The sequence below is a fragment of the Emys orbicularis genome, chromosome 5, assembly GCF_028017835.1.
Source record: "Emys orbicularis isolate rEmyOrb1 chromosome 5, rEmyOrb1.hap1, whole genome shotgun sequence".
NCBI classification, from domain to species: domain Eukaryota; kingdom Metazoa; phylum Chordata; order Testudines; family Emydidae; genus Emys; species Emys orbicularis.
Window position 1 is genome coordinate 126,825,204 of NC_088687.1, and position 52,614 is coordinate 126,877,817.

Consider the following 52,614-nt stretch of genomic DNA (forward strand, 5'->3'; position numbering starts at 1 on the left):
TGGCATGCAGAGCGTTGGCAGATAGCTGTGACTACATTCCTGGTGGCCTTTAGGTGTTTTTCTAATTCAAGTTAGAGAAGATTTTGAGCTGTGCATGTTTTGGTCTTTTTTTAAATGTCAGTGCATATTTGTGCAGCACTGCAATTTTTTTAGCCTCTGGTTACTGTATGGAGTCACATTTTGCAAAATATAGTCTTTATACAGATCCTAGACAGCCAGGTGCATTATCTCTTTCATTCCAATTCATCTTGTTGACATATTATCTACTGTGAGAACTTGTTGGGTTTTTTTACATATGATATTTCTGCACACAATTTTAAATTCTTCCTGGTCTATCTCACTGATGGTTAGCAGGAGATGTACAATACAATAGTAAAATCTTGAAATGTAGGTATCACTAGGGCTCTAGCTGAAGGTAAACTGGAAGTGAGGGGAAATGATACATAGTATATTTGTTTATGGCCCCAATTCTGCACTGAGAGCTATGCAGGCAGACCTCTGCACCAGAGTAGAGCCTAAATGACATCAAAGGGTCTCTGGACAGAGCCATTTCCCTATATGGAGTCCCACTAACATATGAGATTCTGCATGAGCCAACACCTGTCCCAGGGTACCCTTCAGCACAAGGCTGTGCCTACAGGGTTCTCAGTGCAGGATCTGGGCCCACCTGAAGATAAGGAAAAGAAAGTTCCACTAATTAAATGTTTATTAATGAAGCATTTTTCCACCTTGTGCTCCTTCGTGTTAAGTAACAGGTAACAATTCTAGTGAGATATCATTTTCAGATCCAAAAATGGACAGAAACAGTAGGTAACTGTGCCCTAGTCTATCCATGGCAGGTTACTTTTCAGATGCATATTCCTTAATTCCTTCAATAAAGAACTAGACTGAAAAAAATTGCTGCAATATTTAGATCTCAAACCAAAATTATCTATGTTTTTCTGTGCATCCTAAAATGCTCTTGGCTTAGGAAGAAATTTTCCATATGGGCAGGCTATTCTCCAACTGCCTTCTGCGGGGTTTCTTGCACCTTCCTCTGAAGCAGCTGGTACTGGCCACTGTCAGAGACAGAATACTGCACAAACTGGATCACTGGTCAAGTTCTGCAATTCCTATCTTCCTCAAAGGATTGGGGGGAGAGAGGGAGAATACTGTTGTAGTCAGCCTGGAAAAGAAAATCTGTTAAAATCTCCTGACCCATCCTAGCCTTTACAGGGAGATGGCAGAGAGCAAGTAAAGGAGTTGAGGGCATTTGCCTCCTGCTGCCCTACATACAGGAGGCCCATCTGGTTGCAACGCATAAAACATACATACATGCCTAAACCACACAGTGCAATACCTTCTATCATCCTAAGCAGAAGCAGGATGGAGCATCAGTTGCGTAAATGAATTGCAAAGTCATGTTTTCCCGTAAACAGCGCCACAATATTGGTTTCTTTTTTGGTAAACTAGGTATGTACAAAATGCTACAAGCACAGCCTAAAACTTCCGCATGTGCTGTTGCTAGTGCTCTGCTTTTGCTTGCTGCAGGATGTGTTTTTACTTTCCTTTTAGCAACACCCCTATGACAGCAACAGCCGTCCAGTCAGGGGATGGCTACAAATATGTGTATTGTATATAACTGTAAAACAGAATTCTGAAAATATATTTGCTTATTATATTTATATCAATTATTATTTACTGCTGCATCTGTTATTAAATCTGTAAAGCCCATTGGGATGAAAGATGCTATAAAAATAGTTTATTACCTGAAGAGTTTGGACAAAGCATAACCAACAAAACAAAGCCTGTTTGATTTAGTGGAATAAGCATCAGCTCTGAAAAACAGTGGGCCCAGTTTTCACATATAGGTGCATTAAAAGGCTGTCATGTTTGAAATTGGAACTCCCTGGACTCATAAATCCACATCCCATCAGGTCTGGTTCAGATCTTTCTGGGGCAGAGTGACTGTGTGGGTCTTTGGGGCAAGACTTTAAAAACTGTTTGTGTGTTCTCTGTGAGAACACTTAAAGCCAATATATTCAGAGGTCACTCATTTTGGGTTCTAAACTTTAAGATAGCTTATGCCTGATTTTTCAGAGGTGCTAAAACCCCACAGCTCCCATTATTTTCAGCTGGAGTTGTGATAGGGTGACCAGATAGCAAGTATGAAAAATTAGGTCAGGAGAGAGGGTAATAGTGTCCTATGCTGGGGGGGGGGGGGGGGGAAGAGCGAAATGTGTGTGTGTGTGGGGGGGGTTAATAAGGTCCCATATAAGACAAATCCCCTAATATGGGGATAGTCCCAATAATATCAGGACATCTAGTCATCCTAAGTTGTGAGAACCCAGCCCCTCAGAAAATCAAGTCCAAAATATTTCAAGTTGGTCACCCAAAAATCAAAGCACCAAAATTGGAACATTTTTGGCTTCAAGATCCCATGGCCCTTTGTTGTAAGAGCAGGAAGTTTACCCTGGTATCTTAAAAGCAAAATTTCCTTTGCCGAATGTATTTGCCTTACTTGCTGCAGCCCTACCACCCAGAGGTGGCTGCTTTTGGTGGTGCTATACATCTATACTATATAGTTGAGGTACTTTACCATTCTTTGTCATGCAAGGCACTCTCTATAAAACAATCCCTGGATGGTGGATGCATTTGTTTTATTTAGCAGTTTCATATCTCATGCATATGACTGCAGCTAGGGAAGGAGAGAAAGGACCGTAGGACTGCTATTCTAACACCTTAGCATTTATCCCCAGTCCCTAACTGAGTTGCAGCCCAGACTTCTCTTCCTCACAGCAACACAATAATTCCACCAGCACCATGGGTGGATGGGCCCCTCCTCCTTCACTTGCCTGAGCCCCGCCCCCTTCACTTGCTTGCGACAAGACACACCTCTCCAAAACTATTGGCTAGTTTACTCCTGCTTATTTGCATAGCCTCCTCATCTCCAATCAGCAGCTGCTGACTGCTTAAAATGCATACAGCCGGCCACTCAGTGAGGCTGGGGGCTGGGCCACCACGTGCTGTTGCTAAGCTTCGGCTTCTAAATTGTTACTGTAGTGGCTGACCTATCAGGGAGAAGATTCAGATCTGTCAACATTCTGTCTCCTAACCAGAGGGCGCTTGTCTGCTCTGATTGGCTCTACTTTAAGACTTAATCCCGCCTCCGCCTAGAAATGCTGTCCATGATTGGCTATGCCAGTCGCCTGTCGCCTGTGTGTCAAATGTAGGTTGAGAGAGGTGGTTTATATAGGGGACTTGGAAGTCCCCAGCCTGTGAACTCAGTGCAGTTTTAATGCTCATTGCCTTCCTCAGCTGTTTAAAAGGCAGACACAGAGTTTGGGGGTAACTCAAAGAGCACACATAAAAATGGAGCTGAACTCTCTGTTAATTCTTCTGGAAGCAGCTGAGTATTTGGAAAGAAGAGACAGAGGTATTCAGAGAAATGACTAGCAGGCACTTCTAAACATTTCACTCTCTTTGTTGCGTGGGTATTCGGACGCCCTTTTCTCTGAGTCCATATCTCCTTCACCTGCAAAGGTGCCATGGGATTTAAACATGTTTTTGTCAGATGCATTGCAGAGGGGGCGGGGGAACAAATGCTATTTTCTTGCAAAATCTTTAAACAAACGAGCCCTGACTCGAGTCTGTTTGGATTGTACGTATGTTGCAGCATTCAGTATAGGTTACATTGTTGTGCATGTTGCCGTTTGTAATTGTATTGCCGTTTTCCTTTTCCCCTTGTCACAATGTTTCAAGACGTGCATGATCCAGCCAATTTTTTTTTTTTTTTTTTTTTTTTTTACTATTTACTCGGATGTTCCTCCTATCTTGGCACTTTTTGTTGTCTTTCTTTTAAAAATTCCGGAATAAAATCCAAACAAATCAACCAAATTTTTTGTTTTTTACCCTAGCGTTCCTGCAAAGGAGGAAAAAATGCATGGAAAAATATATTGCCACTAATGCTGACTTTGTCCCTAGAAGCAGAACATGGCTATGCATCAGTGTTACCCTTCGATAGTGACTATTCCAGAAAGAAAACAAAGGCAGGCACGCTGGCCAGAAAATCCCAGAATAACAGGTAATGGATGTACCGTCTTTTTCCACAGTGAATTGGCAACTTTTCCTATATGTCTAGCTTTATGTGCAGCGCATAGATGTATAAAAATAATAACTAATCCCGTGTCTTAGTTCCCAGTAGTCGCCATTTTTCCCCTGTATGGGCTTGGCTCTGTTTTGATCTCTCATATAAACACTGCCACGCGTACACCATCGCCTTAGCACTCACTGCCTTTCTAAACCATCTGCACTCACGCTTCTTCCCCTGGTTTGTTAATGGGTGTGGGCGCTTTGATTTCCTATGTATTTTTAAAATAATCATCAAAATCCTGACTTCCCTTGCATGACACTAATTCCCTCCCAGTCCTTATTTACAATCTCTTTATTGCTGCGAGATCAAATGCAGCCCCCAGTTGCAGTGTAACGCCGGGATCTCCATGGGCGGAGGGTGGGGGAGATGGGGAAAGGAGGGAAAATGTATCTCATATAGAACTTGGATTTATGTATGTATTTTAAAGTGTTTCGAGTGAACTTGACCTTTCCGGAGGGTCTGCTGCACCTTTGCTCTGGTCTGTGCATCGCCTGCACCAGCGAGTCCCTCTGCATGCAGTGAATTACAATGCATGGTTACATTATTATTATTATCAGCTGCCTTTTGTTTGTTTGTTTTTGTTTTTTCTTGCAGCCAGTACTTGTTCTATGATCACCCTTAGCTCAAGGTTTTCTGCGCAGCCTCCCTGCAGCTTGGTTTGGCTGACCAGGCAGTGCTCAGAGTGCACTGTCTACGTGCAGAAGGCTGTCTTAAAGAGACAGCGTCTCCTCTTTACGTAGGAATTCCTTCTTTTCTTGCACGTTATGCTCTTACACATACACACAGACACAAATATGCCCAGATGGTTCCCTCCTTCTCCAAAACATGGGTGCTCTGCTCTTTACAAAATGACTCCTTTAAAAAAATTGTTTATGATGAGCCCTGCAGAATAGCCTAAAATGAACAAAACTTGCCCATGACTTATTTTCCAAATGAGGAAAGTTAGTCTGATCGGGCCAGTTCTTTGATCTCAGTTACTCCAGCGTAATTCCTGCACAACCCCAGTGCAGTCAACGGGATTACTCTGGATTTACACTGGCGAAATGGGAAAGCAGAAAACAGCCCAGTCATGGATATTAAATTTTGAAAATATTAACTAAACAAAAATCAAGCATCTCCCTTAGAAACATACAAGATCACAATGAGCTATGCTTGCAGTAACCACTGCAGAGCAATGTGCTTGAACACAACTGAGGGAATAGAGGGTGTAAATCCTTCCCTCCCCATCCCTTACTCCAAACAGTGCTGATACTTCTGGGGATATAAATCCGGGAGGAGGGGGTAATAGTTAAATTGGTGTACAAAGATAAAGATCAGTTCATTTTAAAGGGGAGTGAGAAGGAATCACAGGGGTACCTAGATTTGGAGACACTTTTCATCTCTGTAAATCATTTATCTCTGTAAATTTTTCCATAAAGTAACCATATTGTACAAAGGCAGTTAATTTAAACAGAATTCTTAGGGTTTCTAGTTCTAGAGTTCATGGACTTGTTCTGATCCTTGTTTCTTGTATGCAAGAGACAGAAATCTGTATTACTTATGGAAGCATTATTCCATCATTTCCTTTCTTGGGTTTCTCGCTGTCCACAGCAAAACAGTCATTTGTTTGAACTGTAAGCTGCTTTTAGGAATTTTTAGCAGAAAATACGTAAATCTATCTATTTCAGCAGAATTGAAAGATTTTTTTGTTATAGGTTTGGTAGCATTATTTATCAAAGCCAGAGCACGCAATACCACTGTCTGTCAGATATTTCTCATAATTTTTTCCCTCACTCTGATTCTTGTCACGCACACAAAAATGGTTTTTAAAAAATGCATAATGATCTTTTTATTATTTTCCTGCCAGCTTTATTGTTTTTAGACAAGCAAGGGCTCATTCGTACCTGGGTAGGGCAACACCTCTGGAGAAGTAGGGCCACAAATTCAGTTTTCATGTTTAGTTCACCATGGATATTTGTCCACCTCCTAAGGAAAACAACAACAACAACCTGCCGCTGGGCATACCTGATAATCTCTCTATAACATAGACTTCTGGCTGGAAGTAGCAGGATGTTGTGATAAGGCACATAGGCAGAGCCGTGTGGGCAGTCCTGCATTGTGCTTGCCTACAACATGCAGTTTTGTTTCAAATTTAAGTAACAGGTTAAAAACAGGCATCTCAACCTATGAGCTTATGATCCCAAATTCAAATCGCACCGCTGCTCTTATTTGTATTGGGAGCACAGGTGCTGGAACTAGGAGTGCTGGGGGTCTGCCGCACCCCCTGGATTGAAGTGGATTCCATTATATGCCGGCTTTATAGTTTGGTTCAATGACTCGCAGCACTCCCACTATAAAAAATTGTTGCAGCACCCCTGATTGGGAGCTAATTGAATGGTTATTTGGATGTTGGATCACAGCCTCAGAGTGCATAGAATGTGAATGTAATGTTCAATTTGATCATGCAATCAAATCTTTATAAGCAATTGAGGGATTAAGAGGGGTAGACAACTGGCCAGAGTTCGGAGGATCCTAGGGGCGAGCGGAAGGGGGGGGAGAGGGAATTGCATAGTGCAAAATTGCAGAACGTTATTTTTCAGTAACTTGGTTATTTCTAAATCCTGTTTCTTCCAGCAGTCTCGGCAGGTTGGAAAACTAACCTTTGCATGTGTCATTTGAGCACAAATAAAAGCACACAAAGAATTGTTTTTAAAGCCTGAAAAGCATCTATTTCGTGCATGGATAACTCAAAAATGGGGCACACAATTGTACCAAACTTAAAAAAAAAAATTAGTCTTTGGACTGAGAACAAGTATGAAAAATTTCCTCTCCCTACACCCCAAAAAAGTTACAGGCAACTGGGGACACACGTGCATATGGGGGAAAGTGTTTCTTCAGCCGTAGCTGTGGCCATTACCAGAAGGCTATAATTAGACAGTCCATTGAAAGAGTTCATAATTTTTACATTTTTTGTTTGCTGATGTGTTTGTTTAAATATTACTTGGCAATTTTTAATTTTATGTTGATAGAGAAAACATTTTCATGTTACTGTGAAGGTGGTAGAAAATGCTGCTTGATGCCATTTTTGCCCTATCTTTGTATAATATATATTAAATGTTTTTATGATGAATTGATTTATAAATTTCCTTTTATGATGTGCAGTTTCTTGCCCTTGAGTCATATATATGTGTGTGTGTATATATATGTATGTATGTATTCCCACTTTACACAAAACAGATTTGAAAGGGTTTTTTTATGTAAAACTTCTTTGTTTATATAGCGTTCTCTCCTGAGATTTGGAAGTGTTCTCCGCAGATGATTATGACGAAAATCCCCTAGTAGATGAAATTGGATTTTTGTTTTCCATTCTGAATGGATGATTTGAGAAAGGCACACGTTTGTAATTGATTTTCCAGGGGAGGGAAGGTAAACCCAGGTCAGCCCTTCTTGTAATGGTGATAACTAGACAGTATTTGGTTGCAGTGCACCAAATGTCTCCTCTTGATAGAATAATAACACTAGTTCCTAAAAGCAATACAGTGGAGCTCGTAAAAAATCTTGCTAATATGCAGTTAGAATAAAATCAGGCTAGAAAAAAAATCCGATTCGGTAGAGTTGTGTCTTGGAGGTTGTAATGTTAAACTTTCAAATGTCTTTCCATCGAGTACAATGGGTGTAATGAAATGTCTGCAATTTGTTCAGAGGGAATATTTCACAGAAGCAGAAAGTCAATGAAGTTCAGAAGATTACTTGATTGCAGAAAGTTATTTGTTAATAGGAATTCACTGTAGCTTTCAGATAATTGGAGCTTTCTTGTTTTGTTTCCTGTTTGTGATGCCGACTTTAGAGAGATAAGCCTATACATTTTAGTGTTTATATAAGGGGCAAAGCCGGTAGCCTGAACTGACCCCCTTGTGGACAGTGACCCACATCACACTGCCAGTACATGTAACAACTAGACAGGCCTGATTCTCCATTGCCTTGTACTTTATGCAGTCTCTTATCACCGTGAATAGTGGGTGTAAAATGCCCATTGTACCTTTACACGAGTGTAAAAGACTGCACAAAGCAGCAGACAATCAGGCCCAATCTGTGTTCTGTGCCCATGAAAAGATCAGAAGTAAATTAATACGCAGAGTAAAATCTTAGTGCTCAATGCCTGTCTATTGGGTCACAGTTAAATTTACTGGCAGAGCAGGAAATGGAAGTCTGTGAAGTAGCCTGCTTGGCCTGTTAATTTAGGAGCTGATAAAAAGGAGGGAAAATGAAAGCAAAACTTAGGTTTATAAATATCCCATCTGCATCTGTTGAAACTAATCAATATTTGATAATGTTTTTATGCCAATAAATAGAGTTGTGCACAATGTACTTTGCCCTGGGGAAGGGATACATGTACCAAAGAAGGTGGTGGGTCCAAACGGGATGATGTTTCAAATGAAAACATTGTTTAATGTCTCCATTCTTTCGTTAACATTGCACGTCTGTCACTGCAAACCAGTCTCTGGCCCCTATCTGGCAAGCTGCTCTTTGCAGACTAGAGGTGTGTGAAATTGTTCAGCCAAAACTTTCTTAGCCAAAAAATGCAGATTTGGGTCAACTGAAACATTTTGTGAATTCGTGTTGACTTTGGTGAATTGTTTCGGTTGCAGTGGAAAAAAGAAAAAACTCCAGAAATGTCAAAAGGAACCATTTTGACATTTCTGAAATGTCTCATTTTGATTTTTTTTCCAGGCTAGATTCACACACCAAAACCAGTAAATGTTCCCCTCTTATAACCATTAGCCCGATGCTTAGGGCACTCACCTGGGATGTGAATCTCCACTCTGGCGCAGGGACTTGAATCCTAACCACTGGGCTATCAAGTCATTCTGGCCCAAAGACTATTAAAGTATTTCATATAAAGTGTCACAGCTTCAGCAGGAGAGGCTGAGAGACCCACCCCAGAATAGCCTGTGTGGTAGGGCACTCATCTGGGATGGGGAAGACCCGTTTCAAGTCCGTACTCCAAATCAGGCAGAGCAGGGATTTGAACATGAGTTTCCCACATTCCAGGGTGGTGCTCTAACCACTGGGCTAAAGATTATCAGAAGAGCACCACTTCCCTCTCCTCTGACTGTGAATCTAGCCCTTCATTTCCTTTCCTTTTATTAAAAATACCCAAAACATTTAGTTCAACCCAAAACAAAATTTTTCTAACTTTTTTGATTCACTGAAAATTCTGAAAAATTTTGGATTCCGTTCAACCTGAACTGAGAGCTTGTTTTGATTTCCTGCCCTCCCACCTGAATTGTCAGAAACTGACGATTCAGTTATTTGCCCAGCTCCAATGCAGATGGACCTCTACACGCAGAGGAAGCAGCTTAGGGATTAGGAACTATTTTCCTTCATTTTTTAAATGAAAGGCTGAGAATAAAATACCATAAAATCCAGACTGTGGAAACACAACCGTCTCTTTTGCACTCTCTGAATTCAGTGTATCCTTCTTGTTATTTTTCCCCTAGGAAAAATAGGTGTGAAGGAAAAAGATCTATCTTAGAGAATGCATTAAAAAAATTATTTCTAGTGTTACACTAATAGATCAACTTACAAGATATATTTTATCACCAATGAGGAACTATAGTATGTATGACAGTAGCAGTCTTTATGTGTGTGTGTGTGTTTTTTTTTTTTGTTTTGTTTTTTTTAAAGTCACCAAATCAGAAGCAATGTCAGGCCTCGCTCTTACACACAGGTTTATCATACAAACTCTTGAACCTCACTAGAGTCAAGGCTCTGCATAAGGGTCTGCACCAATGTATCTATTTGCAGAATCCCAGGCCGCATCCATAATACTGGCAAAATTCTGCTTTGAGGCCGAACTAAAAGAGAAACATTTTTAAGAGATACTATGTGGTCAGTTAAAGAAAAGGGGAGGGGTTTCAAATAAATGAATGCAGAACTGAGCGAGGTTGTAATCTAACCACTCAAATTCAGGTAATTCCAAAGTTAGGCCCTGATCCTGCAACATACAGCCCAGCTGCAGATTGGTGTGCTGGCACCGAGCTCTAGTAAAGCCCATTGAGACCTTCAAGTTGAAAATGCAACCTTATCTCTGCCCCATGCATGTCTATTACATTGCAGACTCTTATTAGATGATCACATGCTGTTTCTTAAATAATACATTGTCACATTTATTTATGTGTTTTTCCTCCAATGTGGATATATGTATGTAGCATCCTGTGGAACTTACCACTCTCTTTGTTCTTGTGTTTTGGCCTGGGCTAATATTTCTAATATACTGTATTTTCAGTGCTGACAATACACCAGTATCGCTAGGTGTCACTCACCATCATTTTAAGCACACTTTCTACGATGCTGCTCTAATAGACATGGGGCTTAAAATAATGGTGGCAGCCCGTAGCTTATCTATGGCTCCCAGTGTTTGAACTGTAGTAGTGCCTGGAGCGCACAGACTAGGTTATGACTTGACCGAAGAGGAAGATGAGACAGATGGGTGGGGCAAGGGGAGAGGAAGATGAGTTAACGGGCAAGCAGTCAAACTACAGAACATTGTGCAGAGGTCTCAGCTCACCACCTGCACAGCCAGCATCAGCTGGTAGGCAGAGCCCTAGCCTTTTAACCTTAATTTTGATATTTCTTTACATCTGAGCATTTTAAGATGTAGTCTTAATTGCACTAACATGATATCTGAAAGAGAACTTCCTAGGGGTACTTTAAAAAAAAAAAAAAAAAAAAAAAGGGAATAAAGATGTGGAGGGGAAAGAGCTTTTGTCTTCACTATTAAGAAATAACAGGAGTACTTGTGGCACCTGAGAGACTAACAAATTTATTAGAGCATAAGCTTTCGTGGGCTACAACCCACTTCTTCGGATGCATATAGAGTGAAACATATATTGAGGAGATATATATACACACATACAGAGAGCATGAACAGGTGGGAGTTGTCTTACCAAGTCTGAGAGGCCAATTAAGTAAGAGGAGGGGGGGAAAAAAAAAAAAAAAAAAAACTTTTGAAGTGATAATCAAGATAGCCCAGTACAGACAGTTTGATAAGAAGCAAGTGTGAGAATACTTACAAGGGGAGATAGACAGAGCCAGACGAGTACCCAGAAGTCACCTCCTACAAGACAGGGCCAACAAAGAAAATAACAGAACACCACTAGCTGTCACCTTCAGCCCCCAACTAAAACCTCTCCAGCGCATCATCAGAGATCTACAACCTATCCTGAAAGATGATCCTTTACTCTCACAGATCTTGGGAGACAGACCTGTCCTCGCTTACAGACAACCCCCCAACCTAAAGCAAATACTCACCAGCAACCACACATCACTGAACAAAAACACTGACCCAGGAACCTATCCTTGTAACAAAGCCCGATGCCAACTCTGTCCACATATCTATTCAAGTGACACCATCATAGGGCCTAATCACATCAGCTATACCATCAGGGGCTCGTTCACCTGCACATCTACCAATGTGATATATGCCATCATGTGCCAGCAATGCCCCTCTGCCATGTACATTGGCCAAACCGGACAGTCTCTACGCAAAAGAATTAATGGACACAAATCTGACATCAGGAACCATAATACTCAAAAACCAGTGGGAGAACACTTTAACCTGTCTGGCCATTCTTTGACAGACCTGCGGGTGGCTATCTTAAAACAGAAAAACTTCAAAAACAGACTCCAACGAGAGACTGCTGAGCTGGAATTGATATGCAAACTAGACACAATCAACTCAGGGCTAAATAGGGATTGGGAATGGCTGAGCCATTACAAACATTGAATCTATCTCCCCTTGTAAGTATTCTCACACTTGCTTCTTATCAAACTGTCTGTACTGGGCTATCTTGATTATCACTTCAAAAGTTTTTTTTTTTGTTTTGTTTTGTTTTTTTCCCCCCCCTCCTCTCTTACTTAACTGGCCTCTCAGACTTGGTAAGACAACTCCCACCTGTTCATGCTCTCTGTATGTGTGTATATATATCTCCTCAATATATGTTTCACTCTACATGCATCCGAAGAAGTGGGTTGTAGCCCACGAAAGCTTATGCTCTAATAAATTTGTTAGTCTCTAAGGTGCCACAAGTACTCCTGTTATTTTTGCTGATACAGACTAACACGGCTGCTACTCTGAAACTAGATAGTAGCCATTACTATTTGCAACAGCTGCTTTGCAGCTAGTGGCACAAAGTAGCCAGAGTTTCTGTGTATCTGAACTCTCTTCTTTCTCCTTAGGAAATGTTTGTGGCAAACATTCCCCTACCCAGTCCTGTCTATTCCTCCTCTGCTTATGGCTGGTCCACACACAGTTTTGTGCTGAAATAACAAAAGATACGGATTAAAATCACTGTAGTTATTTTGGTGAAAGTATGTGTGTAAATCTGCCCTTAGATTTCTTCCCGTCTGCCCTCTGGGATCTGTGGAAAGCAGAGGACACAGGATGAGGGGTGGCAGAAATATTGGTTCTCCCTGGGGCAGTGCTCTGTGCTTCACAGAACTGAAGGAGTGAAAAATAGTAATTACTTATAGAGAGCTTTATCCTCTCAAAGAACTGTACAACCTTTCCTGATGAGCCCTCATTGTGTGGGGAGGTAGGTATTATAGAACTATTAATAACTCCCATTTTACAGCTGGGAAACTGGCAGGTTGTGTGTCAGATCTCAGATTTCTTCAATGCCTAAACCACTAGCAGGGGTGCTATAACAATTTTTATAGTAGGGGTGCTGAAAGTAGAAACCAGGTATTTGGTTGTTATTACTACTTCAAGCCAGGGGGTGCTACAGGTCTTTAAGGTGTATCCAGAAGCTCTATTTGCTCCCTTCCACCCCAGTCTCACGTTGGGGGTGTGATGCATGGCTAGAAAGGGTTAAACATCCTGCAAAATAAATAACTCTCAAAAGATATGTGGAGAAATAATGTTTGTGTTTTTGTGTATTTACATATGTAGGGTCCACAATGTAATCAACAGTCCCTGTCTATGCTGTATTCTGATAATTCAGAGGGCAAAAGAACATCCTAGCATGTAAATGAATTGTAAGGAGGGATAGCTCAGTGGTTTGAGCATTGGCCTGCTAAATCCAGGATTGTGAGTTCAATCCTTGAGGGGGCCACTTGGGGATATGGGGCAAAATCAGTACTTGGTCCTGCTAGTGAAGGCAGGGGGCTGGACTCGATGACCTTTCAAGGTCCCTTCCAGTTCTAGGAGATGGGATATCTCCATTAATTATTATTATTATTATTATATCTCGGCATTCATCTCTCTTTGACATGTACTGTGAATGGTGGAGAAACAAGCAAATTGCCTTATGCTAAGTACCAGTGATGGACCTCCTTCAAAGGCATGCTAATTATCTTTTGAACTCCAATTTGTCAAAAGACATGAAATTGTATTAAAGTTCCTTGGGTCCTGATTCTGTTCTCTCAGATCTGCTTAGGCTTCATCAGGGGAAGTTTGAGTCTCAGGACTGAGGTCTCGGTTATGCTGGTACACCCTGAATATTATATTTGGATATTGGACTATAACCTATGAACTGTTTCTGAAAGAACTCTTTGCAACTACAGTGCTCACCATCTATGCTATGAATCTGAACCTCAATGAATTGAACTCATGTCTGTATGTATATTGATCTTTTAACCATACTCTCTCTTTTGTTTTTTAATATATTTTAGTTTAGTTAATAAGAATTGGCTGTAAGCGTGTATTTGGGTAAGATCTGAAATATTCAATAACCTGGGAGGTAATGTGTTCGATCCTTTGGGATTGGTAGAACCTTTTCTTTTATATGATGCAATAAGATTTTCAGAAATCATCATATTTAACTTAGGTACCTGGATGGAGGCCTTAGGCTGGATCGCTTTAAGGGAACTGTGTTGTTTGGACTTCTGAGTAACCAGTAAGGTGATAAAGAAGCTGTTTTATGCTCGCTGGGTATATCTAAATATTGGAATATCCACCAGCTTTTTGGGGTTTGGCTGCCCCATTCTTTGCAGTTCACCCTAATTGAGTGACCACAGCTGGCTCCCCACTAGGACCCCGGTTACAGTGGCGTAGTCATGCTTGGATACACATTACCACAGGTTAATTGGGTTATTGGATCAGAACCCACATGCATGTCAAAAATTAATTTTGATATTGGAGAGTTTAAGGGTTAAAAATCAGTTACAGTGAGTGACTTGTGATCAAGATCCTGACAGAAGAAGCCTGGAAGAATTGTGCTCACGGGGTGGGGTGGGGGGTTGTCTTTTATGAAAAAGTCCCCAAAGCAGGAACTGAAAAATCTGTTAATTGCCAGTGATAAGGAAGCAGACTCAGCGAAAATGCTTGCAGTGAGAAACCAGCAGCTAGAACTTGAACAAGCTTAGAGAATAAAGGAATTCTGTCTTTGTTTTGGGCGTTTGTGTATGTAACACAACTATATAATCTTATGTGATAAACTGATAAAAAGGCAGATCACATTTTTGGCCTACCACTGTTGCTCTGATTATGTTTAAATGGTTTTCACATGATTATTTTGAGCAGGAAATAATGTGTATATGTATTCCCATTGTGTTGCTCTATTTATGATATGGTGCATTTAGTTTAAGATTTAAAATATAAAGAAAAAATGTTTTTTAAACAAGATACCAACTCATACATGACCTGTTCAACTCTCACTAAAATCAATGGGGAGGTTTCCACGGAAGCCTGGATTGGGCTCAGAGACCCTGATCCTTCAAAAGTTTACACATGTTCCGACCCTTATGTGAGTAGTCCCATTTAAGTCAGTGCATAAATATTTGCAGGATCAGGGCCATAGTGGGTAGACTTGGACCAGGAAAAAAACATTTTAGGGTCTGATCATCAGTGATTACTGGGACACTACCAAATTCACAGTCCCTTTTGGTCAATGTCATGGTTATAGGATTTTTTAAAATCTATGATTTCAGCTACTTAAATCTGAAATTTCACAGTGTTGTAATTGTAGGGGTCCTGACCCAAAAAGGAGTTGGGGGAGGGGGTGTCGCAAGGCTATTGTAGGGGGAGTTGTGGTATTACTACCCTTACTTCTGCGCTGCTGCTGGCGGCGGCGCTGCCTTCAGAGCTGGGCAGCTGGAAAGCAGCGGCTGATGGCTTGGAGCCCAGCTCTGAAGGCAGAGCCGTGGTCAGCAGCAGCACAGAAGTAAGGATGGGATGGGATGGTATTGCCACCCTTTCTTCTGCGCTGCTGTGTGCAGAGCTGGGCCCTCAGTCAGCAGCCACCACTCTCTGGCCACTCAGCTCTGAAGGCAGCAGCGCAGAAGTAAGGGTGGCATGATATGGTATTATCACCCTTACTTCTGGACTGCTGCTGGCGGGGCGCCGCCTTCAGAGCTGGGTGCCCGGCCAACAGCCGCCACTTTCCGACCACCCAGCTCTAAAGGCAGTGCAGATTAAGGATGGCAATACTGCAACACTCCCCACCCCTGCAATTCCCTTTTGGGTGAGTAGCCCCAATTTGAGAAACAGTGGTCTCCCCTGTGAAATCTGTATAGTACAGGGTAAAAGCATACAAAAAACTAGATTTCATGGGGGGAGACCAGATTTCACGGTCCGTAACGTGTTTTTCATGGCCATGAATTTGGTAGGGCCCTAGTGATTATACGTGATCCTCGCTTTGTTTTCCCTGTGCAGCCAGATGGGTACATTGGTTGCAGTGTTCACATCAATAAGAAATTTCAAATATGCTGCAACATCTATGTGGGCGGTTTGCTTAAGAGCCAGCTACATGCTTCTGTAGGGAACGATCGATGGCCCTGTGCTGCACCTGGTAACTACACATGTCTTAGAATGGACTGTGCTCTTTACACCTAAGGCATGAACAAAGCAACCTCTGTCAGCACATAGCGCACAGAAGCTGGTTGGGTTTCTAACGTACTGTTGGAAAACTGATTCAACAAAATCTGCTTGCATGGATCTTGATGCTGTAATGTGTTACGCCATTAAAGCGGCTGCTGCCTTCATATTCATGATCTTCACATACTGGAATAATAAAAATCTGTTTCCATTCTGAGAGAACTAGAACTACTGGTCCAGGAAATGACTGGTTTTGTAACAGTGACAATAATTTCATCTGAGAAATGTTTTTAATTTCAGTTGTATAAATATAATTATTGTTTCTGTCTGAATCTGTTTTTTTTTTAACAGAGTTTTCAATGGTAGGTTCAATTTTTCTACAATAGGAAAATAGTCCTAATTTCTTGGAAGTTTTTATTTTTATTTTTTTTAAAGTTCTAGGTTTCTGATCCATACATAGGTTTAGTAAAAGAAAAGATGCATCTTTTCTGCATTAAGACTGATATTCACAATTACCGCAGCTGTTAAATGGTGATCGATCTTTTTTTTTTTTTTTTTTTTCCCTGCTTCCCTCAGAGTCTCCCAGAAACTAAGTTTTGAATCTCTTCTTTTGGGATTTCCTCCCTCCCATTCTTACAGTTCTTATTTTTTACCAGTTGGATCTTGCAACTGTTTTTTGTTTGTTTTGATCTTTTTTTCCTTTTCTCCATGGCTAAAAATGTTGTGTGGTTTGTTTCTCTTACCACTTGGGTCAAATTAAGAGGCAGATTTGTGCTTAGTGCCTGAAGACCCTTTAATAAACTTTTCTGTACAAATTGTAGTCTGTCTGTGCAAAAAGATTTACCCATGCAAATGCTGTAGTTAGATATTCTAGGGAAACAACTAAAAGATGTTGACATCTTGAAGACTTTCAAAAGCTATGTTAAAAGCAACCAATTTAAAACATATATTGCATTAAAATCCATGTGAAGTCTAGGCTTTAGTTTTGTTTATTATATGTTTTAAATTGCAGGCTTTTAACATCTTTTTTGAAAGCCATATAGGTGACATTTTTAGCTATTGTAAAATCCAGTACTCATCATTCTAAAAAAATTTTTTTTCTATTTTTAATAGGTCATCACACAACGAACTAGAAAAACATAGGTAAGTCATGAAAAGAAAGTGTAATTATCTAGAAAAAGCATCGTAGATGTTTGGATGACCATGTATGGACAGGGATATGGTGTTAGAATGGTGTTCTGAATGAACCATCTAAACTTATAGCTGATGAATACTGTTCTTATAGAAGTATAACTTTAATATTAATGATGTTATTAAAGAAGTTGATTTCCCTAGTTGTTTGCTAGCAAACCTTAAGAGTTATAAATACAATAGAAATTGAGTTATGATTTAGCTGCATGGATTTGGGGCTAGGGGAGGAGTATGAAATGCAGAATTACTTTACTGTTTAACAACATTTAAAGTAAACTTGTGTGTCACAGAGGAAGGATTTAGTCTTGCAACTCCCACTCTATGTAAACTCATTGCAAACAAATTTCCCATTAACTCAGCTTCCTTACAGAGACAGCAGGTTCCATCCAGAGGATTATGTTCAGGGCTGGAAGTGTCTGCAACACTTTGAAAAACTATTATTTATTAATTAAATAAGTTCACAAAACCCTTTAGGCCCAGAATTTTAAATAGTTTCTTCATAACTATAGTAACAGCTACACATGCAAAATGTGTGTGAACAATTTGGGGGTCTGGACTCTTTTTTTTTTTTTTTTTTTTTTTCCCCTGAAGAGGCCATGCATCCTAAGGCAGTTACTAGAGCTGAAGACAATGTATGCAAACAAACTATGGTAATATAGAATAGGTGACAAATATGACTCATTAAATTATGCACACAGATTTGATGCATGCTTCAGACTGTGTGAAGGGTGGTTGACAGACTCTTACTATTGCTTCCAAAGGGAATGGTGATATTTGTAATGCTGAAATTTTCTTCCTGTCCTATCCCAAAATAGGACGAAGAAACTTAATCATAATTTCTTTATTAAAGTTCCTGTCACCATGCTTTCACCTTGTTGTTTTTTCATCCTCCTTGTCCTTGATCTTCTGTTCAATCTCTTAGTACCCTTCCCTGCTCTGTCACTACCAATCTATCTTTACTGAGTATCCATTTCCCCCCATTCCTCTTTTATTATCTCAGCATGTAGTTTCCTATTTCTCCCTCTGCTCTAGTTCTGAGCACATTTAAGCAGCACAGTGTGGGGGAGGCATTAGCACTGCATGCAGGTGCAGGAAAGGAGTGGTTTTTTTTATATAATATATAATCACATTTCAGTTTCTCACTTTGAGTTCTGCAATGCGTCTCTTCACATGCATGTTAATAGTACTTGCCACTGTGGCATTTTCTCTCTGCAGTTTACTTATTTTCACATTGGAACTTGAAGATATAGCTTCTAATTGCATTTAGTTAGCAATATTTAATTGTAATTACATACTGCAGGTCCTAAAGTTAAACTGTAGTTGAAGCCAAATTTTCAGATAGCCTTAATCCAGCCTGCAACCATGAATGTGTAAAATTAAGAACATAAGAATGACCATATTGGGTCAGATCAGTGGTCCATCTAGCCCAGTAACCTATCTTCTCACAGTGACCAATGCCAGATGCTTTTGGCAGTTGGAGATTTAGGGACACCCAGAACATGAGATTGCATGCCTGACCATTTTGGCTAATAGTCATTGATGGACCTATCCTCCATGAACTTATCTAACTCTTTTTTGAACCCAGGTATACTTTTGGCCTTCACATCCTCTCCATGGTAACAGGTCCTATGGGTTGACACTGTGTTGTGTGAAGAAGTACCTCCTTATGTTTGTTTTAAACCTACTGCCTGTTAATTTTGTCAGGTGACCCCTAGTTCTTGTGTTATGTGAAGGGATAAAATAATGTTTCCCTATTCACTTTCTCCACACCATTCATGATTTTATCCCTCAGTCATCTCTTTTTCTATGATGAACAGTTCCAATCCTGTTAATCTCTTTTTATGTAAAAGCTGTTCCCTCCCCCTAATCATTTATATTGCCCTTCTCTGTACATTTTCCAATTCTAATATATATTTTTTGAGATGGGGCAACCAGAACTGCACATAGTATTCAAGGCATGGGGATCCCATGGATTTATATACTGGCCTTATGATATTTTCTGTCTTATTATCTATCCCTTTCCTAATGGTTCCTAACATTCTGTTAGCTTTTTTGAGTGCCCCTGCACATTGAGTGGATGTTTTCAAGGAACTAACCACGAAGACTCCAAGAGCTCTTTCTTGAGTGGTAACAGCTAATGAAGACCCAATAATTTTGTGTGTATAGTTGGGAATTTTTTTTCCAGTGTACATTACTTTGCATTTATCAACAATGAATTTCATCTGCCGTTTTGTCACCAATCACATAGTTTAGTGAGATCCCTTTGTAACTCTTCACAGTCAGCTTTGGAGTTAACTGTCTTGAGTAATTTTGTATCATGTGCAAACTTTGCCATCTCTAGGTATTTAAACTCACTCAGTGCTTACATTTTAGGGGAAATAAAAGTTCACTCAGTGCCTATGTTCCTGCATTTGGGCATGAGCACTGCTGCCTTGCTCTAGGCGACCGGGTGCCTATCTGCTGCCTAAGCCCCAGAGCAATTCATGAATGGGGGTAGACATGCTCAAAGGCTGCCTACTGGATTGGGTCCCATTCAGAATCTGGCTGGAGGAGGAAGTGGTGGTGCTCACCTTAAAACTTGTAGTCCAGTGGTTAGAACATTTCCTGGGATGTGGGCGACATCTCTTTTTGGCCCAGTGACTGTTTTTATCCACAGTCACTGGGTCAAAGAGAGCTAAAGAGGGAATGACTCTGTAGCCCAGTGGTTATGGCACCCACCTGGGAGGTGGGAGACCCAGGATCCCCTGCCCCAATCATTCTTTCATTATTTATCCACAGTGGAACAGCTTCAACAGGAGACACGGAGAGAAGCCCACATCAGAATATCCCATCACCCAGTGGTTAGAGCCCTGCTTCTGAGAGGTGTGGGAGACCCCTGTTCAAATTCTTTCTCGCCCATCAGCAAAGAGGGGAACTGAATCTCTAAAAGTTATAAGGCGGGGCACCCCCCTCCTCCTCTGCCATTTCATGTGGAGGGACGCAGGCATCTAACTCATTCCATCCTGAAAGAAATGTCTTCGGCACCATAGGCGCCAACTTTCTCCGGCACCGGTAGGTGCTCGCACCCCCCACTGCCGGCCCCGCCCCAACTCCACCGTTTCCCTGCCCCGCCCCCATTCCAACCCCTTCCCCAAAGTCCCCTCCCCAACTCCACCCCCTCCCTGACCCATTGGACCCCTTCCCCAAATCCCCGCCCCGGCCCCGCCTCTTGCCTGAGCGCGCCGTGTTCTCCCTCCTCCCCCCCTTCCTTCCAGCCACGCGAAACAGCTGTTTCGTGGCGCAAGCGCTGGGAGCTAAGCGGAAAAAGCGGGCACGTGGCACGCTCAGGGGAGGAGGCGGAGCGGAGGTGAGCTGGGTGGGGAGCTGCCGGTAGGTGCTGAGCACCCACCCATTTTTCCCCGAGGGTGCTCCAGCCCCGGAGCACCCATGGAGTCGGTGCCTATGTTCGGCACGTAAGCCTGCAGACGGCAGGTTCCTGTTTGTAGAACGCTAACCAGAGATAGGCGCCTCCCTGCACCCTGTCTCTAAGTTCTAGTCTCTGAGAGGGGGGCTTGGCTTCGCAACACCCTGGCTGTCAGCATCTCCCATTGACTAGCTTAGGCGGCTCCCAGCCTTGTGTGCTGACTTTTGGTTGCATCCTAAGGTGCCCGTCTCTCTCCATTCATTGTATAGGGAGCCTGGGCGCCTGACTCGGCTGTGTGGATCACAGTGTTGTTCCTGTGATTTTTCTACGTGCCTAAAAGTTTCGTGTTATAATGCCTAAGTCCCTTTGTGAATCCGGTCCCTAAAAATCTGGAGTCTAGGCTAGTATTGTGCATCATCAACAGAACTGTTTATTAAATCCCAGTCAGTTACAGCTTTGGAAACCTACAAAGAGCAACGGGTTTACCCAGGTGTCATGCGGGGCATAATTTGAAGACTATGAGGATTCACAAGTGTAACAAAAGGTCTAATTTGGCCTGCAAATCCTTATTAGTGATAATGGCATGAGAAATCTAGAACCCAGGTTGAGTTTTCAAGGCTGACAATTAGAAAAACTTTTTTTTTTTAATTGTATACTGAGCACAGAATCTGTGATGGACAATAAACATGGAATTCCACAATGCCTTCCCTTGCAGTATGTTTTCAGTGTGTATCCAAAGGGATCAACTTAAGTTTCAACCTTCAATTTAATGTCTTTGCTATTGTGGATTGAACTGGGGCCTCAACATATTGCATGAGTAATAATCATTTTCTGAACAGGGAGGCTTTACCTTCAAATTTTTGGGGGTTTAGAAAGACGATGGAAGGATGGCCTTCTTCCCAAATTAAGCTTTCTACTTACTAAGCATGGTATAGTGTATATGTTCCTGTTACAGCTTGTGAAATACTACCCTTTTTCATTCTCATTGGCTGGGACTTGTGCATAAAAATCTGTGTCTTAAATTTATTGCACAAAATTCTTTTGGGGGTCAATTAATTTTTAATCTGTTTTTTCCCTGAAGCAGATATGGTGGTTTAGCTTGCTGCAGACTGGTTATTCAAATCTGCTCTCAGTTTCAGGGAATTCAATGAGAGTTATGCATGCCTATCTGAGAGCAGAATTGGGCCTGCTGTGTTGTGAAATATGCAGTTCAGGTTCCAGAAATAGTGCTAAATGTGAACATTTAACCTAGCAGATAATAAACAATGCTAGTGAAAAGCATAATGCTATCTCTTCATAGCAATTTAAATTGGGTCCGTCCTTTCAATGCTTTTGATCCAGGTAAAGCATCATTTTCTTGTTGGAAAACACTGACATTCACAAAAATGCCAAGTTTTGTTGTATTTTTTTCTTTGGTTAGTTTGTTTAGGTTTTGTTTTGGTTTTTAATAGATTAAACTGAACTTTGTAGGTATATATTTTTATAGGTGGAGACCAAGCCCTATTCGACAGCAATAGGAGGCTTCCAGGGAGTTCCTTGTTTTGTATTGTTTTCAGTGTTAAATAGTTATTTTTTTCCCTACACTTGCATACTTATCACTGTAGCCCATAGCATGTCACTCTGGAGACCAAACCATGACAACTATATCATACACAGGAGTGCAAGGTATTAATTTTAACATCTTTTTATTAGGGCTGTTGATTAAATGCAGTTAACTCACGCAATTAACTAAAAAAAAAATTAATCATGATTGATTAATCTCACTGTTAAACAATAGAATACCAATTGAAATTTATTAAATATTTTTGGATGTTTTTCTACATTTTCAAATATATTGATTTCTATTACAACACAGAATACAAAGTGTACAGTGCTCACTTTATATTATTATTTTCGATTACAAATATTTGCACTGTAAAAATGATAAAAGAAATAGTATTTTTCAATTAGCATCATACAAGTACTGTAGTGCAATCTCTTTATCATGAAAGTTGATCTTACAAATGTAGAATTATGTACAAAAAATAACTGCATTCAAAAATAAAACAATGTAAAACTTTACAGCCTACAAGTCCACTCAGTCCTACTTCAGACAAACAAGTTTATTTACATTTGCAGGAGATAATGCTGGCTGCTGCTTGTTTACAATGTCACCTGAAAGTGAGAACAGGTGGTCTCATGGCACTGTTGTAGCCAGTGTCGCAACATATTTATGTGCCAGATACGCTAAAGATTCATATGTCCCTTCAGGCTTCAACCATCATTCCAGAGGACATGCGTCCATGCTGATGACGGGTTCTGCTTGATTACGATCCAAAGCACTGCGGACCGGCGCATGTTCATTTTCATCATCTGAGTCAGATGCCACCAGCAGAAGGTTGATTTTCTTTTTTGGTGGTTTGGGTTCTGTAGTTTCCGCATCTGAGTGTTGCTCTTTTAAGACTTTTGAAAGCATGCTCAGCACCTCGTCCCTCTCAGATTTTGGACGGCACTTCAGACGCTTAAACCTTGGGTCAAGTTCTGTAGCTATTCTTAGAAATCTCACATTGGTACCTTCTTTGCATTTTGTCAACTCTTCTGTGAAAGTGTTCTTAAAACGAACATGTGCTGGGTCATCATCCAAGACTGCTATAACATGAAATATATGGCAGAATGCGGGCATAAAAACAGGAGACATACAATTCTCCCCCAAGGAGTTCAGTCACAAATTTAATAAATGCATTATTTTTTTTAACAAGCATCATCAGCATGGAAGCATGTCCTCTGGAATGGTGGCCGAAGCATGAAGGGGCATACAAATGTTTAGTATATCTGGCACATAAATACCTTGTAACGCTGCCTACAAAAGTGCCATGCAAACGCCTGTTCTCAATTTCAGGTGACACTGTAAATAAGAAGCAGGCAGCAGTATCTCCTGTAAATGTAAACAAACTTATTTGTCTTAGCGATTGGCTGAACAAGAAGTAGTAGGACTGAGTGGACTTGTGGGCTCTAAAGTTTTACACTGTTTTGTATTTAAGTGCAGTTATGCAACCAAAAAAAAAAAATCTACATTTGTAAGTTACACTTTCACGATAAAGAGATTGCACTACAGTACTTGTATTAGGTGACTTGAAAAATACTATTTCTTTTGTTTTTTACAGTGCAAATATTTGTAATCAAAAATAAAGTGAGCACTGTACACTTCATATGCTTGTGTTGTAATTGAAAATGTAGAAAACGTCCAAAAATATTTAAATAAATGGTATTCTATTATTGTTTAACAGCGCAATTAATTTTTTTTAATCTCTTGACAGCACTACTTTTTATACATATTATTAATATTCCTAAATGTAAAGGTAACATAGTCTATTATAGCAGCACTCAAAAAGCTGATCTAACCCTACTGGAAGTGCTTTGGTGTTGGTCTCTTAAACTAGCTATGCTGCTTGGTGTAAGTCAGGCATGATTTTAATCCATTTCTGCTGGGAAATCTGAACTCAATATGTTTTATTTGTTGGCTAGAAGCAGGCAGTGGTTTAGTTTATTTTTTGCATTTAGCACCGAAACCAGTATTCAAACTTAGGTGTTAATGTGTGGCACTTAAAACAGACTTTCAGGTGCTTGGCTGTAGGTTTAGCTGTCTCACTGTCAGTGCTCAGGTTTAAAATTTGGACTCCTAACTAGTTCTGTCCTGCTATCACCAGATGTTTCACAGGAACTGCCTAACATCAAGGCCCCACACACTGTGTGGCAAAGTAAATCTAAATTCTGTCGCAAGACCCTTTTTAATCTACATAAGAATGGCCCTACTGGGTCCGACCAAGGGTCCATCTAGCCCAGGATCCTGTCTTCCGATAGTGGCCAGTGCCAGGTGTCCCAGAGGGAATGAACAGAACAGGTAATCATCAAGTGATCCATCCCGTCGCTCATTCCCAGCTTCTGGAAAACAGAGGCTAGAGACACCATTCCTGCCGATCCTGGCTAATAGCCATTGATGGAGCTATCCTCCATGAATTTATCTAGTTCTTTTTTGAACCCTGTTATGGTCTTGGCCTTCACAACATCCTCTGGCAAGGAGTTCCACAGGTTGACTGTGTGTTGTGTGAAGAAATACTTCCTTTTATTTGTTTTAAACCTACTGCCTATTAATTTCATTTGGTGTCCCCTAGTTCTTGTGTTATGAGAAGTAGTAAACAACACTTCCTTATCTACTTTCTATACACCAGTAATGATTTTATAGACCTTAATCATATCTCCCCTGAGCCATCTCTTTTCCAAGCTGAAAAGTCCCAGCCGTTCCATACCCCTATTCTTTTTTGAGATATGGGGCAACCACATCTGCACACAGTATTCAAGATGTGGGCATACCATAGATTTAAATAGAGGCAATGTGATATTTTCTGTCCTATTATCTATCCCTTTCTTAATTATTCCCAGCATTCTTTTCGCTTTTTTGACTGCCGCTGCACATTGAGTGGATGTTTTCAGAGAACTATCCACGACTCCAAGATCTCTTTCTTGAGTGGTAACAGCTAATTTAGACCCCATCATTTTATATGTATAGTTGGGATTATGTTTTCCAATGTGCATTAGTTTGCATTTATCAACATTAAATATCATCTGCCATTTTGTTGGCCAGTCACCCAGTTTTGAGAGATCCTTTTGTAGCTCTTCGCAGTTTGCCTGGGTCTTAACTATCTTTAGTAATTTTGTATCATCTGCAAATTTTGTCACCTCACTGTTTACCCCTTTTTCCAGATCATTTATGAATATGTTTAATAGGACTGGTCCCAGAACAGACCCCTTGGGGACACCACTATTTACCGCTCTCCAGTCTGAAAACTGACCATTTATACCAGGGGTTCTCAAACTGGGGGTCAGGACCCCTCAGGGGGTCACGAGGTTATTACATGGGGGGGGTCGCAAGCTGTCAGCCTCCACCCCAAACCCCGCTTTGCCTCCAGCATTTATTATGGTGTTAAATATATTAAAAAGTGTTTTTAATTTATAAGGGGGGTCACGCTCAGAGACTTGCTGTGTGAAAGGGGTCACCAGTACAGAAGTTTGAGATTCACTGATTTATACCTACCCTTTGTTTACTATCTTTTAACTAGCTACCAGTTCATGAGAGCACCTGCCCTCTTATCCCGTGGCAGCTTATTTTGCATAAGAGCCTTTGCTGAGGGACCTTGTCAAAGGCTTTCTGAAAATCTAAGTACATTATATCTACTGGATCCCCTTGGTCCACATGCTTGTTGGCCCCCTCAAAGAATTCTAATAGATTGGTGAGGCATGATTTCCCTTTAATAAAACCATGTTGACTCTTCCTCAACAAATTATGTTCATCTATATGTCTGACAATATTGTTCTTTATTATAGTTTCAACCAGTTTGCCCGGTACTGAAGTCAGGCTTACCGGCCTGTAATTGCCAGGATCACCTCTGGAGCCCTTTTTAAAAATTGGCATCACATTAGCTATACTCCAGTCATCTGGTACAGAAGCTGATTTAAATGATAGGTTATAGACTACAGTTAGTAGTTCTGCAATTTCACATTTGAGTTCCTTCAGAACTCTTGGGTGAATACCATCTGGTCCTGGTGACTTATTGCTGTTTAATTTATCAATTTGTTTCAAAACTTCCTTTAATGATACCTCAATCTGGGACAGTTCCTCAGATCTGTCACCTAAAAAGAATGGCTCAGGTTTGGGAATCTCCCTCACATCCTCAGCCGTGAAGACCGATGCAAAGAATTAATTTAGTTTCTCCGCAATGGCTTTATTGTCCTTGAGTGCTCTTTAGCACTTCGATCGTCCAGTGGTTGTTTAGCAGGCTTCCTGCTTCTGATGTACTTAAAAAAAATATTTGCTATTACTTTTTGAGTCTCTGGCTAACTGTTCCTCAAATTCTTTTTTTGGCCTTCCTAATTGTATTTTTACACTTCATTTGCCAATGTTTATGCTCCTTTCTATTTTCCTCACTAGGATTTAACTTCCACTTTTTAAAGGATGCCTTTTTGCCTCTCACTGCTTCTTTTACTTTGTTGGTTAGCCACGGTGGCTCTTTTTTAGTTCTCTTACTATATTTTTTAATTTGGGAAATACATTTAAGTTGAGCCTCTATTATGGTGTCTTTAAAAAGTTTCCATGCAGCTTGCAGAGATTTCACTTTTGGCACTGTACCCTTTAATTTCTGTTTAACTAACCTCCTCATTTTTGTGTAGTTCCCCTTTCTGAAATGAAATGCTATAGTGTTGGGCTGCTGTGGTGTTTTTCCTGCCACAGAGATATTAAATTTAATTATATTATGGTCACCAAGTGGTCCAGCTATATTCACCTCTTTGACCAGATCCTGTGCTCCACTTAGGACTAAATCAAGAATTGCCTCTCCTCTGGTGGGTTCCAGAACGGCTGCTCCAAGAAGCAGTCATTTAAGGTGTCAAGAAACTTTATCTCTGCATCCCGTCCTGAGGTGACATGTACCCAGTCATATGGGGATAATTGAAATCTCCCATTATTACAGTATTTTGAGTTTTATTTATATATTATTGAGTTTTTTATTTTAATAGCCTCTCTAATCTTCCTGAGCATTTCACAGTCACTATCACCATCCTGGTCAGTTGGTCAGTAATATATCCCTACCGCTATATTCTTATTATTAGAGCATGGAATTTCTATCCACAGAGATTCTATGGTACAGTTTGATTCATTTACGATTTTTACTTCATTTGATACTACACTTTCTTTCACATATAATGCCACTCCCCCCACCAGCACGACCTGTTCTGTCCTTCTGATATATTTTGTACCCTGGTATTACTGTGTCCCAGTGCTTATCCTCATACCACCAAGTTTTTGTGATGCCTATTATATCAATATCCTCATTTAATACGAGGCACTCTCATTCACCCATTTTATTATTTATGCTTCTAGCATTGGTATATAAGCACTTTAAAAACTTGTCTCCTTTTAGCTGTCTGCCATTACACGATGTAATTGAATGGGACTCTTTTTTTATTTGACTGTTTCTGATCAAATCCTGCGTGTATTTTATCATTTTCCAGCCTCTCGTCCTCACTAGGACACAGAGATTCTCTATTAATAGATCCTCCCGTAAGGGATGGCCGAACTACTTGCTCCTCCGCACCTGTCGGCTTTCCCCCAGCCCTTAGTTTAAAAACTGTTCTACGACCTTTTTAATGTCCTAGAACAGTGCTCCAGGTTGGGAGACAGGGACTTCTGCAGCAGTTTGAGGGAAGTATTAAATGAAAGTTTAGAGTTTTATTTAATTAAATTTGAAAATGAATAATAGAATCAGTAGAGTCCTTTGTGCTTATATATATTGCTATTATGTTCACTTTATTTTACTCTTGCCCCCCTAAATTTTCAGTTTACTTTGTGCTGGGGACTGCTCTATTAACACCTAATTGTGTTGCAGAAGCTAAAGGTTTTGATAGATGGGGTTTAGGCGGTGTAGGAGAGGTTTAGGACATTGACATGTTCACATCACTGAGGAGGGTTTTTAGCTTCTATGTTCTTGCTTAGGGCATTACTCAGTCATTGCTTGGCAGAGAGATCCACTAAATGTTGTTCATTCCAGGGGAGCATCATAACTGCCCTATTCCGCCACCAGCATTATAAATATTAAAGACTTCCACCGCGCTAAACACAGGCAGAAAGCTAGAGCTGCTTTAGGATTCACTCTGCTTGTATACACTCAGGTTCCCGCCATTTAGGGTGACTAGATAGAAAGTGTGAAAAATCGGGACAGAAGGTGGGGGGTAATAGGCGCCTATATCAGAAAAAGCCCCCAAGATCGGGACTGTCCCTATAAGATCGGGACATCTGGACCCCATGTGCTCAAACCCGGTGACAGCTAAACCATCAGGTACTGAGAAGGGATTAGCATGAGTAGGATGGCTCCAGCAGAAAGAGACACTCATCTGGGCATACACAGGAATATCATTGAATAAAACTTCTGTTTTTTGACATTTAAAACTCTTCCCTCAAATATGATTTGTTTCTATTAACTAAAATGTTAGTTATATAAAGTGAGTCAGAGGCCTAATCTTCATGTGTGGGTACCTAGAAGCAGGCACCTGATTAAAAGTTTCCTGATTTTCAGAGATGCTGGGCACACACAACTCCCACAAAAGCCAATGAGAGTTGAAAGCACTTGTTACCTCAGAAAATCAGCTGTTTAGTTAGGTGCCTTACTATAGAGTTAAATGCCTACCTTTGGGTACCCAACTTAGAAAACAAGACTCTGAGATACAACAGCAGCCATAACTGTAGCCTGCCTTTGATCCCTGGTGGAATTCCTGTTTGTCTGTGACATTTGCCTGGTATATGGATGGCTCTTAGAAGTAAATACTTGGCACCTAAATATTTAACTTGCAATAATAAGGATATTCTTGCCATGATAACAGTAAAAACACACATGCATCTATCTTATCTACTTATCTGTCTATTCTCTAGTTAATTGTGGGTGGGAGAAGGGATTTAACATGGATATATATTGCCTTCACCCACTGATCACTGTTTCTTCTGGGTGATTAGCAAAGCAGGATGTGTACCTCCCAACAGCTTTGTGTTTTGTCATAAAGCAAAGAGGATATTGTTTTCAGCTGTCCTTAATTAATCTCCATATCTAACTTGGCCTGCCTCGCCATCAACTCAATACCACCCGCTAAGGGAAATTGAGTGTTACAAAAATATATTTTCTTTTTAGTAAACAAAAACAAAAAAACCCAAGAAATCCTCTATCATTCTTAGACTAAAATGCTTGCTGAGAGCCCTGTACTGTGCATTGTCGATGTAGTCTGTGTTGCAGCTCAGATTTGCTAGCATTACACTTTTTTTTCTAGATCCCTTCCTCTTGGCCACAGTCCAGAGACACAGTGTCCTTGTTTAGCATTTTGATGTGGGGAAACACTGATAATTAAAGCAGGTTTCAAGCCATGAGCTTATTTGTAAGCAGCAACTTGCTCCAGGATGTGTGTTGTCAGTCGATAAATATACAGCTTGTGTGTGCTGAGCCACAGTGTGTCTTGTGCCTGATTATGCACAGTGTGTGTGCGTACATGTTGATTGAACCCACACCCTAGGGGGAGTATTGTTTAAAATAATAAAGTTAATTTCTAGAAGAATGGAGATGTCATTCTGTTCTCCCTTACACTGGTATAAAACCAGTTTAACCACACATTGACTTTAGTGGAGTTCCTCCTTATTTACAATGGTATAATTTAGGGCGGAATCAGGCCCTGGAGTTTTAAGACATATGTCCAGGATGCGTGTATATGTAAAGTAATGGAATTAAACCTATAGTGTACCAGCATCTGGACAAATAGGTCCTGAAATGGAAATCTCATTGCCCTCAAGGGTTTGTTGGACTAGGCCCTCAATTTCCTTAGGCACCAGACTGACTTATGAAGATTGGAGATTTTCTGTTTTGCAAATTTAACAAATAAACAAATAAAACCAAAATTAAAACAGATGGATTTGTGGAGCTGTGTTACATGGGGGAAAAAGTTCCAGCATGTTAGTGCGTAAAATGAGTGAGTGAAAGGGTATGATGTGGCGGTGAGCCTTTTAAAAAAAACAGCTTTGAAGAAATGAACCTATTAACAGTCTTATTTTTGTAAATGCTGTTCCCAGCGGTGTGTATGCTTATGTATGGATATTTATGTGTGTATTTTCAAGAGTTTACATAGTTCTCTAAGAGGCGTTGCTGTTTATCTCCCTGGATTACATAGGTGCCATGGGATGTAGGCATGCCATTGGATTTTTCAGTGTACTGAAGAGGAAATAATCTCAACAAATCCTGTATAAATTTACCTTTTTCATTCAGCTGTATTTTTTCATTGTACTAGATGTCGTTGGAGTTATTGCTCAAAATTCCTTTTACTTAAGAGGTACATACGAGGGTTGGCCTCTTTCCTACTTCTGTTCACCATTTCAGTAGAGCCACTCGTAGGCATATCAAACCGTATGGGGGCGGGGGAGGAGTAAAAGAGATAAAAACAGGGAATATCTTAAACAGAATTTCCTTTTGTGCAGGTGATAAATTTAATATACCATCTCAAACGTTCAAAATTAATGTCAGTTATTCACAATGACAAAAGAATGGTGGTTTGTTTCCAGCTGTAAGATAAATGGATACACAACAAAAGATCTAGGCCCACTTCACACTCTTCTGCAAAAAAAAAAAAAAGTCACAAAGGGTGAAAACTTACTGAAAAAATCCACAATTTCCCTATTGCCCCATCTCCACTACATGATTCTTTTGTCAGGGTAGGGATGTAAGCCTTGCTCAAGCGACAGGATCTAAGGTTTGTACAACCAGCAGCAGAACCAGCGTTGTCAGACCTTGCAGATTCTCAACCAGGCATGTGCAGTTAACTATATGAAAAGAGATTGATATAGACAAAACTGAGTTGATTCTTATTTGCTGCCCAGATGGGCAAAACCACAAATGGAATGAGCATTGCACTATATTTCAAATTGGAGCCTAACATTCTGCGTATAATCAAGATGGTACTGCATACTAGTGTCAGTAGGGTAAAGGTGCAGCGCTGAGATGGGGGGACAAAGATAGCTTCAAGCCACTTTTATGCCTTCCATACTCTAGGTTGCTCTGAAAGTCATTGCAACACTCAGAGCCTGCTTTAATTTACCACAGTCTTAGCAACTGCCTCTAACTTATGGCAGTACTCTAGTCATTCCTGCTTGTGTCTGACATGCCTCCATACCGCTAGTTTTCACCTACCACCCCTCTTTAGAACCTATACAGAGTGTAATCAAATAACCACAACCCATATAATCAGTGGGGACCCCATCCTGAAAGAAGTCTTTCCTGCATCCCCTCTTTTGGCTTCCAACAACCCCCAGCCTCTCCAAGCTCATCATCAGAAGCAAGCTCCCTGCAGACCAGGACATATCAACTCAAAGCAGCACCAGACCCTGCCAAAACAGATGCAAAACCCAAAGACATATCTCCACAGCTACAATGATCAACACCCCCCACAACACACCTTTCGAGATTCATGGGTCCTACACGTGCTTATCACAACATGTGGTGTACCTCATCCAATGCACTAAACTCCCCAACACCTATTATGTGGGTGAAACCAATCACTGTTCTCTCAAATGAACTCAAGAGGAAAATGATAAAAGATAAAAACACCACATGACCTGCGGAGTGAACACTTTTCACAAAGCAATCACTCTATATCTGACCTCTCAGTCCTCATCCTTAAAGGAAACCTGCAAAACACTTTCAAAATATGAGCATGTGAGCTTAAATTCATAACTCTGCTAGACCCTAAAAATCATGGTCGCAATAAAAACACTGGATTTATGGCTTATTACAACAGTCTGTAAATGCACTAACCCCTTTTTTTTGTCCTATGACTACAGGGGTTTTAATGAGCCACTTCACCTTGAATGGTCCCTTAGCACATATTCTAACTACATATACTAAACCATCTGTTCATTTTTGTATTTAGCTGTGATACTCTGACTACCTTTCCCAGACCTGAGGAAGAGCTCTGTGTAGCTCCAAAGGTTGTCTCTCTCGCCAACAGAAGTTGGTCCAATAAAAGATAGTACTTCACCCAGCTTGTCTCTCTAATATGCCTCTATTCTGGCATATGCAGCCCTGTGTTGTCCCTGTGCTAGGGAATTCCCTGGGGCTGCTCTGCCCTTTTTATCGTATTGCTCCAATTCTTTTTCTCCTGGTTTGCTGCTGTGTAGCACTTCACTGTTATTTAGGAAACATGGTGGAGTGCCTATCCTTTTTTGTCTCTAAAGGGCAGCCATCAGTGGTACTCATCTGTGAACTGATTGTGAGAAAAATGCTGTCGCGACTTTCTGCCAGGCACTCTCTCTCTAATGAGTCAAGTGCATCCCTTGCACAATGCAGGCTGTGTTCACCTGTCCCCAACTTGCTCCAAGCCCAGCTTTCTGGATGCTGGTGCCAACTTGCAGAGCTGGCCAAGAATTTATACATTTGTGGTATTACAGATATTTCCCTGTATTTATGTTTGCTAAAAGATGTAGAAATAGTTTCTGGTGTCACACAAATATTCTTCTATAGCCTGGACAAGCTTCAAACTTCACAAGGAAAAAGGCCCAAGTCAAAGTTTTGAACCTGGGCCCAGGATAGGTAGTATTTAATGTAGTCCCATTTTGTGAGAGCTGAAGTATGCACTGAATACTATGGAATGTAAATTTGTATACAGTGATCTAAACCAGATGTCACCATTCTTAAAAAGGATAAATACACAGGAGACTGAATGTAATCAGTAGCCAGTCTTTTCTTTGTCTTCTGCAAGAGGTTTTTGTAGTACAGGTATAGGTTCCCAAGTCATCAATCTTCTTGTTCTACTTCATAGCTGGTATGCAAACTTTGACAATAATGTAATTTAATTAGGCAGTTGGAGAATGAGGTTACATTACAACCAACCAATTAACTGGATGGTATATATGGTTGTTCTTGTTTATTCAGGGTCATTTTTCAGGGCTTGAAAAAAATACTAGTTGCCTACTTTTTAGAAAACTAAACCTATTAAAGCTAATAAAAATGACAGGGTTTCACCAGTGTGGTCCCTGGTAAGAATTCAGAGAATGGATAAGGTTCTACACTATCCCTTCCTACGGTTTCCATTTTTGAGTTATCCTCCTACATGGTTAGCTCCAGTGACCCATCTCAACTTTTGCTCAAAGCTTTCTTGAGCAAAAGCACAGTGAAACTCACATAACTCATGTCGGTATTGGGCAGCGGTAAACATTGGAGCAGTCTGAAAACTCAGGAATTCCATACTGTTTCTGTTCATACTAAAATGTTATCTTTGCAATCACAAGGAGTAGAGAACTAAGGAAAATGCACCCCAAAACTTAAAATTCTGCAGAAATTGATGGCTTACACCCCCCTCCTCTCCAATGAAACACACACACTCACCAGGAAAAGCTTACTCGCCAAATGAACAAGTGGATATTTCAAGCTTTGGTCATTTTATTAAACAGAAGAGTACCTTACTACAAAAGCTGTTGTAAAAGCTTTGTTTCTTTCATACAACAATATTGTCTTGGCAAAGCCTGTTTAGACTTTCATCCTTCTAAAGGTAGATGAATTGATTACCAGTCAGTTAATGATATATTGGTCTTTGGATGAGATTGTGTTTTAAAAAATAATCAAAAAACTGGTCTATGCTCTTTGTGGTCCATTGCTTTTTTTAACAAGTAGAGGTTCTGCCCTGGTGTCAGTGGCCAAAATTTCTTCTCTTCCCTTTCTCCATCCCATTACTGATCATGGTTTGTTGGTGCCCCCAAATCCCAGAGGTAGTTCAGTGGTGCAGTTTGTCAGCACTTTTTATTTTACATGAGTCTCTGGCTGCAGAATTTGCCACTGAATCCATCCCTTGCTGCAGAATTGTGCTTCAAGCTAAAAGCTTTTGTTTTTAAGAAAAAAAACACACAAATTTCTAGTTGTCTGAGTGTGAAGAAAAGCTTGAAAATATGAACCAAGCATGAACTGATGTAGGGTTGTGTTCCTGAGTCTGCAGACGCCTGAAACATTAGCTCTATAGATGTGAACAGCACCACTCATTTCAGTGGGGTGTATACACTGAAGCTAAAAGATAATTTTAATGTCAATATTGTTAAGTCTTTCATTGTTGGTTGTTTTAGAAGATTTATCCAGCCAATGTGCTTATGCCTCAAACCCAAGCCACCACCTATACCTTTCCAAATACAAAAGCCCCAACTCATCCTTATCCAGCTGCAAAAACCTTTAGCTTCTTTCCAGATAGCTTCAGCCATGTAGATGCATGGGCAATGTAGAGATCTGCTGTAGAACACTGAAAATGTAGGGAGAGAATGAAATTAATACTACTATTAAAGTAAATAACACAGAGGCTACTGCACGGATTGTATGACTGACTTTCAGAGCTAATTCACAGTCCACCTTTTTAAATTAAATTAAGCAGCTACAGTTTTTCCTGTGTGCTGTGCCAGAGTAACACACACTCCACAGACCTTGCTGCAGAAGGTCTTGTGTGTGTATTTAAGGCCTGATCCAGAGCCCTTGGAAGTCAATGGAAAGACCCCTTCGATTTCCAGGGACTTTGACTTATACTCCATGCACACAGAACAACTTGCAGAATTGAGGCTTTAGTAAGCAAAAAATGGTACATCTACCATAAAATGTGCTATATCTATCTTTTTGTTGTTGTTGCTTGCGCAACAAAATAGAAGCACGGAGGTCTGCTATAGATAGGGAACACTACTGAATGTTCAGTTTTTAGCTCTATGGCACTAGACTGTAAGCAACTATTTCACACATCCCATAGCTATCAGAAAGTTCAAGTGCAGCACACTGGGTGCCTTTCCATGGTACAGTGCCTTGGTACTAAGAGTTTTTTTCTTCCCTCTTCATTAAAGCAAAATTGCTATATAGCTGAAGCATATTGTGAAATTTGAGTTAGACTTGGGATTCACTGTTAAATATTTTTGTTTGTTGGAAATATTTATTGGGAGGGCTAAAAATAAAAATCAGGACTCTTTCTGACTGGGGCCTGGACTCTTTGTGGCTGGATAAATATGGAAAAAGTAGAATGTCATGCTTTGAAATGCACAGTTCGTACAGTCTTACATTGCAATTAATCTACTTTTAAATTGTGTCTAGGCCACAACTGAGCTGGTTTCTCTAGAAACATTTCTTATTAGCATTGATTGATGCTTTCATTTTACTTACAGACTACTTTAAACAAAGATAACTTTATATTTTCATAGGCACAAAATAACTTTAATTAGTCTGTAAAAATATCATTAGAGCCATAAATAGGATATATTTGAAACCTCTCCTTTAAGGAAAAGTGTTATAGAATTTAATAGGGATTAAGGCCCTCATTCATCAATGCCCTTGAGCACATGCCTATCTTTAGGCAGATAGTAAAACACACACACACACATACACACAGAAAGAGTAAGGCAATTTACAGCAAAACCCTTAGCACAATACACACAGTGTGACCAGGTGTAAAATATTAGTTGCTATACAGAACGATAACTGTATTAATTAAAAAGATGTTAACTGCAGGAGCAGGCACAGTGGTTCAATGAAGAAAAGGCCTGATCCTGCAACATGTAAACTCCTACTGGCTTAACTCTTTAGGATTGGCCCATAAGTCATTACAGGGTAAACATTCCACAAATGATTTCTAAAGGTGGCCTGTATTTTAAATAAAATTATATGAAGTTACATTTAACAAGGAATAAACATACTACATATTTTCAATGTGACCAAGTTCACATTGTTGTAACACAGTCCCTTTTAGTGAATCTCATGTCATTATATAGGATTGTGGCAGGCTTTAAGTGTGGAAAAAAAAACCTAAGAGGAGGGACTGGAATTAGCTTGACAAATACAGTACTATTATCCAGAGTTCGGTAGTTGTATAGTATTGTTTCCCAGAGCTACATTTTGAGTTCTTTGTTCATCCACATTGTCTGCAATAACTCCATCCTCTTTAAAGCAAACTTTTCTGTACCAAAACATATGGGTGCATTGCAGGCAAACAAGGGCAGAATTTGGTCCTTCGAGTACACTCTAAGGCTCTGTCTGGACTAGAAAATTGAACCAGTTGGTTAGGACTAGCTTAAGCATAAAAGGTTCATTGTGTCCAATCTTTAATTTAAAACTCATTGCAAATTTGTGTCTCTTGCCCTCATTAGTGCTCTTCTAAACCATTTTGTTTGCAATGCACTCTGACTCCTCCTCTGTCCCACAGGTATCTCGCAGTTCCCAGAAGATTTCCCAGAAGCAGTAGATTTCGGGACATTTCAAAAAGCCCATGTTGTAGGTTGGGACAGTGGAGGACTAGTTGAACCATTTCAGCTAGTCCACATCCACACTGGCACTAAAATGGATCAGACTGAAACAGTTGGAACTACAGTAGTTCTTAAACCTGAAGTGTTTTACCAGCATTCCAGTGGTAAAACAAGTTCTTGGAATCACAGATTTCTCTAGCATACACAAGACTTTTCTGCTTAGTCTAATATCCTACTGCTTGATGTGCTAAAAAGACATGTTTTTTAGATTTTGGGCCCATGTACACTGGGAGAATTTACTAAACACTTACAAAACTTTGTTCGATTAAACCAATTTTAAAATTGGTTAGAGCCAAGGTGTAGACCCAGCCTAAAGGGCCTGACCCATTTTGACAGAACCAGTTTCCAGAGTTGAAGTGGTCTTGAAAGCAGTTTAGTAAAAACAGCTCAGGCCACCACAAATTACCTAAAACCAGGTGTACACTGTTGCTCTAACCTGATTTTGAAGTTGATTTAGCTGAGCCAGTTTTTTAAAAGATTGGAAAATTTTCCCAATAATGCTGTCACTCAGTGCATATAAATAACCAAATTGCTGGCTGAATAGTGTTTGGAGTTCTTTGTGTTGTTTTTTTTACGAAACCTGGGATTTAATTTAATAATTGTTTTTTCAGTTCTGACACTTGGTAAGAACAATCTGTTTCATTGCAATTATCTAAACCCGATGTTTGCATGAACCTTGTTCACATGACAATAGGTAGTATATTTGTCCTTGGTCATATGCACACACAGTGTGTACTCAAATTTGTATGTGAAACATTTATGGCTGAATTACATGAAAAGCCATCCATAATATGGATTTACACAATTCTTCAACTGATGTTCCTTGACCAGGAGATTGGAAAAGTAGAGCTGTTCATAACATAGATATTGAAAAGCCATGTACACTTGGCCTTTTCAGACTTGGGGTCATTGCTTTACCTTTGTGTTATGTAAACATGTATGTACATTTGTCAGAACAGTTTAACCTTTTAGCATCAGGAATACGTGTATATCGAATACATTAGAAATCAGTTTAAGGAGATCCCAACTTCCAGGCATTAAGTCGGTTTCCAACCAGTTAGAATCTCATTTATGTGGAGCTGGGTCTGAACGTATGCACTCTTTGGAATACTTATCAAGATTATTAAAAGTGAAGACATTTTAAAAGTGTAATATATTTATCACTGCTAAGGTCATTTGTCTTTTTGTATTTTTCTCACTGTGATCAGTGAAAATAGTCTAGTCAGTTTCTGTCAGTTTCTCTTTCTGGTTACTGTGCACAAATGCTGCAATCTCTGAGTTGCACATAATACAGAGGAATAGATGCTTTACAAATAAATAAATAGATAAAACTATTTCCACTGGAATTTGTGTGTTTAATTTCTATTTGTTTTAAAGCTCTCCAGGCTGAAAAGTTGTAAAACCTTATTTTGTCACTAAAGTCAGCAGACATGTCTCTGAGCACTCAGAGAGCAAGTAAGCTTAGTAAGAAGGTTGCATTTTTATATGAGTTTTTCTGGATTAACAATACAAATCCCATTTATTAACAGTCCTGTATATTTCTACGTAATTTAGCTGCTCTTAATGTATTGATTTCTATAGTACAGTTTATTTAACTTTTTACTGCACCACTTTGTGTTCTATTCTCATCCGCTTCATTGCTGCTTCTTCCTTAATCTCCACTCTCCTGATGTATGTGCAAAAATCCTGCTACTGCATCTAAAGACTGCTACTTGTACACACAAATGATTGTGTGCAAATTTAGAAAATTTCCCTTTTGAAAATGTTTCCCCTAGTTTCATCCAAGAAGCAAATTGTTAATTCAAAAAACAAAACAAAACCCCCAGACACTTTTTAGAGGTTGCAGATGTATAGATAATAAATCTCCCGGGTTGAAAGTTTCTGCATTTGTAGATTCTAATAATGTTATTTAACCTTTCAGATCGGGTTAAAGATCAGAATCCGGGCCCTGACTCTGCAAGCTGCCTAAGTATTCCTGTGCAATGGGCTGCTCATGTTTAGAGTTAGGCATGTGCTTGAGCAGGTTGTTGAACATGGCCCTATTCATGGGATCTTTTTCCATTTTTAAAGTTTAGATTACGAATGTAAAGCCTTGTATTTAAATACAAGACCCCATGCACAGACAGGAAGTCGTGTGGTGATCTTTCTCCAAAAACATCACATTTTTCAACAGTGTTCTCCTTTCCTGATTGGCTGAAGGAGGAAAAATTATCTCATATTAGCACTTCTTACAATTATGCCATTTTAATTCACACTTATTGTAGTAATTATTGATATGTTATATGTTACTTTTTATTGATTGCATAGAGATTAACTAACGAGTGTGATAATATGTAGTCAGACATGCAGTACTATAGACGTCATATGTTTTGCAATTATCTGTATTTTCATAGTTCATCTGTCATAAAAAGTTAAAAAAAATTGTTTGTCTACATGTTTGTCTTCTGTCTTCTGCAAATTACATGGCCTTTTATGCATTAAAAAATTGTCTTAGACTCTGTTAAATGTTGATGTCGAACACTTGTTCTAAATAGTAATAAAAAAAAAGCAAAGTATCAGCAATTTTTGTTCAGAAGTCAATAATTACCATGCTAAATTATTTGATGTACTGCAGCATGTAGCAGAATTGAAATGAAAAGTTGTATCTTTGCAGAAAATGATTATTTATGGCATATTTGTAATTTTCTTTATTAATTATTATTATTATTATTGCTTCTGGGGGTCTTAGGCAGCTTTAGGATCATCAGTCTATTAAGACTAATCTTCTCTGATGTTCAAAAGGCCCATTCATGCTAATACATATGAAGAATGCTGATTTTAATTTCTCACTGAGATAAGACTGACAGAAAAGGGCACAAGATTACAAACATTGCTTAAATAATCACTTAGTTATCCACTTCATTGTAAAGACACATGGAAACTTCATATTGCTTCTTGTTCAGTTGTATGTACAAAAAAGTAGGAAGTATTTATTTTTTTAAATGCAGAAATATACTCTTGGAATGTTTTGTTTTATCACTTGCTTTGTTTTAGGGTTCTAAAGTAAAAATATTTCACAAACTATTTTGTGTGTCTACTGCCAGCCAGTTGGTGAAAGAAAACACAGAATGCTTTAAAAACACACACAGAATACCAGTTTATAGATGTTTATCATCTTTCTTTTTACTGCTGGACTGGGTGTTGTTTAATGTAGGACGCAAATTGTAGTAGCTAGAAGTGCTACTTACGAAGGAATAGTGTAGTAAACATGACAGAATATGCCATAGTTGTAACTCCTAATTTTCCCCTTTTGTTTTTACTGCAAACACCATTCTTGATGTATGATGAAAGATGGAACATATATATATATATATATATATATATATATATATATATATATATATATATATATATATATATATATATATATATATATATATATATATTATTTTTTGGAGGGGTATATTTTCCCAGTAGATAGGGCACAGGAATGGGAGTCAGGAGACATAGTGCTTGATCCAATTCCCATTTAAGTCAATTGAAAAACTCACTCTGACATGAATAGCAGTTGGGTTGAGCCCATTTTCTCTTCCTGGCTCTGCCACTGACTCCCTTTGCGGCCTTGGCCAAATTAATCCACATCTCTGTTTTTGTTTCCCTCTCTCTAAAATGGGGATAATGATTCATACTCAAGCGTGCAAACTGCTTTGAGATCTAGATCTGAAAAGCACTACAGAAGTGCCAGCTATTATTATTTCAAGTGACCTGAAGCTTTGGGGCCTGAAGCTTTGACAAAGGGAGAGGAAAGGAAGCCATTGCTGTTGAATCAACTTCTATACAGAAATCCAGGCAAGCAGATGGTGTTTGTATACAGGATATGCTATCACAGAGTAACTTTTCTACAACATTCTTCATTTTTAATAATTTCAGACGAGCTAAACTCCGGCTATATTTGGAGCAGCTAAAACAGCTTGTGCCTCTTGGGCCAGATAGCACCAGACACACCACTCTAAGTCTGTTGAAAAGAGCCAAGATGCATATCAAGGTAAAAACAAAAATATCCATCCATACTTTGTTTTCTTTAAAATAGAACCTTCAGGAATATGTATTGGTTGAAAAGAAACATTTTTCTTTTTTAACAGTAAATCCACATGTAGTATTTCTGATCTTCCCTATGGCCAGGTCTTTATTAAATACTGTGGTCCGATGTTTGGCTGCGTGTGTTCTTTCAGCATGGTGTCCCAGCTCTGCACAGATAGCGGAGATAGCAGACTTTGATTGAGCTGCCCAATAACCACAGACTCAGTTCGTAGCGAAGGAACTTGGTCAGGTTTATTGTTGATGAAGCACGGTATTGGTGTCTTATACTTGCTATAAGTACACTCAGTGCATGTATACCCGTGACAATGGACGCAGCTCAGTTAGTGATGGGACTTTCCACTATCCCTCTCGGCTGGCCAAAGACACTCCCTCTGAGATAACTCTTTATACACCAATACAAACAAATTATGTATTGCTCCTGTGGCGTGTCTAGGTGTCACCCTCTGACATATTTGGGTACCACCCATTGGCTTGTACCTATTGGTTTAATCAAAATATCTCTACCCATCATGCTGTCATCATGAACTTATCTTTAAGATGGGTCAGCGTGTTCCTGTTATCTTTGGGAAATGTGCTAGTATCGGGGTGTTCTGGTACCACCCTTTTGGAATGTGTTTGCGTGTATATTCTTGTACCTAGCACTACTTAGGAATATATGTTTCTGCAATATCAGCCCTATTCTTGCCAGATTCTGTGAGCAGGGCCTGCCTCTTGCTCACAACTTAACTTTGCTTTATACCTAGGTTTGCAAGGCGTCTGGTTTTTGACCGGAATGCCCGGTCGAAAAGGGACCCTGGTGGTTCCGGCCAGCACTGCTGACTGGGCCGTTAAAAGTCGGGTCGGTGGCGCAGCAGGGCTAAGGCAGACTCCCGCCTGCCCTGGGTCCGCGCAGCTCCCGGAAGGGGCTGGCATGTCCCTGCGGCCCCTAGGTGCAGGGGCGGCCAGGGAGGCTCCGTGCGCTGCCCCCGCCTTGAGTGCTGGCTCTGCAGCTCCAATTGACCAGGAATTGCAGCCAGTGGGAGCTGCAGGGGTGGTGCTTGCAGGTGTGGGCAGCGCGCACTGCGCAAAGCCACTTGGCCACGCCGCCGCCTAGGGCTGGACATGCCGGCTGCTTCCAGGAGCAGCGCAGAGCCAGGGCAGGCAGGGAGCCTGCCTTACCCCTCTGCACTGCCAACCAGGAGCTGCCTGAGGTAAGCACCACCTGGCAAGAGCCCACACCGTGAAGTCCCTGCCCTAGGTCGGAACCCCTCCCACACTCTAACTCCTTCCCAGACCCTGCACTCACACCCCAACCCCAGCCCTGAACCCTTTCCCAGAGCCGCATCCCCTCCCGCACCCCAACCCCTGACCCCAGCCCTGAGCCCCTTCCCACACCCAAACTCCCTCCTGGAGCCCACACCCCTTACCCCAACCCCCTGCCCCAGCCCTGAGCCTCCTCCCACACTCCAAACCCCTCGGCCCTGGCCCCACCTCAGAGCCAACACTCCCAGCTGGAGCTTGCACCCCCTCCCGCACCCCAACTCCTTGCCCAGCCCAGAGCCCCCTCCCGCACCCTGAACCCCTCATTTCTGGCCTCACCCCAAAGCCCGCACTCCCCAGCCAGAGCACTCACCCCCTCCCGCACCCCAGCCCCTTGCCCCAGCCCAGTGAAAGTGAGTGAAGGTGGGAGAGAGTGAGCGAGGGATGGAGGGGGGCTGGAGTGAGTGGGGGGTGGGGCTTCAGCGAAGTGGCGGGGCAAGGGTGTTTGGTTTTGTGCAATTCGAAAGTTGGCAACCCTATTTATAGCAGCAAAGCTTTGACCCCTACTTTAGCCCAGGCCTCAGACCAGGCCTTTGATACAAGGCCTTATGTGTCAGGCCCTCTTTCTACTACAAATGCTTCAACCTCTGGATCAAGTATTGTTTCATCTGAAGTAACACTTTAAAAATGACCGTGCAGTCCCAAGCATATAAAATGTTGATTTCTGCTCAATCTCTACTGGTTTATACTCTGCCTTATAACCATAATGCACAAGTCAATAATGGCTATTCTCTGATTTTTTGAAAGGCTGGGGGCAGGCTGGTATGCTACTGCACTGCTGTTAATGTAAAAGACAACCCTATTCAGGGTTGAAAAACTGATGGAGGGGAAAAGCTTATTGCTATTAGTAATACTATGTGCCCTGTACCTTGACGATTAGATCTTCTAGTGCTTGACAGTCATTAAAAAGAAACTGAAAGATGGCTCCTGCTTTCAAAATATTTTTTATCTGATGTACTAATTGAGTAAAACAAAAATTACTTTAAAAAAACTTCTGGTTTTGTGTCCAGTATTGTAGTCATTCAGTTGGTTCATTCTAAAGTTACAGCAAAGTTCACTGTGTAATAAGAAAAGCATTAAAGGGAATATAATACTTTATAGTAAAAAAATTGAAATATGATGGAAGAAGCCTGCTGTCATACAGCATTGTATTAATTATGCAGCTAACAGGAGTGGAACATATAGGTCTTGTCAAATATTGTAGATGAAGTTAAGCAAAGCCATCCTTGTTAGTAATAAATATATTAGGGAGATCCTCAGCTGGTGTAAATCATTGTACCTTCATTTCCATCAATCAGGCTACACCAGTTTATATCAGCTGAGAATCAGGCCTCTCATAGTTTAGATTAAAGTGAATGAAAGGCCGTGAATGCTCTTTTTGTTCTGATCTGCAAGTGATACTACCTGTATTGGACCTTTGTACTACAGAATGCAGAACTACGATTTGCTTTGAATAGTGACAAATTTGTGTGATTTACCATGGAAACATCATTCAGATGCCAGTAAAGCTAGGAATAAATGCCCTTTGCTTGCTTTGTTCCTTGACCACTCTGAACATTACGATTAATCTCCAATTTTTGGAAAGTGAATAGTTTTTTCTTTTTAAAGAGTTAAACTGATCCTATTCCTCTTGAATTGCCACTGGATTGCTTCTCTCCAGCAGGTGTAGAGCACTACTTTTCTGAAGACTGGCTGGGCTTGCTATTGTAGCTGCAATGACAGTCACACTAGTGCCTGTCTTCCTTCACTATTGCTAAAATGGCAGAGTCACTTCAGTAGATTTTGAACATTCCATTCCCTTTCCCCAACAGACTGATATTTGCACTGAAGTACTGGATAGAGTTTTCAGTCTGACTGTGAATCAAGAGTTAATGTCAAAGTGTTCCTAAGAGCTCAAGTTTGTGGCAGATAAGTAGCAGCTGGAGAATAAGGAAATCTGATCAGTTGGGCTCAGGTAGTTTGATAAATCAACAAGTGTAGGTGGACTAATCTCTTTTCCAATTGGAATGTTGTGTGTATCTATGTATAATATATATATACAAATGGTGCCTGGCCTTGGACAAGTCTTAATGTGAGGCAAATGTCCAAGATCAACAGTGCACATTATTCCTTCCTTCAAAAGGTCAATACGTCTATTTTATGATGGCTTCTCTGAAACAGCAGGATCTTTGGAATCATTCAGGACGGTAACCTGCTGTTTGCTCCACACTTTCACGAAGCACTCTGGTCTAGAAAATCAGGCATAAACAAATTCATATGGTGAGCGAAGAGTCCTTCCAGCAGCCACGGTCCTTCCTAATAAGTCTCTTGAATCTTGGTAATCATGTGAAGGCAGCTAAAGTGGGAGTTTGCTATAGATTCCCTTACTGCTTCTGGACCAACTAGCAAAAAGAATAATGCATTTTTGATTGTTAATGGAGTTGGTCTCTGAGGAAAATATATTACATGTACAAGGTCTTGATTTGTGGATATTTTTTGCGTATGATCCCAGACTTCTTTATATTTACTTCCAAGTTAGTGTAGTATCTTCTTCCATTTTTTTCCTCCATAAATGATCTTAGGTGACTTGGCAAAAAGGCTCAGTCAAAATCTCAGACAAAAATTGATATTAATAATGTAGCCATCTATAGAAGCAACACGGCACAAATGTTGGGGGTGTTTTTCTTTTGTTTTTGCTTTGAGTATTAACTCAAGATCAGTAACTTCTCTTATTAAAACTATAAGGGAAATTTTGGGTAGACAATATAATTACCTTATTGGCTTTTTGTCTGCGACATTTGGCTTTACACCCCTATTTCATGACAAATGTATGAACAGTACTTACCAAGGAGAAATTTGGGGGAAAGCAAATAGACCGTACAAGTAGAAAATTCACCATTAGCAAACCATTTCTACTGTAATGATATCACAGTATTGCCTAACTAATGAGAACCTTAAGTAGTAAAACTTCTCTGGCCTGTGTTACGCAGGAGGTCAGACAGTGATCAGAATGATCCCTTCTGGCCTTAAAATCTATGATTAAAACCCCTTTTACACCTAAGGAAGCATTATATTCTGACTGAAAACTGGTTCTTGCTTGTTATTTTATTCTGTATTAATCTAATATGGTCTGTTTTTCATTTCTTTTTGTAATGATTGGTACAGTGATTTAAGTATTTCTGAGCACTAATGCAACAATAATTGGGTCTTAGTCTGAGAAAGTCTTACCAGTTGCTCAGCAATTTCTAAGTGATATTTTCAAAGCATAGGTGTTCTATTATGGGCCAAACTCACTGCTGGCTTCCACAGTTGAAACTACTGAAGTCAGTGGAACTAAAGAAAAGATTTTGGTCCACCATATATGTTTGTATTTTTTAAATATTACATATATATGAGAAACATAGATTGAAATATTTTGAAACAAGTTACTTACATTTTAAAATTGGTATAAGTTAATGATTTAATTATTTATTTTTCACCCCCAAAGAAATTGGAAGAACAGGACCGAAAAGCTCTAAATATTAAAGAACAATTACAGCGGGAGCACCGCTACCTCAAACGTAGATTGGAACAACTATCCGTGCAGGGCATGGAACGTATCCGCACTGACAGTATGGGATCAACAATATCCACTGATTCTGAACAAGGTAATCTAACAAGAGAGGTCTCCTGGTTTATTAAAACTTTGGACCAGCTTCTTCCACCCTTACTCAAATTTAGTAGTATCTTATTCTGCATGCTGTCCCATTGGAATCTGTTCTATTCTGAGTAAATTCTTATGTCATCAGTGGGACTAATTACAAAGTAAGGTTACTACTTCACATGGGTAATGCAGAATCTAGCTGAGTGTATTTATCATAAATCAGTAATCAATGCAAGTATTAAAAATGAAATTTACTCCAATATGATAGATTATTGTTAAGAATTTTGTTGTCTTCTGTATTTCACATTATAAGTTTGTATTAAAAATAATATTGTTGTAAGTATGTTTATTCTAATATATGTTGGTAACATATTAGAAAATGTATTACAGAGTAGATGTATTGTAGTTAATATAATCCCTGAATACATCACATTTTCCAAATGCTGTCGCCCATGGTACTTGAGACTAAGGGCAAGATCCTCCGCTGCTGTAAATCTTCGTGAGTTTATTGAAGTCAATGGACCTATCCTGATTTTCACCAGTTGATCCAGCACATGATCTAGTAGCTCATTTAGCAGTTTCTACAACGGGATGTGAGCAGCACTGTAACAAGGCAAGATTGTAAAGGCAGTAAACCATATAGAAATGTAAGAGTTAGAGTATTGGCAACTATCTTACTGAGTGAATAATAACATAAATTCCTCTATGCCATGATTTTAATAATACATCGTGGGGACTAATCTCTCCTGATTAGTGAGATGAGTTCCCACTAACATTAATGGAAATTTTACACCTGCATCAAGGATAATATCCCCTAGTATATATTTATCTTGTCTATTACTTCTTGTATTACATTTTTTTTATTTTGACTTGAAGTTATAAAGAAAGATATAGTCAGTGTTTATTTTCTTAAAAGGTAATTATGTCCTTTTTGAAGACAGGTCCCAGTCTTGCCAGCTGTGACTTAAGGGTGGCATGTCAAATTTAGCTTTTTTATTTCCTGGTTTTGGTTACTTGCTGTCACATCTTAAATTTATTACTTTGATAATAGTTTTTGTTTATAAGTAACTGCAGTGCAATTTTCTTTGTCATATGCATGTACCATGCTGGTGTCTTGTACTTGATCCTGCATCTTTCTAAGTCAGCGGTAGTTTTGCCATTGACTTCACTGGGATTAGTATTGAGCTCTTGGAATTAGATGCAGATATCCTTGGTCAGGATGAGTAACACTTTAGTCCAAAAGTGGTCCCATTCAAATGAATGGGACTGTTTGTAAAACAAGGTGCTACTTGTTGTGAGCAAGAATATCAGAATCTGACTCTTTGTTAGGACATTTCCAGGGCCAGCTCTAGCTTTTTTGCCGCCCCAAGCCAAAAAAAAAAGGCAGCCGCAGGGAGCGTGTGGAGGGTGGTCAAGGGCGGCTCGCAGGGGGGTGAAGGGCGGCGCCTTGCAGCCGGGCGAGAGGGGCTCCCCCCTCTGGCCTTGGGGTGCCTCTCCCGGCCGGGCAGGCGGAACCCCCGGGGGCTGCAGGAGGTGCTGGCTCAGCTGCTCCTTTAAAGGCGGCTCAGCTGGGCCGGGCTCAGAGCGGTGCGGGAGGCGGAGGCCGGTGCAGGCAGTGGGGAGTGGCGCGTCCCGGGGAGCCCGGCGGCACGGTGAGCGGCGGGGATCGCTAGTTCTTGCCCCCCTGGGCCGGGGTCCGTGCCCCTGCAGGGCTGGGACTGGGGGAGCACGGGGAGCCGGCCGGGGGCTCCGGAGCTGCGGACCAGGCTGCCAAAGCAAAAAAAAAAAAAAAAAAAGAACCACGGTAGGGCGGCCGGAATGTGCCGCCCCAAGATTGGTCGGAATGCCGCCCCTTACAATGTGCCGCCCCAGACACGTGCTTTCTCGTCTGGTGCCTGGAGCTGGCCCTGGACATTTCTTCAGATTGCTGCTAAGTCTCTAATACTGCTTGTCTCCTGTTTGTTCCATGTTCTTCCTTCTCTGGATAATAAGCAGAGCTGGTTGAGATTTTTCAAACAAAAAAACTTTAATTGAAAAACAGCCTTTTCTAAACCAGAAATAATCAGAAAAAATGTTTTCAGTTTTTCCAAGGAAGCTGGAAGACAAAAAGTGTAGTTCATTTTTTCATTCATAAGTTTACCTTTCTGAAAATTTTGGCAAAAATGTCTGTTTTTTGACCAGCTGTAATAATACATTCAGAGTTTTGTACTGCCACTGCATTTGTATTGCATGCATTTTTGACAGTTTTTTTTAAATTTAGCATTACATGGTTAGAGTTGTTTTTGTGAAGGATTGGTAAAATGGGCATATCTTCCCTTAAATTATATTGATTAATAGACTGTTTTATTTCTGTTAAAGCATTATTCAGACCAGAAAACGCTTGAAAATTTTGTCCAGGATGATATTCATCACCAAAAATTTGGGCTGTGTGATTCAAAGTATTAATCATAAAATATGGATCTTTCAACTCTATGGTACCCTTCCTTGTTGGTTGTTAGTTACTCAAACTTGTTCCCAAATGATGGATTTTCAGTGGCTTGTGTGAAATGAGTTGTTGGTATCAGTCCAATTCTTAGTGGACAGATGGCTGTACCATAGTTGTCACTAACTGTCACCTTTGTTGGTAGTGTCAGCAGAGACTGCTAGTATTACATTGTCTTGGGAGCTAAACTATTATTTTTTAGCCCTAGAGATGATCTTTACACATTGTGAGATGGTCTCTCCATACCAGGGTTCAGGACAGTATGAGAAAGCCTTTAGTGCTGATGTCATGTTGTATTTGTTATGTGGTTAAATATGTAGCGGATTTAATTCCTAGGGCTGTCAGTCTGGTACTTTTCACTAGCACTGAATTTAAAAATATTATTTGGTAAAATTAAGTGTGGTTTGACTTTCACATTAGGCTTTTAATAACATGTTCAATATCAGCCCAGAGTAACTGACTGTATTCTCTACATTTCTGAAAATCTGCCTTTTGTGTTTCATTTAGAAGTAGACATTGAAGGAATGGAATTTACACCAGGTGAAATGGACAGTATTGGAAGTGCCAGTGATGTTGAAGACCACTACAGTTTGCAAAGCAGTTCAAGTGATGGTGGCTATACACATTCCCGCAGACTTAATGCCAGGCTCTCATAGTGCCTGAGTTTCCAATTCAGCTCAGGACCATCTAACTGAAGCACTTATAGAAGAAAATTCCAGAGGTGTCAACTGCCACTCTTCCGGGAAACCCCAACCACAGCACTCTGAAATGGAGGTTTTGTACCCACGATTCCCTGCACTGTAACCACAATATTCGATATTGTAAATCATGGTTTTGCTGCAGAGAACTGTGGTTAGGTACAGTTGTGACTTAAAGCTAGCTTGATGTAGCCATACTGCAAATTTTAAAAAATCATATCATTCCATGCAAGAAGTATTAAATTCAAACTGTTGGAAGCATATGATGGCATAAGGAAGTTTAATAAGAAAATCATTTTGATTTTGCAGAAACCATTTTCAAATATTGAAGAATAAATGGAATCTATGATGTGTTAGTGATTCAAATCTATAAAAATTCAACTACTTTTTTTTCTTGTTTTTTTTTCTTCATGAAACATTATTAATGCTTTATAACAGGCTGTAGAGTATAAATTCTTTTACTAGTTGTGTTTGAGAGAGGCAGACAGAAAAAAATCTCCAAATCTCAGATGATCTTTAGAAAAAAGATCATATTAACAAGTCACTACTGTACTTCAAAATGGGGAGGAAAAAAGCCAGCTCTAATAATGACTTCATGTGGGATGATCTCAACTTTCTTTTGCTTTTTGCAATCAGCATCCAACCAGCAGCAAATCATTCTCACCATGATAACAGAGCTAGCACAAAGTAACACTGGAGTGTTAACCTGTTATTATGGAAGAGATGACTTTTGAAACATTTCGGTATTTTTTGTAAAGAATACAGAGCTCAAATGATCCAGATTTTGATAATTAAACCTCTCCTTACAAGGAATGTTTGCTAATGTTTCTTTTTTCCTATTTATAACTGCCAATACATTTTTATGGAAGGCATGGCTTATAATTACAGTATTCAGCTAGAGGATAATTAATCATTTTTTCTTCTTTTGCACGCTATAATTGCATTTTCTATTCTTAAATAAAGTGCAAAAAAATAAAGTGTATGCTGTAAAACAGCAAAGTTTATTTAGTACTCATCAAGCTGTTCAGAACATATTTACCCAAATTGTAGCAATACTACGAAGATGTATTTTAATACAACTTTGGCTTAGTGAAGTCATTAGAGCTTGGCTTGCTGGGTAAGAAAAATGGACCAGTCTTTGCATTATCTGTATAAAGAAGGTCTTTTAAAAAAAAGAAAAAAAAGAAAAGAAAAAAGAAAAAAAGCTAGAAACACTTCTAGAGAAGTGATTTTAGCAAGTGTAGTCTATATTTCCTGTAAGAGATTTTGTATTATATTTTCCTAAATGTTCTCATTTACTTGTATAGGGAGGGGAATGGTACAGACCCAAACCAGAGTCTCAGGGACTCTTCACCCTTGTCATATTGTGCCTTGGTGACCATTTATGTATGTCTCTCCTTTTTCATTGTTTAAAGGCAACTAAGCTTTGTTTCTTTCAAGACCCTCTGTTTGAATGGTCAGTTGTCCATCTTATTACAAATGAAGCACTGAGAGTTATAAATCCTCTCACATCCAATCCATGTGTCTTTTTAGTACAATTATAAAATTAGGTTTTGGTGAGAGGGTTAACCATTAATTACATTATACTTCATAGAGGCCCTCCCTTTGATTCTTCAGCACACAGATCTACATTTTGTTAGCTTTTTGAACCAGGGTCTCTGTGAGACCAATATTAAATGGGTATGGAAACAAATGTATTGTATAATGCTATAGGATGTCTAACTGTGGTACCATTTTAATATTCAAATATAAAAAACTCACGACATACTGACCATAATGATCAAAACAAAGATTCAGTTGTTCTTTCAACATTAGACATATGTGCCCTCCCTTTGGCTTTTACAAGAGAGTAGAAATATGAATACATTTTGTGGCAGCTTACAATCCTTGTTTGCACTCTTGCTTACTGCTTGGAACTTGCCAACAAGGAAAATGTATACTTTTAATTTACATAACCTAATTTATGGCCACCTGTACTTTGGCTTTGGGGAGGGGCCTAAGGTTATAAACTCTGGCAGCTGAATAATAAAAAACAACAATTAACCTTTTCTGTGATGCAGGTTTTGGTATTATGTTATACACCTTTGCATATTACTAAAATCCTCATTGTTGGGGAAAACACACAGCAATATACTCATTGTGTGTAGCTGACAAGCAGCAGAAATTACTAGCTCCTTTGGTGCATATGTAACTAATTTCCAAATCTGGAAAAATTAAGTGTTTACTTTAACACACGACTGTTAACAGGGGGAAAAAAGGCTAGTATATTGTTGCTGTTCATTTATTATATAATGAACACATTCATGAATTGTAAAGTGTTTCCTTTCGTGACAAGCAGCTCTTGCACAGAACCTCCTAATAAAAAGAGATTTGAAACTCACAGAAGGAGAGTAGAGATTTTAAATCCAACATTGTTGTACCTTATGTTGATCAGAAGATCTCCTTTTAAAGATGAATGTGCTAATTTAATGAGTTCTTCCACGCTGGGTATCCATGGCTTTGTAGATCTTATATTTTCAATAAAAATTACTCCAATAATCTGAATGGAAATAAAAAGGGTTTTATTTGTTTTTACTCTTTTGCATATTATTATGGTAACCATTATCAAGACAAAGAAATATGGTATCATTTTCATGGAGTGTTTGTCTTAATTAAAGTCTGATGTAATATGACACTTTCAGACATGGGACCCATTCCTGCAAATCCTTCCTTATAGTAGTAGCCCCATTGAAGTCAATGGCACAACTGATGTACTATTTGCATGAGTAAGGGTGTGCAGGATCAGGCCAGTAGCCCAAACAGTATCAAAGTGCTAACAGCTCTATCCATCTCCCTTTGATTTCTGTGGTGATGGATGGATTCCTGTGATTCTGTTCCAAAACATTATTCTCCACCCTATTCAGCAGTGTTATTAATTATGACATTACCTTATGGCATAGCAACTAGGGATGAATAGTTTCCTGTTTTGCTTTGTTTTTTAAATAATTTTAAGGTGGATGTTTGTCATTTTTGTGTGTGTGTGTAATTATTAGTGTTGCGATCAAAACAGTACAGCAAAAAAGGGAGGGGGGATGGGAGAGAGATATTTAATCATTTTCTTGGAGTAACTGCACCTAATCCAATCATCCTGCCGTGTTGTGTTATAATGTTTTTAAAATTGAGAATATCACATTTCTAAGTTTCTTTCTTTTGCACTTTCTAAATGGGGAAAGTTGTGAGGTCTATAGGAGTATGAGGCTGGAGCTTCTCTCCCATGGAACAAGGCCTGGAGGAAATTGCCATAAAGTTCTCTTTGCAGAATTTTCTCAAATTGTTCCATAAGGAGATGAGGAGATTGACTGCTCTCCTACCCATGGAACAAGGAGGAAATTCTGAACCTGCAGGTCCCAAGGTATCTACAAGAGGCCATGTCCCAGCCAGGATCTACACTTGTTCTGGTGCCTACTGTTCATCACCTCCTCAGCTCTACTTGGGTCATTTTGTCAGTATTTTCTGTACCACTGCCTGGGTGGGGCTATGAAAATGTCAAAGCAGCTTAAGGTAGCATTAATTTTTTTCAGATTCCCCACAAGATTTAGGGGGACAATGCATGTCCCCTACTCCATCCTACCCTTCCCAGCTGTTTCCACAAATTGATGGATGGCTAACCAACCTACCCTCCCTTTTTAGAAGACTAATATCTGTGCAAGAACTGGATACTATATTTCCTTATGCAAAGCTCCTACTGACTTCAATGCGAGTTTTGCCACAGTGAAGAATGCAGGAATGGGCCAAAAAAACAAAACAAATCAATGATAGAGCTAAAGTTCATGTCTGGTATTTACAAAGATACTAAATGTTAATTTCTTATTGTAAAACTTTCTTCAGATTTGGAAGTATTGTCTGCTAGGACCTGGTACAACTCACATTTAAGTTAAAGAAAAAACTCTCACTGACTTGAATGGGTATTGGATCAGGCATATCAACTGCAACTTAATTTTTTTGCAAGCAGGTAGTTTGTAACAATCTAGAGAGTACATATGAGAAATGGAGAATTTTT

At 39.9% G+C, this 52,614-nt stretch overlaps 1 protein-coding gene across 3 annotated transcripts; it reads left to right on the forward strand.

Moving 5' to 3' along the window:
* Positions 1–3,223: 3,223 nt before the first annotated feature.
* Positions 3,224–51,115, forward strand: MXD4 (MAX dimerization protein 4). Of its 3 annotated transcripts, none has more exons than XM_065404815.1 (6): positions 3,224–3,415; positions 3,897–4,063; positions 17,043–17,072; positions 40,304–40,418; positions 45,240–45,399; positions 48,385–51,115. In XM_065404815.1, exons 2-6 carry the CDS (start codon positions 3,945–3,947, stop codon positions 48,531–48,533), a joined length of 573 nt encoding a protein of 190 aa, XP_065260887.1. In that variant the 5' UTR covers positions 3,224–3,415; positions 3,897–3,944; the 3' UTR covers positions 48,534–51,115. The 3 variants fall into 3 exon arrangements, with proteins under 3 accessions (XP_065260887.1, XP_065260885.1, XP_065260886.1); XM_065404813.1 differs by having other exon boundaries at positions 3,964–4,063; XM_065404814.1 differs by having other exon boundaries at positions 3,967–4,063.
* The last annotated feature ends 1,499 nt before the right edge of the window (positions 51,116–52,614 follow it).

Coding starts and splice junctions, on each gene's coding strand:
- MXD4 (XM_065404813.1), top strand. CDS start 3,352: ATGGAGCTGAACTCTCTGTTAATTCTTCTGGAAGCAGCTGAGTATTTG. Junction 3,416..3,963: donor TTTGGAAAGAAGAGACAGAG/GTATTCAGAGAA, acceptor CTTTGTCCCTAG/AAGCAGAACATGGCTATGCA. Junction 4,064..17,042: donor AGAAAATCCCAGAATAACAG/GTAATGGATGTA, acceptor TATTTTTAATAG/GTCATCACACAACGAACTAG.